The 72089-nt window shown below is 49.3% G+C and overlaps 1 protein-coding gene across 1 annotated transcript; it reads left to right on the plus strand.

Moving 5' to 3' along the window:
- The first annotated feature begins 21390 nt into the window (after positions 1-21390).
- On the plus strand, positions 21391-46992 carry LOC149356316 (aurora kinase C-like). The gene is made up of 9 exons (XM_089576306.1): positions 21391-21465; positions 21682-21740; positions 22151-22231; positions 25428-25554; positions 28625-28704; positions 40562-40700; positions 42719-42858; positions 46050-46281; positions 46888-46992. Exons 1-9 carry the CDS (start codon positions 21391-21393, stop codon positions 46990-46992), a joined length of 1038 nt encoding a protein of 345 aa, XP_089432432.1.
- Positions 46993-72089: the final 25097 nt, after the last annotated feature.

Genomic DNA, 72089 nt, shown 5'->3' on the forward strand with positions numbered 1-72089 from the left:
AAGCACAGTGCCCATCATCCGTTGGAAAGTGGCCGGAGCTGAGCATAGGCCGAAGGGGAGCACCCTGAATTCGTACAAACCGTCCGGGGTAATAAATGCGGTCTTCTCCCGGTCACGTTCGTCCACCTCTATCTGCCAGTAGCCGCTGCGTAAATCGAGTGATGAAAAGTATCTGGCGTGGCGCAGACGGTCTAGGGAGTCATCAATGCGCGGCAAAGGATAAACGTCTTTCTTAGTGACTTTGTTCAGACGTCGGTAATCAACACAAAATCGGAGGGTCCCATCTTTCTTTGCAACTAGGACCACAGGCGACGCCCACGGGCTCTTCGATGGCTGGATCATGTCGTCGCGGAGCATTTCTTGAACTTGCCTTCGAATTGCATCCCGTTCCTTTGAAGATATCCGGTACGGCGACTGGCGTAATGGTCTCTGGCTTTCATCAACTATAATTCGATGTTTTGTTATCGGCGTTTGCCTAACTCTGGAGGTTGACGCAAAACAGTCCTGGAAAGAGTCAATGACAGTCTGTAGGTTGCGTTTTTGACTAGGCAGGAGATTCGGGTTCACGTCGAGTTTAACCGGAGCATTCGTTGATTCGACGGACTTCGTAGTCCCTGTCAATGCGTACTCTCCGGCGCATTCCCCGAGTTCCTCAAAATAAGCAATCGTTGTGTTGGCCGCTAAACGTTGGGGTTCACAACCGAAATTTGTTATCAGTAGTTCGGCTCGCTTATTCTTCAGTTCTATAAGCCCGCGAGCTACACACACTTGCCGACCCAGGAGCAGTGACATGTTGGCTTCAGCGATGCCATGAGTGCCGGCGCTGTCATCGCACTCCACAGTTACTAGCATGGTGGTTCTCGACGGAATCACCACGTTATCATCGCAGACCCGCAACTTATTCCTGCGTTGCTGCGGTTCGTCGCCAACAGTACGGTGTGCGGCAAACGAGACGATCAGCTCCTTAAAGTCGATGACAGCCCCATATTCCTGTAGGAAATCCAGACCGAGAATCAGGTCTTTAGAACACTCAGGAAGCACAGCAAAGCAGCCGGGGAAAGTGACACCTCGGATCTGAATTCGTAAGGTGCAAACGCCGGTCGGCGTCAGAACATGGCCGCCGGCTGTGCGGATCTGGGGCCCAGTCCAAGGTGTCAAAACCTTTCTAAGGGTCGTGGCTAGCCGGCTGCTTATCACAGAGAAATCAGCGCCGGTATCTACCAGTGCGGTTACTTCACAGTTATCGGCAGTTACTGGAATTTCCGTAGAAGCCAACTGCTGGCTCTTCGTCGGCGGTGGGCTCGTCGGGTCAGGTGGTCGTTGGTCTCGTCGTCGCTGCAGATCGTCGAGTGGAGGCTCTTGTTTCTTTCTAGCTGCGGCGGCCCTACCCCCAGAGGACGCCGTCTTCAGTTTTCCTGCCTTGGGGACCTGCCTCTGAATTCGCCAGAGGTCGACGGGCGGCTGGGAGAAGAGAGTCTCCTGGGCGATGGGGATCGAGACTGGCGTCACGGCACGGTCTGAGCCTGCACGTTGGACGTCAGGTATTGTTCCAATCTCCTGGGGTCGCTCGCCGTAGCGTGGCCGAGGAGCGTCTGAAGCGAAACCCCTTAAACCTATCCGACGGTAGGGGCAGTGGCGCAGGATGTGGCCGGGCTCACCGCAGTGGTAGCAGAGTGGCCGGTTCCTCGGCGTTCGCCACATGTCCGCTTTACGCATGGCGGGCCGGAATTCCTGCGGCACGGTGGTGCGCACAGTTGTACGTGGGTACTGCACAGCCGGCACAGGTGAAAAAGCTTGTGCCACTGCCGCAGGCCGTCGAAGTGCCTCGCTGTAGGTCATGATGTAGGGTTGCGGGTCCGGAACAACTGGTGCTGGCTGCACCACTCGACGGATTTCATCCCGTACCACGTCCGACAGGGCGGCGACGCTGGCCTGTGGAGCTTGGAAGCGGAGTTTCGCGAGTTCTTCGCGAACGATGCTCCTTACAAGGTCTCGAAGATCTTCAGGAGGCAGCGTCGTAGGCGTGCAGGTTTGAGCGGCTGCCACACTATCCTGCCGGCCGTACTGTGCACCGCGTTCCTGCAAGGAGCGTTCCATGCTCACTGCCTCCTTCGTAAAATCGGCCACTGCCCTTGGAGGGTCGCGGACAAGTCCAGCAAACAGCTGCTCCTTAACGCCCCGCATCAGGTGCCGCACTTTCTTTGCCTCGGCCATAGCAGGGTCGGCTCGACTGAAGAGGCGCATCATGTCCTCAACGAACATGGTGACGCTCTCATTAGGCTGCTGCGATCTCGAGTGCAGAGCGACTTCCGCCTTCTCTTTTCGTTCACTGGTGCCGAATGTCGCCAGCAGCTCGCGACGAAAAACCTCCCAGGTGGCAAAAGAGGACTCGTGGTTCTCGAACCAGATCTTTGCCGAGTCCTCTAGCGCGAAGTAAACGTTCCTCAACTTGCGCTCACCGTCCCACTGGTTGAAGGCTGCCACACGGTCGAAACTGGCCAACCAGTCTTCAACATCCTCGAACCTGTCACCGTGGAACGTCGGCGGTGACCTGGGCGCGTGAAGTACGAAGGGAGTGTCAGCTCCAAAACGTTGAGTGGTCCGGCTAGCTGTGGTTGATGTCATATCTCTTGCCGGTTTTGTCAGGCCGCTGAACTCTGGCTGTAGGCCTCGCAGGCGGCGGCTCGCTTTGTGTAAGGGGGTTGTGTCCACGCACTGAGGGCTGGCTCCAAAGGTGTCTTCAGAGTCAGTGTACATGGGACGTTACCCAGCCGGCTCCACCAAATATGTCAAGGCTATACAGTCGGGACAGCCAGGTCACGTTTTACTGAACAGCGCCAGGTAGCAGCGAACTCCCGAGCGGAACCCGAAGAAGAGACGACGAAGAAGCCCCGCCCGCCACCATGGCTAAGGCTAGCCAGGATGGCGCTTAAGACAGTTCGGCCAGGAGACGGCGCCACGAGAATGTCCAGGAATGTGGCAATATTTTAAGCTTCTAATATTGCACAGAAGTGTTCTCGCACACTCTTGAAATACCACGCAAGAATTTCAAACATTTTGATGCGCGCTGACGTCTTTCAGCTGCACTATTTTTTTTCACTGATCGCCACTGCCATCATTCTCGAATGACATTATTTTGTGCCGTGTAGCACCGGAAGGGACCGAATGACATTCGACGGTTCGAGTGCCATTCGGTTCGAATGATATTAAATCTTCTATTCTGACAAGGGTATAAGAGAGGTTTAGCGCTCCTGTATATGCTCCCGCAGGAAAGCATATACAGGAACACTAGATAGGGTTAAAGTCATTTTAGAGAGGATTGTTCGCATCTCTCCCGGAGAGCTGCGGCGTTAGGTAGCAACTGGTCCTCATGCACAGGCCGTGAGAGAGAGCGAACGATCGTGTCGAGATCGGCCGTGGGCTGATTCACACGGGGACCTCGATAGGGGAGGGAGTTCATGACGACACTGAGCGGCGGAGCACTCACCCCCCCCCCCCCCCCCCCCCATTCACACGGGAGGCCAAGTCTCAAAAAGTCTTCACTTTTGTCAGAGGACAGAGGTAACATGCCCACTGACTGGAAGAGATCTGCACTGGCTTCCACGCCCACTTTACTCGGAGTGCTTCATGTTCCCATATGACTCACGAGACGTTTCGCCCTTTTCCATGAGCGGTTTTGCTCCTGTCGAGCGCCCCCCCCCCCTCCCCCAGGCTTTGTTCCCGGATTCGAGACGACTTGCAGCCTTTCTTCTCCAGGTGAAAGCATTCTCGGGGATGCAGTGCGTGTTTTGCGCTCCTGGGCAGAAACTCGTGCCCCGATGACGCAGCCCCGGAGAGGTGTCTCCTCGAAGTAGTTGGGCGTGTCATATGACTCACAAAGCGTTTCGCCCCACCCCACCGCGACACTGCTAGGCGCGCGAAGGAATGACCGCCACCCAGAGAGCTATTGTGCTGGATGACGAAAAGGCCTTTATCCCCGAGGAGGCCTGGCGCACCCAACCGGCCAAAACACCCTTGAATCACCTTGACCAAGCAGTGCGGGAAAGCATCCGCCGGCGTCTCGCGCAGTGCATGTGGCATGCATGAGCTCTAAAAAACGGACAAATAAAATTTAGCGCCTTCGTGAGGCAAAAGAAAAAGAAAAGGAAGAGAAAAAAATAAGCATATTACATTCTAGATGACTTTATTTCAGTCACATCACTAATATATACCGGTCGCGGTTCATTTGAGCGTTTTTCATTTTATCTCTTGAGCTGCAGCAGGTCTGTCTTCATCTGGACGTAATTTTTCATGTAGGTGTTCGTGGCAGCCCACAAAATGTTGGAAATCACTTTGTCCGGGTGATGTCCGTCAGTAAACATCCAACTCTTCGTCATTGCTCAACAAGTGCTTCCGGGTGATGTCCGTTGCAGCAAACATCCAACTCTTCGTCATCGCTCAACAAGTGCTTCCGCAAGCAAAGGAGCATATCCCTCTGATGGCGTGTTGAATGGAACTCTGCGGCGTTTTCTTTCGTCGTCAATTTTTCAAGCGCAATTTCTGTGTGCACAACAGCGTTCACAACGACAGGCTGCGGAAATTTGACCGCTCCTCTAGTGAGCCCTTGGATTATGCAGTTCAGGTCGCATTCTCAGGTTCGCATGTTCAGGTCGCATTCTCAGCCCCCTGCAAACTTTCTAAGCTTTGCGCAATGACTAACGGGAAAAAACAACCGGCTTGTACTGTGAAACATCAAAACAAGTTCACACGGTGCAGGACGCTGGTTGTTTACCAGATTCCCTTAAGTTGCGGGCTCAGCTACATTGGCCAAACTGGTCGATGTTTTAATGAGCGCGCCAGCGAGCACTGCCGGAATCTGCGGAATAACGAAGGAAGCTTCCTAGTGGATCATTGCAAAGCCTGCAGGGGTTGCCGTCCGGAGTTCGAGAAAACTATTTTTTTGAGGAGTGGGAAGGACAGATTTGAGAGAGAGGTGGTCGAAGCCTTTTACATCAGGAAAGAAGGGAGCAGATGCGTCAGCAAGCCATCCATTACGCTTAGCAACGAGGAGTACACTTTTCTAGAAAATTTTCTGTAGGCTCTTCGTTTTGTTTTGTTGTGCACGCTCTTTCCTTTGGCATTGGTTGCAATTTTTGACGATTTTTTGACGATGTGCGGTTTTTGCGCGGTTTTGTTCTCGTTTTTTACACCTTTGACGCTGACCTTGGTCTGAGCTCCGCATTCATCCTTTTTCATGTTTCTTGTTGGTCATCGGTTATCATTCATATGGCTGCTGGTTGTTCGTTTCCAATTTTTTCTCGTTTTTACACCTTTGACGCCGACTTTGGTCTCAGCTTCGCGTCCATCTTTTTTCTGGTTGGTCATCGGTTATCATTCATGTGGCTGTTTGTTTTTCGTTTCCAATTTTATGGTTTGCACTCTTCATCCATTTCAACCTTTTTTTACCTTTGACACTGCTTTGGTCTTAACGCTTCATTCTTCACCTTTTTTCCACTTTTCTTGTTGGTCATCTCGTATCACTCATGAGTGTGTATCGTTTTTGGTGTTTAAGAGTTGCTTGGCCATGACCGTTTTAGTGTTGTTTGCTATACTTTTGTTGGGTTTTTTTTAGCCATTATAGTATGTTACGTGGTTGCTATCGCGCTTCATGTGTTAGATATCTTACAGTGATCTTTTCTACTGCCTGTGCGTGATTACACGGATGTTAAGGCGTGTTGGCCTACATAAAGGCGGGTTTGGTGCGAAATAAAATTCAGTTGTAAGTTGACGCTGGTCCTGTCGTGTTTGTCTCTTTTGTCCACGTCTTTTGCGCCATTTTCCTGTTGGATATCTTAAGCGCCCAATTCTTCGATGTACGGGAAAGTACCGCATTTGATGTTGGCCGCGGCGTCCTTCAAGGTTGTCCCCTCTCTTCCCTTTTGTTTGTCTTAGCATTAGAGCCTTTCCTCTTGGAAGTCAATCGCCACTCCCTTATTAGAGGTCTGGCTTCGCCAGGGAGCGAATCGCCACCAGTCACTATTTATGCTGATGGCATCACTCTGTACAAAGCTGATGAACGCAGCCTGCTTGAAACTTCAGATGTTTTTCGTGAGTACGCCTCCTTGTATGGGGCTGCGCTTTATTATTCGGTGAGTAAATATTTTTTGTGGGGTCCTCTAGATTCATATTACATGCGCAATACATTGGAGTGGAGCGCGCAGATGCGTATTTTAGGCGTCACCTACGACTGCGCTGCAATATGGCCTGGTGTGTGGTCTTCGGCCGTCGAAGGCATTACAGCTAGTGTGCGCAGGGCGCAGACATTTGACCTGCCTTTGCTTGAGAGGCGCTACCTGGTTCAGTCCGTCATGCTCGACGCTTTCTGATAACCTTTGCCATATAGTTAAACCAGCCCTCCGTATCATAAGGGGGGTTGCAGACTACAGTTTTTTCTTTTTTTTTTAGTCAGGCAGAACCTAGCTTCGGGCTTGCGCTGTTCTTTGGCAACCACAGGAGAGAGAAGGTTAGGCCTTTCCAAATTTGAACGTCACGTCTTCGCTGTTTGCTTTGAATGTTGTTTTGCGTATCCTGCTAAGAGGCGCGTCTCTGGCGCGAACCCTGACTTGGTACTTTTTGGGACCTTCTTTACGCTTTTTAGATCCCGCGGCCCCTGTTAGTCATGGATCTCAGTCAGAGCAGCCTACCGCTTTCTATGTTTTGTCAGAGGCCTTCTTCAAGCATGTAAGAGCAGTAGCACCTCATGTAAACATCGTCGCAGACCGTGGGGTGGATATTATGGGCTCGCTCTCGTTCCCTTTTGCGCCGGCGGGTCGTCGCTCACCTATGCGCCGCGTTCAGTGGGTGCGGTTGTGTGATTGAGGAACAAGGCGTCCTCATTAGAGCTATCGATAGCTAGGCGCTTGAACTCTTTTCCATTGCATGTACCACACTGCAGTCTGTTGCAACGCACACGGGAGTCACAACGAAAGAATGCAGCGAGAATGAGGCCTAAGCACTTGCTCTAACTGGGTGGCGGCGCGAACAGGTGAAGATCAGGTAGGGCGAGAGCGCGCTGCAGGCTTTAGGGGAACAGGTAAAAGTAGCTTCTGTACCATAAAACGGCAACAGTCCAACATCTTATACCGTGCCAGGCACAGTTAAGCAGCAGGAGCGAGCATCGACGATGGTAATACGGAGTGCGCCATGCACGTCACTAGAAAAATTTTGCGTACCGCTGCCGTTACCGGACTACCGGGAGACCGTCCACCACGCGCTCATTGGTCTCGATGCTGCAGGTTCACGTGCAGCTGCCGAGCTCCTGGCGACATCTGGTGCCGTCAAGGCGATTTGCGCATGCGCATTGGCTGCGCGCGAGCTCCCGGTGCTCCGGTACCGGTAGCGGTAACGTGGTACATGGTGTGCTAAATGTGTCTGTTATCACACGACTGACCAGAAGCATACGAGAGCTTCGTGTCGGTGGGGACGGCGCACAATGGTGTTCTTCTTACTATCTTTTGGACTTGGGGAGCGATGTGACCAGGAAACTCATTTCAGAATAGCAGCTAAAAAGAAGGGAGTCATATCAATTACGCTCCGTATAACAGCGAAGTAAGTGAAATAGGTAATTTAACACAGCTTGCTCCACACTGACGGAGTAGACGCTTGCACGCATGGTGTTTTGAAGGCGACGCCTGCCGTTTAAACGCCCATTTGGTTTGATTCCTGTTTACAGCGCAGTGCGCATCGAAAATGGTCCCATGCATTGACAGTTGAGGCAGGTAAATTTAAGCTAGGAGTTATTTACGTAGCAGCGTAATTATCTGATGAAATATTTGCTGCATGGGGGGCAAGCCATGTCTCGAAATGGCGCACAGCCCCTCCAAAGTGCTACAAAATGCCGATACTAATGCTGCAATATCTTGCAAAATGCGTTTTTTTATGCTTAAAAATTGCTCCGAATCGCGGTTTGGCGGTAGCACTACTGCGACAGTGTAGTTAATAAGCGAATCGAAAAGTCATGAAAACGAGCCAAATGGGGTCCGAATGTTTGTGTCATTACTCGTAACATTAGCAAATATTCGTACGAAAGGAATATTTGCGTGAAACAACGGAGCGTTGGCAGCAACGCTGTAAGTCATAAATTTTACGCTCAGTGCGCAGAGTAGCACATGAGAAGGAAGTTTGAAAAATTTTCTTGTTACTTAGTTATCTTAAGTACTGGCGACCACTTCCAAATTTCTTGCAAATTTACCATGGTTTGAACGGTTTTGATGTGAACAAATTCCTCGATAATTAGAGCGTTTTTTTTCCTTATGAAGTGCGGATTAACGCGTTTTATTGTACAAATAAAAAACTGATGTCCTATAGCCTTTCACCGCAGTAAATTAGAATCTTCACTAAGCAACCTGCTGAACTAAAAAAGAGCCGAGAGCAGGCATCTAAACTTAATTGCTATGCAGATATCCTTATTTTTACCCGAGGGCCATCATGAGCTGCTACTCACCTGCAGCACAACTCAGGTGCATATTGGGGAAGTTGGATTTTTGCTGGAATTTATTTGTCCATGATTCTGTAGCAAGGCCTAGGCGCAAATTTTCAGTTGCGGAAAGCTTGCGCCCCACAAAAAGTATTACTCAGACAAGCTTGATTATTTGAACTGCGTTGATTCTAGCTGACTCCTCGAAGGGCAATTTTCGTTACTACATCTGGTGCATCAGTTATATATTTTTGGAGGTGGAGAACGGAGAAGATACTTTATAGAGACCACTATAAGCATACCCAAACCCACTGAGTCTCTGGCATTACGTCTCGTGAGTTTCTAATTCCGCTCCGTCTAATTTCGGTATGGCTGCATTGGGTACAGGGGCACATAGGCCTTCACTTAAATGTGGTTGCAAATTATCAAGGGCCTCTTTGTGCGGCCCAATTACTGCGTTCCTGCCAACCTGTGCTTTTACAGCTGCGGTAAGATTTCGCAGCTACACATTATTTCAGGAATTTGCTGCCACGGCTCTTACATAATCTCCCGGATATCAGCATCTTCTGCATCCTTGGAGTAGCAAACACTATCGCTCGCGCAGACTGGAGGTCTCTTTCACGCGTTTGCGTTGCCGGGTTCCCCAGATAAATTTGCTACCTTCGCAGACTGGTCTGGCGGTTTCCCCACTGTGCCCATTTGTGCCGAACCTGAGACGGTAAATCACTCTCTGTTGTTCTGCCCCCGCTTCTGTTTTTTCAGGAGCTGCCTATTACAAACTTCGTTTCATGAGCTGGGTCTGCCTGTGTCCACTGTGGTTGTTCTTTCCATTTTGCTTCCTTTTATTGGTAGCAACAACAGAGGGTGCACTCTGCTGCTCAAAATTTGCTTCTACAAAGACCGCGACTCCCATTCGGAAATTTTTCTTTTCTTTCGCCTCCCCACACTCAGTCAGTGCGATCTTCCAACATTACATGCGCCGTGTTCGAATTTGCACATAAAACCACTGCCCCGTCTTTGATCTCCTAACTAACAGGTCCACTGTCGTTGCGTCGTGCCATCTGTCAGCCTGTACCCTATTACTGCTCCTTTTTGCCCGTTAAACGCTCTTCTTTCCAGTAATTCACCGGCTGTGTCTTGGCCACTGCCCAGTTGTGGTTGTGTGCCATCTTTATTTGAGGCCAACCAACCATATGCACACCAGCAAGACACCAGAACAAGTGACGCTAGAGAAAACAATTTCACTGGGGCCAGACATCAAGCTGCCATGGTATATGAACGGCTTGCTTCTGTCATTGCGCTCTTTAAAACCTAAAAAAGGGCATTTTTTGTGTTGTTGTCGCCTTGTGCTTGCTTCTTTTTCTTCGACAAATACAGCGCTCTCGCGACTTCGCCTCGTGCACCCGCCAGTGCTCTCAACGAACGTCGCGGTGCTCGCGGTGAACCAAACCTCGCTCAACGGCTCCGTCCAGGCTCATCGGTGGCAGCTACCTGCAACTGGCACGTAAGTCGGCGGCAGTTTGCATTGGCTGGCAGTAGCGGCAGCTCGTGGCCCAAATGCCCGTAAGGCTAAAGCTGCGGGCGCGGTTTGGCCTCTTCCGTGGTGCGTTGGACACCCGGACCACTTGCAGCTGCTGCATGCTACTGCTCAGCGAGCGTCTACTGTTTGCACGTAGGACGTCCTTCCTCATCCTTTGGTCTCGCGTTTTACGAGGGGCATTCTGCAGCCTGAACTGCGCTGCATCATGTCGTAACGGCACGGGATGGGCTCGGGGCTATTTGGAATTTGAGATCCGGTAACATGGTCAAGGTTAGCCGGTAGGATATCTGGGAATATTTACGAGCGCTACTTCTTCCTGAGTTGAGCTGCGTCGGCGTAAGCGGCAGTAGTGCACTGCACGGGCTCGGGCCGGCCCGAAAGCCCGGGCCGGGCCGGGACATGATTTGTTCTGCCGGGCCTGGGCCGGGCCCGGGCCGGGCTTAAAGCTGCGGACCCGAGCCGGCCTTGGGTCCGTACAGCAACGGCTGGTGTCCGACTATTCATTCACTATTGCTGAGTGAAGTACACAACTGCGTCATTGGAGCAGCAACGCGGATGAGCTATTGGTTATAGTACGCGCTGAGAAAAAAACTAAGCTTCATTACTTATTTATTTGCCCTATTTCCATGCCGCGGTGGCTTAGTGGTAAAGTTTCTTGACTACTGAGCCGGGGAAGCAAGGTTTGCTCCTAGCCTCGGTGGCCGCATTTCTATTTAGGCGGCAAGCATGACAGCCATGTACTTTGTAGTATCATTGCTCATTGAAGAAACCCAGGCGGTCGAAATGATCCTTTGCTTCGGTGTCTCTCACAGCCTGACTCCCCCGGGGCCCTTAAGCCCCCAAAACATAGCTTTTATTTAATAGCTATAATTTTCCCATGAGAGAAAATTCACAAACTAAAACGCGTTTGGTTTTCTTTTTGATCAGCTGACAGGAACATCTCGTAAATGAAATAGCTACAAAAGCTCGCGAGAGCTTGTAAATCTCGTCTCATAACCACATCTATCCCTCCTCGCTTCTTCAGCCTGGTTGTCATGACAAGTGCTTCACCCTGTAAGTTATCACATGGTTCGCGCGCGTTATCTTCTGCTCCACCAGTAAGAGTAAAATTCAACCGGCCTTATTTGGCCATTGATCTATTAGAAATCCAATCGGGGAGAACATATAAGTTTAGGACGCTTATAGTCTTCAAACACACACCGTGAAATACTCAAGCCTTTTAGCTTTTCGTTTCTGCTGAAAGGCGACCATTTCGGCTATGAGTTCAACCTTAGAGATCGCGTTCGCTAAAAAAAATGTCATCCGACTGCTTGCTCGGCAGCTTTAATGTTTATACTTCGCGGGCGCCAAAATATAACTGATTAAAACCATGGGGGAATGCAAAGTAGTCTATTACGCTCGCATGCAGCCCTTTTTATTTGGCTCTCAGAACTTCCGAGTTTATTTTTGCGCACCTACACGAGATCACTGTCAAAAAGATGGGCCTGGCGAGCACTACTCTTAATCACTTTCTTCTGGGCTAAAAAGAACCAACTTTCTGCAAGCCAAACTGTGGTTTCAGATCCTTTGCCGGCCAGTTCCTTATCGGTATAGTAGCAGTCTACTTGCTCAGAGTGAGCAGTATACCTCAAGCATTACTGTGAAACGGGCCGGGCCGGGCCCGGGCTGGGCTTCACTCCGGGATTCACGGGCCGGGCCGGGCTCGCTAGAGCGATAATTTAGCTGGCCTGGGCCGGGCCCGGGCTTGAAGCCGCGGGCCTGGGCCGGGCTCGGGCTTCAGGTCTCGGGCCCGGGCCGGGCTTGGGCTTCAAATTGAGGCCCGTGCAGTGCTCTAAGCGGCAGTGCGAGCGATGACCACAGTAGCGAATGAAAGTACTGCGGGAGGGAAGAGAGCGCGAGGAGGAAGGAGAATGAGGGGGGAGTTATGGCGAGAGCGCTGGTTCAGGCATGCACACGCAGGCCTCAACCAGCTTATCCACTACAAAGAAAGCCGGCGCTTTTACGCACCGCCGGCTCCCTCGCTAACCCTAACACAGGCCTCCCACTGGTGCCGACACCAGACCCGTACTGCTCTCACCCCTTTTCTCCTTCATGTCCGCTACCCCTATAAGGTCGTCTCCTGCTGTAAGCTGTGCAGGAAACCGGGAGACTTCACGTGCTCCTCACAATCCCTGTCTTCCCACGCCTTCCAACCCCAACAACGGCGGAGTCGGACTGGGAGACTTTCCTGGCCAGCTCCACTGCTGTTGACCAGCGCCGGATAATTACCGACGCCCTGAAACGGATAGCCCTCCAAGGGCTGTCTTGGAGGAAGGGGTTACCTCGTGCCATGGAAGGGGGAGGGGGGAAGGGCGGGGTTTGCCCCCTTCTGAACTGGTTGGCAATAAATGTTTTCCGAAGCCAAACGCCGCCGCCATTCGGCATTGCATGTTCCTTATGCTATCGCCTATCGTTAAAGTGCCACGGCAGCTGCGCTTATATTCCGCATTACCTTTTATCGTAATCTTTCAGTGATTGTTTTCCTTTGATGCTAGCTATTAGCTTTGCTAATAGTCTTCAAGCTTCCTGATACTGTGCTTAAAGTACAAGACGAGACTACCGTGCCGGCAGCCGGCCAAATTAACCGGCAGTATGACCCTATTACGATCACATCGCAGCACACAACCACTGAAAAGACTCTGCCGGCATTCACTTTTTCCAGCTTTTTTGCCTGGAGAACCCCCTGCACAAAATTCTGCCAGCAGCAGGCAATCTAACATAACCAAAAGAATCTCAAAGTGCTACCCTATAAGCAACAAACTCCCAAGGGAAAGAAATATTGGTTTGCGTTGTTTTCTCTTTCCATCTATGTAAGAAAAATTCCCCTCGAGCAGGGCTTCGAATTGCTGTCTTTTGCGTCCTCAAACGCAGTGCTATTGCACTAAGCTACAGAACCATTGGAACAAGGCGCCGTATTCGTGCTCCTTACCGTTGCTGCGCCCGTCACGCGTCACCAGCGAGCCAATAAGACTTCACTGCAGGCATCCTGTTTTTCGGGCTATCCTGCTGGCTCCTGGCAACATAGAGGATATTGATGCCGTGCGCATCAACTGCTGCGCTGGATCGGCACACAGACCGATTCGCTGGACAGCATGTCAACTTATGATCGCTGATGTCAGCCTGCGCAGGGCCTTTACAGCGTTAAGGGTGTCGTGTCGAAGGAAAGACCTCGGCGTCCTTGTCCGTAAGCGAATCATTCCGATGGAAGCAAGGAGTTGCCAAAACTAAATAACAAAGAAAATTGGGTTAACTTAGGTTTAGGCGAGAATTGAACCCAGGACATTCGGATTGCACTACCTATAGGCCGCAAAGCGTCTTTAGCTAAGTCTAGTGAATGCGTTGTGGTGTTTCACATAGTGAAGTACAATGAGTAATTATGCTAATGAGGAATTATGCAATCAAGTACGGGATGCGAGCAGGGCCCAACAGCGCTATCTCGTCGTATTCTTAAAGACGAACTTAATGAATTCCCCAATATCTTTTCCGGAGCTATGTAACTGTAATACCACTTTCCAACAGCTCGATGTCCGGACTGACGTTTTTCACCCTCGCTCCAATCCTTTCTTGCGTGCCCTGCTAGTGATGGACTTAACACGTAGTATCACGATGAAAATTTTACGAAACCGCCGCCGTGGCGCAATACTTAGAGTGCTCGGATACCTAGCCGGAGGACATGTGTTTAATCTGAGCGGCAACGCCCGTGTGTCGCTGAACTCGAAAATCTGAAGGCGCCCGTGCGCTGCTCATATCAGTGCACGTTGAAGAACCCGAGGTAGTCTAAGCTAACGATGATTGGTTATCAGTAAAACGAAAGGTGTGGTGACTGTCTCACTTATTGCTGGACACCGCGACCGCGCCATACGAGAACGGAGGAAGGTGGGCGTGAAAGAAGGAAGGGAGGAAAAGGTGCCCTGCTTGAGGGCTCTAGATTAATTCCGACCACACGGGGCCTTTAACATGAACTAACATCGCACAGCACACGGGCGCCATTGGCGTTTCGCATCCATGGAAATGCGGCCGCTGAGTTCGGGTTCGAGCACCGGTAATCCAGCTCGGCAGCCAAGCGAGAAACCTCTGAGCACCCGCGTCGGTTACAAAAAAGAAACCTGAGCCTGCACTATACTCGCGGGCAACTTTTTACGGCTATGTAGCAGAGGATAGACAGGAGAGGGAAGGAGACGGGTCTTTGTCCCCGCGCCGCAGGGAATGCGTTGATCGTTGATCGGGCTAGGGATGCGGAGGGGGGAAGTGGGAGAGAGGGTTCAGGGTCGCTAGTGCTGAGGAGCCCACTTTGCACGACACGGGGACAAAGCACCGTCTGCTTGTCTTTCCTGCTAGACTCTATTGGACAGCCATGAAAAGTTGTCCGCGAGTATAAGGCATCACTTCCGCTCTCCGTTCATTTACTTATTTCTCGTCCCTTCCCTCATAGCGTGGTTGAGGTATCCGCCAAGGTGTTAGGCAGTACGCATTCCCCTTTCCTGAAAAATGGCTGTAGTTTAGCTCAGCTAAGCGTGGTTTGGAAAAATCGACCCGATGACGTAGACCGCTCCGGCCGACAAGCTTCGACCATAGCGAGATCTGCATGGCAAATGCCGCGATAGTGACGCCGGCTCCTTTTTCCATCAAACATCGAGTCACTTGGTTAGTCACGTAGCCACAGCTGCCACGGCCGGCTCAGTGGTTCACACGTCGGCGGCACGAGGTTGCAGCTGCGGCAAGTGACGTGTGTTCTATCATGTGGCTGCCACACCGCCACCGCTCCTACACTTCAAGGTTAAATTGCGACGCCGATGATATTGGCTTGACGAGGCCAGTAAAGCTTTTGCTTTAAAAAAATAAATTCAGTTATTCAGTACAGTACGGTTGAGGCGTCCACTCAAAAATCAGCTAAGGCGCCAAGGAGAGGCCTGGGGTAAAAATTTTGCCTTTCGCTTCTCTTAACCGCCGAAGCGGGGACCACTTTCTTATTCAGCCCGTATTAGGGTCTCTCGCTGGGAAGCGTGTATGCGAAGGTTGCGTCGCCGCATTTTGTTCATGCTGTCTTGATGCAGACAGCGCCGCAGAGGCATCACGTCTTCTCAATGTTCGGCTTACACCCCCCCCCCCCCCCCCCCCCCCGTTTTCCCTCGTTGTGAGCGTCACTGTAGAATAAATAATATCCGCCGTCCGTCGCGGCGGCTCAATGGGTAAGGCGCTCCTCTACTGAGCTGCGGTACCCGGGTTGGAACCAGGCCGGGGGGGGGGGGGGGGGGGGGGTTGGATGGCGGCGTAACACAAAAGGCGGAGTGTGCTGGGTAATGTCAGTGCATGATAAAGATCCCCAGCTGGCTGAAATTATTCCCGAGACCTCCACTACGGCACCTCCTTCCTCGTTCATTCCTACCTTCCACCTTTCCCTTACGGCGCAGTTCCGGTGTCCAACGAGTTATATGAGGCAATTACAGGGTCATTTCTTTTCATGTAAAACCAGTGTTTATTTTGGCCATGTGGTGTGCGATGGCAGGGTATGTTAAAGGTCCCTGAGGGCCGAAATTATTACGGAGCCGTCCACTGCGGCACGTCTGTCTATTATTCTTATTGCACTCCCACATTCCTCTCTTCCCTTACGGCGCGGTTGAGTTGTCCACAAAGAAGTCAGTCACTGCGCCATTTCATTTCCTTAAAAACCAATGTTCATTTGTGGGCCACTTTTGGTTTGGTTTAGGTTTGGTTTATGGGGTTTAACGTCCCAAAGCGACTAAGGCTATGAGAGACGCCGTAGTGAAGGGCTTTATTGGCACAATACATTCGAAAAAAAACGGAGGGAGATGGGCGAATGAATGGGCGCATTTATAGGTGACACTTGGTGAATATAGTTAATTTTTTTTTTTTGGGGGGGGGGGCAGAGGCGTGTCTATTATCGCAGTGTACTTCGTGGACCTCGCCAAACGGAAATAGGATTTTCATAAATATCATAGAGAACAGTCCTCGCTCAGAGATGCGCCCCCCTCCCCCTTCAGTCCACCAGTTGGACAACTGGGTTTTTCCAAACTAAATTTCTCGCTTGTGGGTGGGAAGGGGTGACTGCAGCTCTCCTCCTTAAATCAGCCCTTGGAGCGTTGTGCGACAGAGCGTGCATTAGAACTTTTCATTTTTGCCCCCTTACTCCTCGTCCTGCAACGTTACATTTCACAGCGCTCTTGGCACGAAGGAACCCTTGACCGCGACTCGCAACGACGTGGACCAGCAGCAGCATTCCACGAGCAACGCAGAAGAATCCGTCGAAGCATCGTAAGCGCTCGGGCTACTTTTAGCCAGTCTTTTTCTTTCATTCGTGTTGTGTGCGCCGCTGTCTTTTTAATTCTGTGACGCTCCTGATATGTAAAAAAAAAAGTTAGAGGGCACTGCAGAAAACGCATAGGAGCTATGCGAAAGCATTGACGCCTCGTCGCCGCCTCTAGTTGCGCCACGCCACCTCTATGTCGAATGTGACGTTGCGTCTTAGAATCGAAGCACGTAATTCACCTTAAGCAACAATTAATGCAGCTGACTCTAATTAATTCACATTTAGTGAAACATTATTTTTTCATTCACACTTATTTTTATTAATTCGCAATTTTGACACAATCCAAAATTAATCCATTAAATTCACAATGAATTCGCTTAATTCGAACGTGATTCTTTTCAATTCTCCTTATTTCAGAACTAAATAAAAATTGATTTACTCGAATTCGCCTTGAATTCATTTCAATGTATCACTAACTTATATTATACCCATGGTACAGAGAGGGTGTGGTAGATCCAGGTTAATCTACCTTAATTTAACCAAATGTTTTAGGGGAATCCCCCAAGGTGGAGTAGATTTCTAATAAGGGACCAGGACGAATTTTTCTTTAACTACGAAGTTTCTGAGAAAGCTGTATAGCTTTCCTTTGTAGCCGTATGGCTGCGCTCGGGTGGACGTCAATGAGTAATTACTCCCTTATTACAAATCTACTCCACCTTGGGGGATTCCCCTAAAACATTTGGTCAACACTGTTCCCACTTCGAGTTATTGATCAATTCGCTCTCGCCCTACCATAAGCTTGCCGTCCCGGTTAGCTCAATTGGTAGAGCGACTGCTCCGGTGTAGCGGTGGTCCCGGGTTCGAACCCCGGACCAGGACGAATTTTTCTTTAACTACGAAGTTTCTGAGAAAGCTGTATAGCTTTCCTTTGTAGCCGTATGGCTGCGCTCGGGTGGACGTCAATGAGTAATTACTCCATTACTACCTTAATTTAAAAAAATAATTCACCTTAATTCACTCCAAGGCACCTTATTTCGTCTTCATTTATTACTGACGCTTTTATGATTTGTCATTATTGATTAGATTTCCAGTAACTACAAACCCCTCATCGTTTCACCTCGCTATTCATTTCGGACATAGGAATTTCGCGCCGCGTGTTGGCTCTGCCCACCTTTCCGCTTACGTGGGCCAATCAAGTGGTTGGTCATGTCGGGCCGACAGGTGTTACGGCACTTCTGACGATTCAAATTTCGCGCCACTCGCGCCCCGAACACGCTCACTTTTGGTCCATTTTTTGGCTCTAATTAATTAACTAATGACCTGATTGGCACCAAATTTTCTTACCGGCATCGCCTCATCACTCCCCTTTTATTACAGCCACTTTTTGGACAATGTCTCTTTATGGCTCGCCGCAACTACTACCGACACCTTTTTCGGGCACGAATTCGTCGACGTAGCCAAGAAAGGCTTTTGCCTTAATGATGGTTGGTTGGTTGGTTTATGGGGTTTAACGTCCCAAAGCGACTCAGGCTATGGGAGACGCCGTAGTGAAGGGCTCCGGAAATTTCGACCACCTGGGGATCTTTAACGTGCACTGACAACGCACAGTAAACGGGCCTCTAGAATTTCTCCTCCAAAGAAATTCTAGCCGCCGCGGCCGTGATCGAACCCACGTCTTTTGGGTCAGCAGCCGAGCATCAGAACCACTGAGCCACCGTGGCGGCGGTGCCTTAATGATGATTATCCGAGGAAACAGAGTATTAATACGCTGTATAATTCGTGGACTTCGCCAAAGAAAAATTGGGTTTTTTCATAAATATCATACAGTGAAAGTCCTCGCGGAAAGATTCACCCCCTCCCCCTTTAGTCCAACAGCTGGCCAATGTGGTTTTTCCAAACTAAATTTCTCGCTTGAGGGTGGGAAGGGGAGACTGCAACACTCTTCCTTAAATCAGCCCGTGGAGCGTTGTGCGACAGAGCGTGCATTAGAACTTTTCATTTTTGCCCCCTTACTCCCCGTCCTGCAACTTTACAATTCGCAGCGCTCTGGCCACAAAGGAACCCTTGAGCGCGACTGGCGACGGCATGGACCAGCAGCAGGCTTTCACGAGCAGCGCAGAAGAATCCGTCGAAGAATCGTAAGCGCTCGGGCTACTTTCAGCCAGTGTTCTCGTTTCCTTCGAGTTGTGTGCGCCACTGCCTTTTTAATTCTGTGACGCTCCTGTCACCTGTAACCTAAACAAGAAGCTCAGCACGACAAAAAAATATAAGCTCTGGAGTTTTGATTTGCCGCTTGTTCAATATAGTCAAGCATTAAAAAGCTGCTCTCATTTGCTTTACGATTAGCCAGCGGAGTAATACAGGACGTCGCGGACGGAACGTGGCCCAGTGTTAGCAACTGCTATTTTTTGAAGTTGTGTCCCACTATGCATGCCTTCCCCGACGGCGTGGTTTAGGTGCCCATCGAGAGTGAGCCAGTTGGTGGGCCTTTCCTTCCTTCAAATGAGCATTTTCGCCCTTTACTGCTTCTGACACCGTACCGAATACATTCATGCACTGAAACCACGGTGAGCGAAACTTTTGGTATCATAGCAGGAACATTCAAATTGGGTTTTGAGGAACGAAAATGGTGCTAAAACCGTCTTCCATATCTCGGTGGACACCCGAACCGCGCATTAAAGGAAGGCATAAAGGAGGGAGTGAAGCAAGTAAGGAAGAAAGAGGTGTCGTAGTGAAGGGCTCCAGGTTAATTTCGTCCACCTGGTGATCATTAATGTGCACTGGCATCGCACAGCACACAGCTGCCTTTTGGATTTCGCCTTCATCCGAACGCTGGCGCCGCGGTCGGGTTCGAACCAAAGTAGTCCGGGTCAATAGCCGAGCGCTCTAACCACTGAGGCACCGCGACAGGTAGAGGAAAATTGATGTCGTTGTGCTTGCATGGTTTCACGCAGATCACAAATGTCGCTTTCAAACATAGGGAATAGAACGTCGTTGGTTATTACTCATATGCATTGCCCTAAGCTGCAAATAAATTTGTAACGCATGCGCTCAGCCGAGCAGCAAAGAAAGTAGGTAGTGTTTCGCCCCCCCCCCCCCTCTCCCCTCCGGAGTCCTGGTTCTAGAATGCTTTCCCCCTTACACATTTTTGCTGTGGTGAAACCGCCGCGGCCACCTACAGCTTCTGCCCTCTGCTCTTACCGTCGCCTTCCTAGAGGCCCTCTAGCTCCGTGTGGTTCGTAGGGGAAGGAAAGCTTAGAGGAGGCCCATGCCAGGGGGAGAAAAGCGGGAGCAACTTCCGTCCCTCCTGATTGGAAGAACCTCCTCTGAAGCCCTAACTGGTCTGCCATCCGCTGGGAACGTAACTGAATGCGGTATTGGCGGTAGCGTCTGTAAAAAGAAAATACAGCGATAACTAACAGCAAGAAGTTCCTGAAAGGAGGAAAATCTCTTCCTCTCTGCATTCCATTTCAATTTCTGATTCCCGCGGCCGTTGTCACCAGCGCGCATTTGTTTGTGTGTTTCGCGAACTCCGTGAGTCGCGTTATCTCGGGCGCTGTCGCCTCCTTTGCGGCGCGGATCGCGGAACTCACCCAACAAGCGGCAGAGCATGCGGCTCAACTCGCCGACTGGAACTGGGTAGACCGATGCAACACCGCTGTTCGACAAATGTCGAACCGGATCCTGTTTGACGTCCGGTTCGTGCACGTGGCGCGTTCTCCACGCCCTCATTGATCCGACGCAAACCCGCACCGAAACACAAAAACATCTTCAACAAGCAATTCACACCGTCAACGCAGACACAGCGAAACTGGCTGACGCACTCCGCGATAAATATCTGTATACAGACCAGGATTCGCGTCGTCCGGCGTACTCGTATGCAGGTTCTGAGAACGCAAATCGCAATCGAACCTTCTACCTTCACGACCTCAAAGCGCTCCTGGCAAAAAGAAAAGAGGAACAGCCCCGGGCAGGGGGAAGGTGACGGTGAACCTCCTCGCTAACCTCCCCAAACCGGCCTAAGAGCGGCTGCTCGCATATTCCAATACCATCTGGATGGCTCTCATCACATTCATACCCAACCAAGGCAAAGCTCTCAACGCCGACCTCAGGAGGCGGATAGGATAGCTCGAGGGTACGCAACAAACCGAGCATCCAACAATGCCGACCCAGCTGAGGTACCCGAGCCGGTAGCCCAAAGCTATACAGAAAAGCTTTACTACAGAGGGATCAGACTAAAATACCCGCCCCTACACAAACAACTCAATAGAGAAGACGCCGTAGCATGGCGACCATTACAAACGGGAACATTCCCGTGCCTAAACATGCTAAGTGAATTCCACCCCACGCAGTACAAGAGCGAGTGCCCGTGGTATGAAGACAAACCAACCCTATACCAGACTACATCGGCTTGGCAGAAAATAGGCGAGCTACCCATAATAGAGAACCCGATTGCGGAACAGTGGGAGAGGATCCTATCCAGCGACACACTGAAAGTCCAAAAAGGACTAGTAAGGCGTGCACGCAGGGCACCTACCTTCAGCGGAGCCCTTGATAAGGGGAACCAACCCTGGTGATAAGATGGAAGACTCCATCTGAAGCCACAAAAATCATTATGAAATAGAGCAAATAAACGTTTTCCACCACCACCACCGGCCCATCTCTCTCACATCTTATGTGGGGAAGTTGATGGAGACCATGGTTCGTGACAGACTGTCCAACGACTTAGAAACGCACAACGCCTTTGCAGACACCATGTGCGGGTTCCGCCCATACCGGTCCCCACAATATGTGCTGCAGCAACTTCATAGAGGGAATCTTGATCCTGTCGAGCACCCAAGGGACGACAACGCGGTCCTCGCAATGGAATTGCATAATCCTTTCGACAATGTGACGTATGATATCATCCTCTCTCACATGTCCCAAGAGGACTGTGGTAACAACACAATCCAATACATTAAGCAATTCCTTACAGATCAGCAATCATATATCCGACTCCAAGACAGTGAACATGGCCCGTACACACTTGGTACGCGAGGGACTCCACAGGGATAGGTCTTCTCGCCTCTTCAATTCAATCTGGCCGTGATGAAGCTCCCTATCCTGCTGTGTGAGGTCCCCGGCGTGGAGCATGCCCTGTATGCGGATGACATCACCCTCTCGGCAACACACGGATCGTTCGGAGAAATCTAGGCCAACCGACAGCAAGCGGCGTCTATTGTGGACGATTATGCACGCCGCTGCTGCCTTGAGTGCTCCCCGAGCAAATCGCAACTCATGCACATACGTCCCAATCCAAACTGCACAACCAAAATTAACCTCTCCCTGCTTAGTCGCCCGATACCTGAACACGAGGAATTCTTGGTATTGGTATTCTAGATCCAATGGAACCGCAAGATCGACACCGCACAGGAGAAGCTCCGCAAGGTGGGGATCAGGTGGGCCGTATGGTCTGCCGGGTATCAACCAAGCGGGGAAGGGGGTAGGGGGGGGGGTGCGATGCAAAGGGCCCTTCAGCTGAGCTGGCCAGTGGATTCGTAACCAGCCGAATCCTGTATTCGGAACCGTACCTCCACCTGCGCAAATGCGATGAGAACGCTCTCGAAGTGATTCTCTGCAAAATCTATGAGAGCTCTGGACCTCCTCATTGCAACATCCAGCCAAGGTCTCCTCGGCCTGGGGATGACGAACACCTTTGGGGAGCTGCGCGAGGCTCATCTCAACAATCAACTTGCGTTTAAGCGAAATACGTGCGGGTAGGCGCCTTCTGACTCTCCTCCACATCAATTACACAACTCAACAGGAAAAGCGGGTATCCCTGCCCGAGGCCTGGCGCTTCGCCCTGCAGGTTCGCCCCCATCTCCAATAACACGACAAAGGATGCCCATGATGGCCACAACCTCGCGCGAGCAGAGGCCATTTCGGAGCAGTATGGTGCTCGATCAGGGGTATTTTGCATGGACGCAGCCGGTGAACACCATGGGGGTTGGTACACGGCGGCCGTCATCCACCAAAGCTACTCAGTTGAAGGGCTCGCCTTCCGTGCCCCCAACATTACATTCGCGGAGGGAGTTATTATGGGATTTGCTGCCGCGGATCCAGCGTTGCGAGTCATTATAACCGACTCAAGGGAGCTTGCCGCAATTTTGGACACGGATTAATTCCAGGTCGCGCCTTTCAAATTTTGCATAGATGTGAGTACCGGGGTTTCCCAACCCGCCGCACCATCATCTGGGATACGGAGATATAGGGAAATATAGTAGCGGATGCTACAGCCCGCGTGCTTAGCTACCGGGCATCGCCTCTTCCTTTGCCTGATCCGGCTACTGGTTTTAATCCGGCTATTACTTTTCGGGAAATCTCTCTCCTGTATCAAAACACTCTCGGCTGGTACCCACCCCTCTGCAAAGGCCTCAGGATGGCGGAGGAGCGTTGGCTTCTTCGTCTCTACACCAACACGGTACGGTGCCCGGCAGTGCGTGAACATTCCAATTCGGCCTTTTCGGGTGAGTGTCCACACTATGGGGAACGGATTGCGGACACGTATCAGATAGTGTGGGCATGCCCTGCCAATCCTGCTTTCCCACTCCACCCCCACTCCACCCGAGAGAACTGGGAGGCTGCCCTGCTCGGCTGCTCAACTCTCCAGGACCAACGAGCCCTGATTATAAGAGCCCGGGCCGCCGCGGAGGACACAGGGGTCCCTGACTAGGCATCACTCCTAGTGATTGTGACGGCTGGGCCCTTCAGGCCCAGTCCAAGCAATGCCTCTTTTGTAAATAGTATAAATAAATGTTTTACGCTCCCGACATCTGGTCACAGAAACTTTGACGTCGTGCTCCTCCATGCGCTAGTGATTTTGGTGCATCTACAGCAACGGTGGTGTTGGTTTTGTGCTCGTGACCTTCGAAATTGCGAAGAACGCATCGAAACTCGCACGGATTTGACGGGAACCTCTATCTGCGCTCGATTTCTCGGGAGCCACTGCTCAACGTGGATCATAGTCACTGTTATGATTCGAGTCGGCACATCGTGGCAGCTGTCTCTAAAACTGCGTGCTAACTGAATTCTATTGGAATCGCATATATTAGCGTGGACATAGAAAGCTATTGAGTGATAGTGATTTCTTTCACATGTGTATGGTAAACAATTTTTAGAAATTATCTACGGTCGTAAGGTACATCGTGCACACATCAAATTGCGCGCACTTTCTGTGCACAGAATGATGCCTATGTATTGCGCGAACACTCTGCACGGAATCATTGGAGATGTAATGCGTGAATGATGGACGAAATGATGTATTGCAAATGTCAGTTGCACCGTCTGAGAGAAACGTAACATTTCTGGTGCGTCGACACATCTGTATTTTACAGAATGCTGCAACACATCGCAGTTCGAGAAATATCCTTTTAGACCGAGAGCAACGATAAGGGTCTGTGCGTCAATAAAACAATTCAAAATATGTTCTCTGTTCTTATTACATTGTTTGCACTGCTGGTTCCCGCCGGTAGCCTCAGCGCTGCGCCAATGTAAGAAGGTTTAACGTCCGAAAGCGGCTCAGTGGACGAAAGACGCCATAGTGAAGGGCTCCGGAAATTTCGACCACCTGGTGTTCTTTAACGCCAGGTGGTCGAAATTTCCGGAGCCCTTCCTCATAGCCTGAGAGGTTTGGTACGTTAAACCCCGAAAAACCACTTTCTTACACTGTTTCAGCGCTGCGGCTACCAACGTTGACCAGCAGCGGAACCAGTTTTAAAATGTCACAACAGCAAAGAAACTGTGTGCGCAAAACACAAACGCGCTGCTCTCGACCACGCGCAGAGCAGGCGGACAACGACACATCAGCCCACCTGCCGTAGCGAGCCCGAATTGGGATCACTGCATGCGTGAAGCGGATTCCATGCGAACTCCTCCCGTGCTCGAATGTTTCTGTCATTCTTTGTGATGGAGATTAATGCGCCGAAATTCGCCCGCCAACCGGAATCAACGTAAGCGAAGGAAGAACTGGCGCTAGCCTCTGTATTTCATGGCTGCTGGCAGGTATAGAAAATTTCAGCCCCCTGCAGTCGCTCTCCGAGCTGCAGGCCATAACTGCGCCGGATGTCAGGTGTTTTCACAAGTACTGGTGGGAGTTTTGGCCGACGGCGCAGCAATGGCCACTTTGGGGCAGCGGCGTAGTCTGTTGCTTTATCTGCTTCGCATGCGCAAGCGCGCGGGAACGACGCCAGCAAACGAAGGGGGGAAGTCACGTCTAACTTTAAATAACGTGACCTAACGGCATTTCCTAAATTCTTTCCTTCCTCCATGGCGTGCTCCGAGCAATGTCATTTGCATTGTTTTCGCACGTGCACTTGCGCATTGCGGGGAACCCATCCAGTTAGCTGGCTGCCTCTGCGCGTCTACTGTTCGAATCCCCTATATCCAGGCCTTCAGGTTACAGTTGCTCGTGTTAAACCGTCGCCATGTTTTTATGGATCCACCCAGAATCCACCCTGTCAGCTGACTGCCTCGCCTCTTCTACTCTTCTCCTCCCCTCTGCCTATAGACCCTCAGGCGTCGCGTGCTGCAATAAAAGCAGTGACATTATTGATGCTTGCCCACTTTCAGATATGCATGGTGAAGAACCCACCTTGCCAGTTGACTTCCGTTGCGCTTGTGCCATGCTAGACCCGTTTGTACGCTAGAGCGCCTCTTCTCAGTGCCTAAACTTACCACACGATCATAGTTTGGCAGAGTTACGGACGCATTTGCCTGGAAGCCGTCTTGTGGAATGTATAAAAATGCATACATATTAGTGCAACTTTACGGAGCATAGCGCAGGATTTTCGCGCCTATTATTTGGGAACCAACGAAGTTTTCTTGTACTGCCGTTATTCATTTTTTTTTCACTGGGGAATCTATTCAAGAACAGCTGAGAATAGCACATGTGCCGTAAGATTCTAGGTGCCACCAGCCTGGATGATGTCATTTTTTCCTGCCCACGTGCATCATTTTAAGCAAACCTTAGAGAAAATATAGCACTCGTACTCTCGTAGTGCTTCAGACTCTGTGGCCTTTCACTCGTTTATTAGGGGCATTTGTTGTGCTGCGCTATCCATGTTATAAGGATTTGTGTCGGATTGCAGCTCCGAAGTCGCAGTCAAGATCTGGTCCCTGGACGACTTTGAGGTCGGCCGGAGACTGGGGACGGGCACGTTCGGCAACGTCCACCTTGCCCGAGAAAAAAGGACGAAATTTATCGTTGCTCTTAAAGTGAGTAATCAGTACGATTTGAGATCATTTAATGTACAGTTCGTGTCACAGCATTGCATTCATTTAGCGAGATTTCTTTTCTTAGGGCACGTCATTGCTGCCATATTACCCCCATTTTGCTGTCCGACAGCAGTTGACATGTGTTATCAGCGGGGGCTCGATTTCCTTCTTTATATACCGGGCGATGCACCTGAATAACTCTGAATTTTTATAAAGAGGCTTTTTATTTAGAAGAATTGTGCACCGCATCAGAATACACCTAAGAAGTTTTAATTAGTAGGCTGGTTGACTATTACTGATTAGTTAACGTTTTAACTACTCTCCTTATCAAGCGGCGTGTAGCTCGTCTTAGAGAATATATATCTGTGTAATTCGAATTTCCAAAACGAAGTTGCCCTCGGCGCTGTGCGCTAACGTATTCTTGCTGTTTCGACTAGTTATGTTCACTTGAGGGGTCGCTGTGCCTGCGAGCGTCTCGAAGGCGCTTGTATTTTGGCGCGACTTAGACATTTGTTGGCCCACAGCGAGAGAGTGACTGCTTTTTCTAAATTCTTTCGAATTTTTGTATAGAAGACCATAGTACGACCCATTATCCGACACTGAGATAGATGGATAGCTGCACACACTGGCGAAGCCTTGACGCTGTCGTGGGCTCACTAGTGCATAATGGTTTGGCTAGAAAGACCACTCCTGTTTACGAGATGCGACACCCAGCAACCTAGGCGCAGTGGAAAAAACACGTGTGCATATTCATGCTCGATGAGGCGTGTGTTCATGCAATTGCCTGTTTTCTGGTTGTGCGTTCCGCCCCACAAAAGCCTGTATCTCTGCATTAGGGACAGTCAGCTTCGCTCGCGTACTGTTTGCAATTTCTCAGAGTGTAAACACCTCGCGTACAACCTCTACTCTCCTACCCCAGTCGCTGAATCACCAGGTACACATCTGTAAGTTTAGCGAGGGTAGAGAAACTATGTTAACGTATCTTGCCTCCACTTTCTTGAGATGTGCGATGCGATAAATATACAGAATGACTGCGATACTTCTCACTTGTGTGAGGGAAAACGTTACCTCTGCTAGCCTTCCGAAGATTATTGTCATTTTTTAGAAACTGCTTAGAGGTTTTCCGAATCAACAGCTGCAGATCCAGCCGCGCGCAGCCGCAGTTTTCTCCCCGTGGAAGATATTTTCGTCTTTGTGGTGAGATCTAAATGTTGATCTTGAGAAGACGAAACTATTGCGCACTTGAGCGTATTAGAGTGCGCAGATTAAACTGTATGGCGTGCGCATGACCTGTTTGATTTTTTGGCAACTGTCCAGCCTTGAGGCTCCTCCTCCATTCTGAAGGTATTTTAATAGAACGAGAACATTGTGTGTATACTGCATTCAAGCACAGGGGCCCATAGCTTATCAGAATTTGACAAAGCTCAGCTCCCGCTTCGACACCTGCTGCTCCTTTCTGCTAAGATATCTTCTGACATAATAAGAAGGCTCTGTTTATTAGCTCTCGAAACCCTTTTTGAGTGCATAAACAAATTCCCTGAAGTGAGAACTGAGAGTGAATGGTACCATATTGCCTACATCCTTCAGGAGTGTTTGTATTATCGAGAAACTTTGTAACGTTTTTGAATGTTCGAATACAACGGCATGTGGCCTGATCAGTCGCAACGCAAGAGGCGACCAGATATTTATCGAAATATTGTAGCCGCTCGCAATGGCTTCTTTGATGTTGGAAGTTGCCGTAGGTGCGTTTCGCCCCTTAGCTTGAAAGTTCTTTAAACTGAGCGCTGTATAAGGCCGACGGTGCTCCTTTTCTTCGTCAACCAGCTAGTACATTTGCTTATATCGCCGTCACTGAGTTGTACTCATTTACGGGCACAGGGTAACACAATAAACAACGTTCAAGTTTCAAGCAGTTCTGCCAGTCTTCCTGGTCGACCGCCTGCCTATACTATACTAGACCATATTTTGACAGCTTAAACTGACCGGCTGATTTTCATATGGTTGCGCTGTATTGTTTGTAAATTCATTGTAAAACTACATACAACAGCAACAATGAAAATTCTGCGGGATGCGAAATCCACTTCCTCATTTGTTGCTGCCCCCGTTACGGTGGTGGTGACGTCATATGTGGCGTCACAAGTATGCACAGTATATTACTGGTTACGAGATACTACGTAATTGATGACGGCAATTGTTTTTCTTAATTTGTATTTTTATTTTTGTTTCTATTTTTTGTCTTTAAATTTTTGTTTCTTTTAGCATTTCTTTCTATTTTCCCTTTTCTATTTTTTGTTTATCTACATTTTCATTATTATTATCCTTATTTTAATTGTTATCATTTCCGATTTTATTTATTATTATTTTTGTTATTAATCTTACATTAATATTTGTTATTTCGTTTTCTTATTTTCATTTTACGATGATTTAAATGATTTTTACTCACGACGTATAGCACCATTGATGACGTCATCAGGATGATTGAGAGCTACAGTGTGATAGTTTTAACGTATGAACGGACAAAGATAAGCCATTTAATTATTTCGTCTTAATAAATGTTTCAGTCTTCACAAGGAAAGGGATCAGTGCTCGAGGGCTTTAACAACACTGCCAACCGAAATTCTTAATTTTTATTGAGCACAGCTACAACTGCGCATCATCCAAGTTGGAAAGTTTCTGACATTGGTTTTGCTGCTGTGGTGTTCTCCGCCTTCTGTTAAAAATGCAAGGCCTTCAGACCGAGTGTTCTTTGCAAGACACGCCCTAATCCCACGAAGAAATGGTTTGTAAACGTTGTATGTGAGACAGCAGCCGTGGCCTGGCGGTTGGGGCATCCGCATCGTGAGGGAGAGGTGCGGAATTCAGACACTACTGCCGCCAGGAATAACCATCAGTTTCCAATTCGTGCAAGCTTTCGCCTTGCCTGGTGTGAAATTCCTAGGGTGAAATTCCCGCAAAATGGGTCTTTGACCCCACCTTGTCCTGATGAAAATAACGTTCACCATAGCGCTTTTTGTACAAATCTTCCCTTAAAAGCTGCCAACAAACTTCACCTTCAACGTTGTGCGTGCAGGTCATCTTCAAGTCAAAGCTGCAGCGGTTTAATATGGAGCGTCCACTGATAAGGGAAATCGAGATCCAGGCCCAGCTAAGGTGAGCTTGCTTGCTTTGAGATTGCATTGTCATGAGTACACCTTGCAGCACACTTCGTTGTGCTACATTCTTGCTGGAGGTTATCACGTTCTTTGTGCAGCTTTTTGGCGATTGTTTCTGCGTTTCGCGGCGTCGCCGTTGCCGTTGTCTGTTGTAACAAGCAATGGACACTTTGTTCGCGCTTTAAGCTGCGAAACCAATGCAGCGGGAGCTTGAAAAGCAGAGCGTAAAATTGGTAAATCTCTTTTTGAGGAAAAGAAACGGCACAGTATCTCTCTCACACATCTCGGTGGGAACCTGAACGAGAGGAGAGGCGCACAACTGCCCTTTTGGAACAGTGGACACCTCAATCGTACCTTAAGCTACGTGGAGGTAGTGACAGATGTGCACTGCGTGCGGTGGGATTGAAAACGTTGCGCCAGAAACGCGGCGTTGAAGCCATAGGCCGTCGGCAATCGTTGTTTTCATTGGCATTGTCGTCGACAGCGTTTTACACCGATAATTTTAAGGAAAGGACGCGCGCATGACTGGCTCAATGGGCCAGTGGACGCCTGAATCATGCTTATTGTTACGTCTGGTGATGAGATAGAGATGTCGGCTGCATGCGTTAGCGCTGACAACGGTGAGCGAACTGCCACTTGCCAGGATGGCAGGGTGGGTGGGGACTTTTAATGGAGATATCAAGACAAACAGAAATTTCTCAAGCCTTATGCCGGAGTACATCTTGTACCTCTCGTCCGTAACGCCTCCCAAAGCCGCGACAACCTCGCGAAATATTTTTACAGGCCTCGTCTTTGAGAACCAGGCATTGGTGCAGCAATTCGAGCATAAATCCATCTATTTCTCCAACCACAAAGCTACCTTCATGAAAATCAAGAACTGTTAGTGGAGTGTTTCTTGAAGAAGGAATATATGCAAAAAGTAACAAGTTGTCTGTAATTGCACATATATTTCTTGCTTGAATTCTTTGCCTCAGTCTATCGAAAGCTGAAACAGCTGATGAGCTACGCTCAAATTTCACATTAGGAACTAACGTAATCGTCCGCAATTTTTTTTCTCGGTACAGTTATGGCCTGAGCACGCTCATTAACTCTTTAACTGCAGTTATTTATTTATCTTTGGTGTTTTCTTAAGTGCGAGAGATTTATATGGCTGTGTCGCGTCAGCAAAAAGCGTCCGCAATTTTGTTTGCACCATGATGTCGTTCTCTGATGAAAAATGTGTGAGTGTTATTGTGACGCAGATTATGTTATAAAACGCTTCAGTGGGAAAAATTTGGTTCATTAGGTGTTCTTAATGAATTAAACACGATAAAACTCATAGAAATACACAGAGAGGTCGATATTGCCACGTATCATTGTAGTGTTTGTTCGTTCACGCTCAAGGCTGCAGGAAAGGGTTGTTATCACTTTTGTTCGTGACGCGAGAAGCGACCAGACTAATCTCGATTGATCGCAGCCATGAAAGGCTGCATCTAGGTTTTTCTAGACTACTCTAGATGATCTCGACCTGTTATCTGGAAGTTTCCTTGCCGGCTTTAAATTGAACGATGCCGCGAGCAGCGGGCATTCGTAGTTCGACGATTGACGAGCACGCTTGTTGCTTACGCCGCCACCGAGTGAGTCAGTTCTTTTGCGGGCGCAAGTCAGCCCAAATAAAGAGCTTCGTTTGCAAGTCTTTCTGGTGTCTTCGTGACCGCTGGACTGCCGTCACTACAACGTGACAATATAGTACACGGACGTCAGTACTGCCATGGACGTCGATATATTATGTGGACGTTTTGCTTTCTCATTGCTCCAATGCCGGTCGCGGCAGCGATCTCAAAGTTTTTCTTCTGCATATATATCACTTGTTTGCTGCGCCATGAAGCTTGGAAGATGTTGGATATTCTGCTGACACTGTCTTGTGAGCCCTTTTTATTCCTATTTGAAAGTGCACACCTACCACAATCACATCAGAATGCAGCCAGCCAAGAAGTGAAAAACTGATAACTGCACGCAAGTGAAGTCAGCTGGTTCTACAGAGTTAGGCGTTTCACAGCCCAGCTCCAGCACATGGCTTCTTTTGAGAACGCTTGATTCAGTTTGTCGGTGTTCGAAATACTAATGCTGCTGTTATGTTGGTTCTTCAGCCTCCTTGAGGAAGAAGAATTCATGCGTTCTGGGCGTAGCATGGTGGCTCTCAGAAGATACCACACGTAATATTGTAAGGGAGATTTGGCGTGGTTATTTTGTTATTGTCGATGTGGCAAAGTGGAAAGTACCACGTAATGCTTTGAATTTTACACAAGACAGGATCCACAAGCAATTTTAAAATAAATTTTGTAGTGGTACATGATTAGAATGAGAAGAGCACCAGAAGCCAGGCGCATGTAAATTTCACATATAACTTCCATGGCTTGAGGTCTGTCATAATGGAGCGCATTTGTGTACAGAAAGTATAGGTGTTTTGATGAAAAAGTTGTTATTCGAGAAAACAATGCCGTCATTCTTGTCAACTTCTATTTCTTTGGTTATTTTTATATTTTGACTTCTCATTAAAAGCAGTCACGGTGATGCACCGACTTGCTTAACCTCGCTTAAAGTAACCACGGTTTTCGCTAAGCTTGGTGCTGTTGTTCGCACGGCAGAATAAGGCTGATTGTTAACCTCGTTTAAGGTAAGCACGCTTGACGAAAAAAAGGGTTACCTAAACTACGTTGAAGCTCGCTCTTGTGGCAAGGACATTAGGCGGGCAAAATAAGCCCATTGGCGTTCTTTTTTTTTTGCGTGAAAGTGCGGGAAATGCACACATCAAACAATCTTGAAATTTCTCAAGGCCTTTTCACTGTGTAGTGATTTTTAAGCGTCAATCTCTTCTGTCGTTGTGTATGGCTGCTCTGTTATCAGTGCGTGTTTGTGAATAACCTATAACTCATATGCATTTCAACATTTCTTCAAAATTTTCAAACAGTTCGATAATATTGTTATGCCCAGGGTTTATTGAGACCGGGACGGAGGACTGAAAGCAGCTGGGTCCGCTTGCCGAGCACGAGACACCACCAACCTCGTTCTCCTCATCTTCGGCTTAGTCAGCAGCGCCGACCATGTAGAATAATAATAGGTAGATGTAAGGTATCGGTAGCATTCGCCGGGGTCATCGGAACGCGGCTGGGGGCACTCAAAGCGGAGCGTCTCCTTTCTTGGAACGCGGCCGCTCGCGAACGCGCCGGGAAGTACGGGTGTCCACCCGCCCCGCGGTACCGATTCGCGCACGTGCTGGTACGAATGTGTATTTGTGTTTGTTTTTATTTTGTGGTGGAGAGGGTTCTTCACCTTACGGGAGCTGGAGGGCTGGTCAGGCTCTCCCTAAACCAATCATGTGAACATTGTAACATGATTGGAAGCCACGAAATGTGGGCCGGGCCGTTAGGGCTTTAAAACCGGGCCCCGGAGCTGGAAGCGGGGTTCTGGGCTAAGGTGAGATGCAACGCATCTTCGGCAACGCCGAGTAGGGGCCTCCCCTAGTATTAGCCAGATCCATTTTTTGGTTGTTTGTCTTTTTGCCGTTGTGCCTGAACTTGTATATGCATTGTAAATACTGTACATAAAATTTGAAGTGTTCGCCTTACCCCTGCGTCTCAACTGAACACAAGACCGTCTCTGACGGGCACCCCTGGTGCGAAGAGCTTCAGTCTTCCAGTTGAAACCAACCCGTCTCTGGCGGGGGCACCCCTGGTGTAAAGGAAGAAGAAAGAACCTGTGTGAAAATTTACTGGCGCAGTCGACGAGGATCCTGCGGCCATCGGAAGACGGCGCAGGAAGAAGATTGAACGCAGGGAGAAAGGCGACGGTCAGGCAACAGCAGCGTTCGAGAAAGGACCTGCGGAGAGACGGCGGCAAGGACGCAAGGACCACGGCAGTAATTCAGCGACGCGGGACTGCATCCGACCAAGAAAAGCAGCGCGTCGAGGACTTGACGGTCACCGGCGGGTCGCAGCAAGTGACAGCGTGCACAGGACCAGCGGCGTGCGACAGCTCATCGCAGCGTCTGGTGGAAGTGGCGGTGGACTGCGACGCCAAGGAGCTGGCAATGCGGATCGACGCATCGAAACTGTGAGTTTCCTTCGTCGTATTGTCAGCGTTCCTGTGCATGTGTTCGAGCCGGTAGGACAGTTGAGGAGTACAGACGGCGGTATGGAGGGCTATCCATGCCAGCCCTCACTTGATGTGCGGTACCAAGTGGAATTAGCGAAGGCGCGCTTAGCGTACTTTCAGGCTAAACTTGCGAAAGTGAATGGAGGAAAGGCGCCGCTGTGCGAGGAGAAACCTCAGGATGTTAAGTGCGTCTTGGAGGAATTAGAAGCAAAGCGCCAGCAGCTAGCGCTGGAGCTCGCTAAGCTCAAAGAGTCCAGGAGAGCTAGTCAACTAGCCAGGGAGAACTGCTCTGAGTCCCGAGTGGAGAGGCCGCCAGTGCTGGAAGGCAACGGCATATGCCTGTCGGGCGCAGGTCAAGAGGACAGCCGGGCAGAGGTAAAGGGTGAGCCAGATTTCTGCGAAGCTGGAGTCACAGTTCAAGAAAGTATCGTGACGGAACGCAGCGTCGCGGTATTAGAGGCGGTGAACACGCACTCCGACGATCCAGCTACAAAGGTTAGCTCTACCCCAAATGACAACAGGGACGCGGACGCGAGTTCATGGTTGTTGGAGGTCACTCTGACAATTCCAAAAACGAGGTCTCAAGGAAGCCGCGAAAAAGGGCCGTTCGCTCAGCCTGAAGCGGCCAGTGACTATAGATGTAAGATCGGCGAGCTTGTGACAGGAGAAAGTGTAACGTTGCTGGAACGGCACACTGTGTCGGGCATGGGGCATGAAGAGCCCCGTACCGTTATTTATGGAAAGTGCCTTTCATCCGAGGCAGAGAACGGAGGTGGGCCTGTTGCGCCGACCGGGCAGAGCGCCGCGCAGTTGCTGAACGCACCCGATGTGCGTCCGACCAGGTCCTTCGAGGACAAGGCGATGCGTGGCGACTTGCCACAAGGCGAATTAGGGTCAAGCGACTGCCAGGGATCTCATGCAGCCTCAGAGTTATACGATGCCACGAAGTCAGCAAGAGCCGATCAAGCAGGACGCGGCGTTTTCAAGGTTTGCCCGTGCAGGAAGAATGCCAATGGCTCCAAGCGAGGCAGAGTAACAGGAGGAAGGTGCGTGGCTTTCACGTTGAAAGGCGGCGTAGGGAACAGTACGTTGCGTGCTGCAGAACGCCAAATCAAATGTAGCAAAAGTGGCCGCACTGATATGATTAGACTGGACAGGGGCTGTGTTCCTCACGCAGTACATGGTTCGAACCGGCGCGCCGGAGAAAGCTTGCCCTCAAGTGTGTCGCGCGCTGAGGTATTTGGACCTATCGAGGATCATAAAGTGTTTGATCCTGGAGGGCAGCAATTCTTGAATTTTTGCCCCGTTGTGGCGCCAGCCTAATGAGTGAGTTACCGTTTAGGCGTTAATTGTGTTGAGACGCGTAGTGGCTCGAACGCACACAAGGACGCTCGGTGCGACTAAGGAGGCTCACGTGGCCACTTACGGACGTCGTGCGAGTGCTACTGAACGCTCCAGTTGCGAGTGCCTGTGTGTGTGTGGTTGTGCTCGTTCGCGAGCAGGACGAGGGTGTCTACTTAGAGGTGAACTGGGTGCAACGCACCAACTTGGACGCTGTGTTACGGCGCACGGCAGGCATGCCACTGTGTGTATTTAGTGTGCATTTTGAGTAATGTTGCGTTGGTGCCCGTGTACAGTGTTGTTTTTGGTTTTGTTGGTGCAACTGGTCGCAGCACGACAGCTTGGACTTCGGTGAATGTGCTGGTTTTACAGGTGTGAAACGCGCATTTGAATGTGTACGTTTTGTTTATGTTATGTCACCCGAAGGGTAGTTTCGTGTCAGACACCGATCCCTTTTGTTTGTAATTCTAAAAGTGCCATTTGAGCCCTTTGTAGAATCTTGGGAAGGGCGTGTAAGGTATCGGTAGCGTTCGCGGGGGTCATCGGAACGCGGCTGGGGGCACTCAAAGCGGAGCGTCTCCTTTCTTGGAACGCGGCCGCTCGCGAACGCGCCGGGAAGTACGGGTGTCCACCCGCCCCGCGGTACCGATTCGCGCACGTGCTGGTACGAATGTGTATTTGTGTTTGTTTTTATTTTGTGGTGGAGAGGGTTCTTCACCTTACGGGAGCTGGAGGGCTGGTCAGGCTCTCCCTAAATCAATCATGTGAACATTGTAACATGATTGGAAGCCACGAAATGTGGGCCGGGCCGTTAGGGCTTTAAAACCGGGCCCCGGAGCTGGCAGCGGGGTTCTGGGCTAAGGTGAGATGCAACGCATCTTCGGCAACGCCGAGTAGGGGCCTCCCCTAGTATTAGCCAGATCCATCTTTTGGTTGTTTGTCTTTTTGCCGTTGTGCCTGAACTTGTATATGCATTGTAAATACTGTACATAAAATTTGAAGTGTTCGCCTTACCCCTGCGTCTCAACTGAACACAAGACCGTCTCTGACGGGCACCCCTGGTGCGAAGAGCTTCAGTCTTCCAGTTGAAACCAACCCGTCTCTGGCGGGGGCACCCCTGGTGTAAAGGAAGAAGAAAGAACCTGAGAAAATTTACTGTAGAATTGGCCTTTTCATGGGCGTCACACTTCCCCCTACGCAGCCGAAGCCCGCTGGGCGAGTTAAGCGCCGCGCGAATGGTAGGGCTTCAGCCGGGCAACGTGAGTGACTTCAGTTCGCGCTGAACGACGTCCGCTTGCCGTGAGACGAGCTACGCGGTAATTGAGCTCGCCAAATTGCTCAATAATGACATAGGGTCCATCGTAATGGCACAGCAGCTTCTGAGACAATCCTCGCTTTCTGATAGGCCGCCACAACAAGACCAAATCACCAGGCCTGTAAGTGACATGACGGCGGCGGGCATCGTAGCGCGCTTTAGACCGATCTTGGGAAGCAAGAACACGAAGACGAGCAAGGCGTCGGGCTTCTTCGGCGACACAGAGTGTCTCAGCGATGGAGGTATCTTCAGGAAGCTGGTCAGAAAATGGTAGGATGGTGTCCAGGGTGTAGCGTGGGGGTCGAGCATAGAGTAAAAAGAAGGGGCTGTAGCCAGTAGTCTCATGGCGCGCGGTATTGAACGCGTACGTGATGAACGGCAGGACGCTGTCCCAATTCTTGTGCCTTGAATCAACATACATTGACAGCATGTTGGTGATCGTGCGGTTCGTGCGCTCAGTGAGTCCATTCGTCTGGGGATGGTAAGGCGAGGAATGGCGAAAATGCGATGCGCAGGAACGAAGTTGCTCCACGACGTCAGCGGTGAACTGCCGACCACGGTCACTGATGATAACTTTTGGAGGTCCATGACGTAGAACTATGAATCGTAGCAGAAAAGAGGACACATGATGCGCTGTAGCTGCGGGTAGGGCTGCCGTTTCACAATAACGAGTAAGGTAATCGACACAAACCACTATCCAGCGGTTCCCATGATAGGATTTCGGAAACGGGCCAAGGAGATCTATGCCCACTTGCTCAAACGGTGCTGCAGACGGTGTCACAGGGTGAAGCTGACCAGATGCAAGGCTAGTAGGTCGCTTGTATCGTTGGCACTGAGTGCAGCTGGCGACGTACCGCTCAGTCGTGGCCCGCATTTTCGGCCAATAGAAGCGTGCCTGAGTACGGTGCAGCGTCCGTGCTGAACCAAGATGTCCAGATGTAGGGTCATCGTGCATGGCTTGCAAAACAGAGTTGTACAGGCTCTTCGGGACTACCAGCAGGAAGCGGTGGTCCGTAGAATAATAGTTTTTCTTCCACAGAAGACCATCCCGCACTCAAAAGTGGCTGACATTGGAAGGATCTTCAGCTGCCGCAAGGAGAGACCGTAGGGTTAAATCTTTCTGCTGTTCCGCTTTGAACGTTGCGACATCAGGAAAAGCAGATGACACTGACACGACGCAGTGGTCCAAAGTAGCGATGGTAGGCTCAGACTCAGGAAGGGGCAGCCTCGAAAGACAGTCCGCGTCAGCGTGACGGCGACCACTCTTGTAGACGACTGTGTAATCGAACTCTTGTAGCCGGAGAGCCCACCGTGCAAGGCGCCCGCACGGGTCACGAAGGTTAACGAGCCAGCAGAGGGCATGATGGTCGGTGACGACGGTGAACGGTCGTCCGTACAGATAGGAACGGAAACGCTGCGTGGCGAAGACGACAGCCAAGCATTCTTGCTCGGTGACTGTATAATTGCGCTCCGGCTTGCTGAGCGAGCGACTCGCATACGCAACAACGTGCTCTTTGTTGTCGCATCGCTGGACGAGAACAGCGCCGAAGCCAACATCGCTGGCGTCAGTATGAATCTCTGTGGGAGCGGAGGGATCGAAGTGGCGAAGTACAGGGTGGCATGTCAGGAGGAATTTTAGTTGGCGAAAGGCGGAGTCGCACTCAGGTGTCCACTCGAAAGCCACATCTTTGTGAAGTAGACCAGTAAGGGGGTAAGCTACGTCCGCAAAACGATGAATAAAGCGGTGGAAGTAAGAGCATAAGCCCAAGAAGCTCCGAAGCTCTTTGACAGACCGCGGTGGCTTGAACGACTCGACAGCTGCAGTCTTGGCTGGATCAGGTCTGACGCCGTCTTTGTCAACGAGGTGTCCAAGCACTAACGCTTGACGCGCACCAAAGTGGCACTTTTTAGAGTTAAGCACAAGCCCAGCTTGGCGCAAACAGTCCAGGACGAGAGCTAAACGGTCGTTGTGCTCACTGAACGTCTTTCCGAAAATTACAACGTCGTCGAGGTAGCACATGCATATTTCCCATTTCAAACCGCGGAGTATAGTGTCCATAAATCTCTCGAAGGTGGCGGGCGCATTGCAAAGGCCAAATGGCATCACATTAAATTCATAAAGGCCATCAGGCGTTATAAACGCTGTTTTTTCTTTGTCCGCGGGATGCATAGGGATTTGCCAATACCCCGACCGAAGATCAATAGAAGAGAAGTAGGAGGCTGAAAATAGGCAGTCGATGGCATCGTCGATTCGAGGCAGGGGGTATACGTCTTTTCTCGTGACGGCATTCAGACGACGGTAATCCACGCAAGAACGCCACGACCCATCCTTCTTCCGAACAAGAATTACTGGAGCAGCCCAGGGACTCGACGACTCTTGTATAACACCTTTAGTTAACATCTCCTTCACTTGCTCATTGATCAGCTTACGTTCAGACGGGGCCACTCGGTAGGGCTTTTGCCGGATCGGATGTGAGGCGCCAGTGTCAATCCTGTGAAGGGTCCGAGACGAGGGGATGGAAGGTGGGCCACCGGGCTGTGAAAAGTCAAACACGGTGGAGTGTCGCAGAAGAATGGCCAAGAGATCACGGCGCTCATGTGTCGAGAGCGAGTTGTCAATCATGCTGAGTAGCTTGGGCTCATCACAAAACTCTGGCGCTTCCGCGTGCAAGGCGTCGGTAACCAAGGCAACGGACACTTGTGAGGCGTGGCTGCACGACGCAAGCTTCTGGCCTTCAGGCAAAACTACCGCTTCTGTAGAACAATTCACTGCCCATAATTCAGTGCGACCGTTGGTGACGGAAACCATGGCATGAGGAACCAAAATATTCTTCTTCATGCAGGTAAGATGGTTCGGTTCCACAGTCGCATCAAAAACGTCGACAGTGGTATCGGGGCAGCAAACCGGTACGCATACGGCCGAAGAAGGAGGCACGACAGTATCTCGGGTAACAACCAGCACACTCTCTCCACTGCAAGAGCCTTCCACAAGGCCAGTGGTAAAACATTTGCCGACGCTGAGCTCACCGGTGCGACAATCGACGTTGGCGCCACACATCTGCAAAAAGTCGAGCCCAAGAATGACGTCGTGCGTCGATCGGGCGAGCACCGCCATTTCCGTGCTGAACACTTCACCACTCAAAGAAACCTTAACAGTACACACTCCAATTGCAGGCAACGGTTCGCCACTCACACCACAAAACTGGACATTTTTGTCCCACCGAAACAAAACTTTGCGTCCAAGGAGAGACTTAAATGCAGCGCTCATAACGGAAACAGTAGCACCGGTATCCACTAAATCCACTACAGGTACACCATCCACTAGCACATTCACTTTGTTCCGCAACATAACTATAGGCAGGGGTATCACTTCCGGCGGCAGACTTCCAGCGACCTCACCCCCATCGGTCGCGCCGACTAGTTTTCCGGCGGAGGCGAAGAGGAGCGGCGTCGGGGTGATGGAGATCGACGAATGCGGGAAGCTGGAGGTGGGTGGAGTCACGCTTCTATCCGATGCCGGTGAACTATTCCGCATTTGTGCAGGCCATCGGTTGTCGACATCAGGCGGGTAAGATGGGCGCCGAGAAGATACAGGTTGGTAATCTTGCCGCGGAGGATAGCCTGAGGAGCCGTAACGCGATGGTTGGCGGCGGGGAGAAAATCGTGAGATGTGACCGGGCTGACCGCAGCGGTAACACACAAGAGAGGGACCAGGTGCACGTTGAGCCGGCAAGTAGTCTTCGTGCCTAGTATTGGCCCAAATGTTCTCGTCGTATGTGGCCGGCGGATGTTGGTAAAAGCGGGGCCGGTGTTCTGGAGGCGATCGCGGTCGCAGCTGTCGGGGCACCCGGTGGTCCTCAAAGTCCGCTGCGTTAACTGCGGCTGGCGGAGGAGGGCGCGTGGGATACTCAGGGGGAAGCTCTGAAGAATTCCGAGTGAGTTCCAGCGACCTGGCCAACTCTTCGCGCACGATCTGGCGGGTCGTGGAAGCCAGATCACACGATGATGTTGTGTCTACGGCTGCCACCGTTGTCACTCCGGCTAAACGTCCGAATTTCGGCATGATGCGACGCATCTTCAATGTCTCAAATGTGCGGCAGTGCTGGATGACGTCACATACAGAATCTAGACCTGCTTTGCCGATAAGAAAATTGTAAATGTCTTCTGCAAACCCTTTAAGTAGGTGACCAACTTTATCTTCTTCTGTCATGCCAGGAGAGACGACCTTGCATAACTTTATAATTTCTTCAATGTACTTTGTACAGGTCTCTCCGGGAAGCTGAGCCCTTTGCGCAAGCGCTTGTTCAGCCCGCTTCTTCTTCGTGACAGAGTCGCCGAAACACTTCTTTAGCTCCTCTACAAAGCGGTCCCATGTCGTAAATGAATCCTCGTGGTTGTCGTACCACGTTAGGGCCGTGTCGGTCAGGGAAAAGACGACGTTGGCAAGTCGGGCACAAGAGTTCCACTTATTGTAGAGGCTCACGCGTTGGTAGTGGGTAAGCCATTCATCCACGTCCTCGCTGGTTGAGCCTGCGAACGGCCGTGGCTCCCGGAAATGCTGCCATGAACTGCTGGGCACAGATCTCGGAGCGTCGCCGTCCAGGGACATCATGAGCACAGAAGGCGGCAGACCAACAATGCGACGACTCCGGCGAGGTTGCAGCAGAGGATCCGTCTTCGGGGAACCAGTATACCCGGCACCTTCCACCAAGATGTTACGCCCAGGGTTTATTGAGACCGGGACGGAGGACTGAAAGCAGCTGGGTCCGCTTGCCGAGCACGAGACACCACCAACCTCGTTCTCCTCATCTTCGGCTTAGTCAGCAGCGCCGACCATGTAGAATAATAATAGGTAGAATTGGCCTTTTCATGGACGTCACACTGGCAATATTGTAAAATATATACGGGGCTGTTAAAACATATGATCAGAATACTCCGTTTTTGTTCCCTTGCCTTGCCTTACTTTATCTTTCAACGCACATTAAGACAGCGTTTCCTTTGCGAGTGACCACCGAGGCCAGACTTGTTCACATGCCCAACGGTCACTTCGGGCCTTCCCTTGCAGGCACTCGAACATCCTGTGCCTCTACACCTGGTTTCATGACAACACCCGTGTCTACCTCATCCTGGAGTATGCACCTCAGGGGGAGCCGTACCCCCGTCTTCTTGACGCAGGGCGATTCACCGACCAGCGAGCAGCCACGGTGAGTGCCCTGCCCTTTTATAACTCGTGTGTCACCCCCGTCATGTGTCACTGCCGTCACCGCAGCTTTCAGTGATGCCACAACCCCTCCTCTGATGCTGTGACAAAAGCGCTGTGCCTCTGGGCACAAGCCAGTAGTCTGATCTTCAGGGCTGGTTACTGATGGCAAGTGGTTCTTCTCGATAACGTTCAAGAACAGGTCAACGAAGGGGTAATGAACAATGTGGTTGTTTGGGAGCCACAATGTTAAGGCTTATAAAAGGTTTAAAGGCGGGCACGTAATAGGCCGAATTAAATGATAAGCCTGAGAAGGAAGGCTGACCACATTTACCTTCCCAATTCTGCAGCTAACTCGTACAGCCCCTAGGTTTTGGTGTTGAGCTGACCGTCGGAGAAAGTAGTGGTTATAGGGGTGTGCGCTTGGAATTTTCTCACGCCCGGACCGAATTCCAATCGACAAAAAATATTTCTAATATTCTCTGCCAAATTCAACATCCTTACAAAACCAATAACCGTGCGAAACAACGAAAAGCTAGCGGCGCTGCTGCGAAACAGCGCTCCAGTTTCAGCTGCAGCTGTCAAGGGACGCAAGGCTGATCTCCAAAAGGAGGACGCAGCAAGAACTCAGTGTAGTAACTCTATGATCATCATGTCATACGTAAAGGAAAACTGCTGCCTCTGTGGCAGTCATGTTATAGTTACAAGAAGGTTTGTGTTCTACTGATGAAGAAAGCGATTAAATTATCGCCGCATCTCAATCGAGCAGTGGGGTGAAAGCTGTATGAGCCACGGCCACCCAGATCGGGCATCAAGCCACGGTCTGTTAAATTGCGTCATCCCTGCCGCGTTGCCCAGACTTGTTGGCCAAGTATGAGCAGTATGATACAGCTGTTTTATACGTTCCTACTTAGGCCTATCGGCAAATAAAACAGCTGTCTTACCGGTGCGCTCCTATGGGGCGGGAACGTGCAGTCTAACGAAGAGGGTTCAGCGTAAGTTGAGGAGGACAACGTAATGAGCTATACAAAGAAAAATGACTGGTGTAACGCTGAGAGATGGGTAGCGGGCAGAGTGGTTGAGGGAGCAAACGTTACTTAATGACTTGCTAGCAGAAATCAATAGGAATAAATGAGCTTGGGAAGGGCATGTAATGCGAAAGCAAGACAACCGCTCGTCCCTAAAGGTAGCGGAGAGAATCCCCAGAGAACGTAAGAGTAGCAGGGGGCGGAAGAAAGTTAGGTGGGTGGGTGAGATTAAGAAGTGTGCGAGGATGAGGTGTATGCAGCAGGCAACGGACAGGGATAATTGGAGACACATGGGGGAGGCCTGTGCCCTGCAGTGGGTGCAGTCAGGTTGGTGGTGATGATGGTGATCACTATGAGCAATTTGAATGTCGCCAGATAAATGGACCGGATCGCTGCACTGAAGCCTCAATACCGCGCTGTCCGATCTCGGCAACATGCTGTGGGGCGCGCGGGGGGGGGGGGGGGGACATTTAGTTTTGTGTAACAAAAAAAAATAGCCAGTTTCGACCGAAGAATTCGTATTTTCGCTCTCATTCCTTACAATGATGCAGTGAAAATTCCTGCATTTTTCCCTACGTTATTGCTTTTTCGTTAATCATTTCGATTTCAGTAGAGATTAGTGAAGGTCAAAGAGCTGCAATTTTCCACGTGCTACTCGTTACGATTGTATTTCAGGCAGGAACTACCTGTCTGAAGAGATGGGCGCCATCACCATCTAAAGTTATGTGATAAAAGAAAAAACTTAGATTCCAATATGGAGCTTTGTTCAATCATAATGCACTTCATAATGGACGCTCGAAGAAAGTAAGCATGTAAATGACTAGAATAAACTCCTTCTTCGTACTTAACTTACAGAACTAATTAGAGTATCGATATACATGAATGCCATATTTACTCCCTGACTGGTCGGCCCATGGCATATTGTCGATCCCTTGTACGATTGGTCGATGTCGTTGCTTTATTTAGCAAAGCGCGCACATATTCCCCCATACAGTACGCCTGCCAGGCCCTCAAGATCTGCCACAGCCGCAAGATGATCCACCGGGACATCAAGCCAGAGAACTTGCTCCTTGGCATCAACGGCGAGATAAAGATCGCCGACTTCGGCTGGTCCGTGCACGCGCCCTCTTCAAGGTGGGCACACTGGCTAGTTTTCACTTGGGATGCTTGATTGTCAGCAGATGCTATACTCGTTGACAGCACTTTGGTGTTTTTTTCGTTATATCTGCCTAGTATGCTCTGTACAGGGTGTACCGTATTGATCTGTCCGGTTTGTAAATCATCCTGCACAAACTACTGGACTATTTCGGCTCAAGCACAAACCACGTGGTAGCTTATGATAGTCTCCGTTTTCCGTTAAAAATTTGGATTGACTGGAATTGGCGAACAACTGCAGTCGTCTGCGTAGAGGATTTTCGTGAGGGCGAACGAAATAGCCGATTTTAGAGGCTGCATCATCTGCGGTAATGTGAGGCCTGCCCCAGATCCAAGCAGGGTCACTGGTTTTCTCGCAGTTCGCCAGATGGCGCAGCCTCGCAAATTGGCTACTCCGGTCGACTCGACGAAAATGCTCTACGCAGGCAACTGCAGTTCTTCGTCGACTTCTGTCAAAACAGGGAAGTTCCGGGGCTAAATTATTTATTGAAACACGCACACCATCACCAGCTGCCCTGTGGTCTATGCCTGGGACCAAGTAAGCCTGTAGTTTGAGCAGGAGAAATTTTTAAATCCCGGGCTGATAAATACGGCATACCCTGTATACAGTTCCTTTGTATGAACAAAGTACCAAAGGAGACGTTTAGGGCAAAAATCGAAAGCTATACTGTTTGCTTCAAAAAAACAAACCAGTTAGCTTGGTTTGTGGACTGCGCTTCGGCAGCTCTCCACTCGATACAGTGGAAGAGTTCAAACTTTTAGGGCTGGCATCCCAACCTTATGAGTTGGGATGCACATATTAAATAACTCGTCAAAAATCTCTCTTCCACTGTGTGCTTACCACCAAGATATTGAGACATTTTTCCAACCAACATTAATTATGCTTCAAGTAAAATCTTTCACTCTCTCTTTCGGTCCCACATTAACTATTGCACATTAATTTGGGCCATGATTAATAAAAAAAAATAACAGTATTACATAGGCTCGAAAAAGAAACTGTCCGCTGCATTGCTAATGTTCCATACTGCCACCACACTCAAGAGCAGTTTGCTCAATTCAAGATAGGTAGTGCCGCCGCAGTGGCTCAGTGTTTATGGCGCTCGGCTGCTGTCACCTAAGACGCGGGTTCGATCCCGGCAGCTGCGGTCGAATTTCGATGGAGGCAAAATTCTAGCGGACCGTGTACTGTGCGGTGCCAGTGCACGTTCTAGGGCGCTGAAATTTCCATAGCCCTTCAGTACGACGCGCGATACATCAGTGGTGCGGGAGAGACTTAATCTAGGGTCTCAATCAACTCTGTTCCTTCAGTACGGCGTCCCTCAGAGCCGCAGTCTATATTTGACGTTAAACCCCCATAAACCATAAACCAACATAGTTAGTATAGAGCAAATATACAAATACTGTCTTCCATAACTGCTGCACTCTTCGAGGGTATGTTAGCAAGAATTCCTTAAAAAAAATGTAGTCTTAGATTGCAAACTCACGCACATCGAACCTGGTCATTTGAAAAATTGTTTGTGCCACGGCTGAGCACAAATCATCCTCTGACACAACATACTATGCACCATTTCTTACAAATAAGCTCAAAAGACGTTTTTATGCGAAGCATACTAGCCGCACAACCGAGCTCTTCCTTGCTGCGCCGCGCGCGGCCGCGTAGCTACCACTTGACCTACATCGGCGCACCGCGTGGTATGACGTCAAAACAGCTGTGAAAGCTGGGGCTCAACTCGTGCGCTCGCTTGCGGACGCGCAGCCTCTGCCGGCGGTATGCTTCGCAACCTAGGCTTAACCATAAGCTAAGCCAGGCCATTTTTTTTATTGACATAACTCGCAGAGCATTGCAAGGCATATTTGTTATTTGACAGTTTTCTTAGTACGTTGCATCTATTTTGTCGCACAAATTCTGTTAATGAATATGCAAAGTGTTTGCCTTTCCACCTGGATCGTCATGTACGACGCTATACAAACAGAATACTGCTGCTTTGTAGAGCAGGTTTATTGTTAAGTCCTTCATTTGCTTGCAGCATAATTATGTTGATAAGCGGAGTGCATGTATCATATTCTAATTTTATTCTCGCATTTGAACCTGTGTACTGTTTATGTAAAGTCACTGCTGCCAATATGGCTCCCTAGCCTAGTCAAGCTGTGGTCACAGCTTTTTTGTCAGGGAAGCCATCAACATTGCACTGTCGTGCAGAATGAACCTGATTTGATTTGAAACCACTGAATGTTTGATGAACAAAGGGTTAGGCAAATGAAAATTGTACTGTTATAGGAGTTGAGCGGACAAGGCGAGGGAAAAATGGGACTTGTTATGACTAGCATGACGGAAAACAGTCACTCATACCAAGAAGCATGGGGGATGTTTTTTAACCTTTGGTATTCGTCAAGTTGAGATTAAAATGATATATTTTAAAGATAATTGATTAAAAAGCAAACGAAAAAACTACAAACTGCCAGTGGTATCCGAAACAAGGAACTTTTAATTTCGCGTCCGGTGCTCTACCGACTAAGCGCAGGCGACGCCTGTCTAATCTTCTGCTTTCGGGGTATTTATTTTAAGCGTAACCCGACCTTGAGAGTGTTCACCAGCGCCACCCTCGTCCATAGCGGCGGGCGCAGTACGTCCTTCATTACCGCGACAGTCACGTAGGAAGGTGATCGAACGGTGAGGGTAGAAGCTTGCGAGAACCCTCTTATGCTACGTATGGTATCAAGACTGCCAAAATCGAGGCCTTCGTTAGCTGTAGAGCAGACAAGGGAAGGCAAAAGAGGGCTCCTTATGGCATAAATGACGGAAGCCGATAGTCACTGAAACCAAGGAGCATATGCGTTGTTTTCATCACTGAAGTGTCATCATAAATTAACTGCTTCTACTTAGTGCAGCGTCGCTCTTCGGTTAGCCTCACTGCAGCAATTTCATTGCTTAGACAAAGGAGCTGTCGCGTCACGACTCACGATGTGGAAACAAGAAACCAAAAGTGGCTTGAAGAACTACCTTCGAGCGATGGTCAGTGACTGCAAAAAAACAGCAAAACCGCTGTTTGTTTTTAACTGTTCGTTGATAGCTGGTAGGCACATGACTAGTAATAGCGAGCGATAGATTGCCTCTTAGTGCAAGCTGCAAATATATGTACGCATGTTGAATCTGGCATTGTTTCCTGCAGGCGACGTACAATGTGCGGAACTGTGGAGTACCTGCCGCCGGAAATGGTGATGCACCTCGCATACGACGAGAAGGTGGACCACTGGTGTCTGGACATCCTCATCTACGAGATGGTGGTGGGCAGCACACCCTTAGCGTCGGACTCATTTGACAAGACCCGTGAGCTCATAATGCCGGCCAAGCTTGAGTTCCCGTACCATGTCGGTGCCGATGCTCGCGACATCATCGGAAAGGTTAGAAGCACGCATTGCGCGAAATAGTGTACCCCCTGTGGCTACATGTTGCATCCGTGTCTGTCAGTGAAGCATACGTGCTGCGTTTGTTGTGCTTTTCCGCACTGCGGATGTACACTGCTGACTCAGCAGAGTTGTGTTCTCTTCACATTTGTGCCGCACCTTTTGTCTAGCAATGCTGGCATATTGCACTGAAACAGACCTGTGCCTATACGGTTTTCTTCTTCAGAAGCAGCGAATGTGGCAATAGGTTCTGTTAGTCGAAAAAGCGCTTACTTTATAGAAATATATTCAGTTTTTGATAGATGCAGTAGATAAACTGAGAGGTAGGTAGGTTAAGGTACGATAGGGTAGGTGGGAGTGTAGGGTACGGTAGGGTTGGTAAGGCACGTAGTGAACAGGTTATGGTGCCGTAGTATAGGCAGTTTAAAGAGGGTAAGTAGGATAGTTAAGGGGACGTAATGGTGGATAATATACGTAAGGGTATTAAGGCTAAGGTACGATGCGTAGGGGTTCGTAAGGGAAAGCAGGTGTGTTAGTTAGGGAGATGGACATATTGTTTAGTTTTAAATATGCGGACGACTGCAACATATCTTATTTTCGCAGCTGGTCCGGATACGTGCCGTAGACCGCATTTCCTTGGATGAAGTGCTGGCCCACCCGTGGATCACGAAGAACGCCGACACCACAGTGGTGTCCACGACTTTCTGAAAACCCCGCGGGCATCGCTCATTGCGTTCACTGGGCACGCTGATTTTGTCGTGCACGTTTGACGAGGCATCTCAAATTCCTTGTATCGGTTTAGGTGTTTGTTTCGTGTTTTTTTTTTGCGCATTCATATTGTCAGTACATGTAGTACAGCATTTATAGGGCATTTATTGGGTAAGGTTTTACTTAGTTTCGTACAGCTCGTTTTTAGAATACTCGTTACTTTTATTCACAAAGTTACGAGCATTGATGAGGAAGTTAGAGCGCAAAAAAGACAAAGTGGAGACGAGGACGGGACAAGCGCTTTGTCTTTGTTTTTTTTTTGCGCTCTAACTTCCTCATCATGAACTACCAACAGGCCCCCAATTTATACTCTGCTGAATTATATTTCTTCTCCACTGGGCTCTTTTTTGTGTTCCCTACGCCCTAGCGAGCAGTGTTCCGTTTGTGCTAGTCTCATTGCCTCTTCAACGTGCAAGGCCCGCTACCTCGCCTTCCGCGTCAGGAAAGATCAGTGTCCCCCGGATATCGCCCTTTTGTTCGGGGTGTTGCTACCTTCACTCGGGGATTGGAAAAGAATCTGCAAAATCATAAAATCTGAATGTTGGCGCCAAGTGCCGTTCTTGCTGGAGTGGCTTCGGACGGCTTGCTTCAAGTGGTGCGGCCTTGGCTTTTCTGGGCAACAGCGCTTCAGAGAGTACATGAAAACGGCTGAAGATGCAACGGGATTCCTTTGGAATACAGTTATCCGCAATTTGCCTAAGCCAAACAAGAAGAAAGCTGGCATCGTTCCAGTGAACACATTGGGCGACGTTTCACTCCCAAACAAAGTTCAACGCGTTCTGGAAAGAGGTCCTAAGTTCAGCTTGCAAGACCCAGGTGACAAGGTGACTCTTTTAGCAACTGTTCATAACATAGCTAGGAAAGCACCAGTAGAGAAGGCACGCTGCATTTCAGAGGGTGTTGAAGCATTGCAATGAACATACCCCAGGAAGAAAGGTGGTCGTCCTATCCTACGTGACATTACTAGCGATTTCCAGGACTCCGACTTGTCACTCCTCTTATCTGACAAGGAGGGCGGCTTTACTGTCATGCCGCAGGGCTTATGCGAGGAAAAGGCCACGTAGGCTGTAAGCAAGAATTTCAAGCCAGCAGGTATACGTCCAAGAAGAGCGAAATCCTAAGCACTCTCTCTGCTTGAGGAGCTCAGCCTTGATTCACTTGCCAAACGTGTTCGTGCGACCAAGGTTGATGTCCTGAAACTATTTTTCCCTGCCAAGACACACAAACCGCTTTGTCCTTTTAGGGCAATCGTGTCCGAAAAGGGCAGCTGGCAGGAACACGTTAGAAGGTTCCTCTTGGCACACCTGAACAGCCTTAATGTGGACGATCCCTGCAAGATTGCAAGTGCAGACCGTTTGGTTGAACAGCTCAAGGAAGGTCTTCCCGGAGCGAACTGCGCCTTTTCTGTGGATGTGGAGGACCTCTTCTACTGTGTACCTCGCGGGGAACTCTTGACAGCCGTCAGTAAAGTTATTGATAGGACTTGGACTGTGGCTTTCCAGAACTCCTGTGGCATTACAGCGGAAGCCTTTTTGGAACTGCTGGACTGTTACTTAAGTTGTACTTTGGTGAGGTACCGAGATGTTTGTTTTTTGCAGAAGGACGGCATATGCACTGGTTCTCGTATTGCACCGGTATTATGTGAAATTTATCTAGCTAAAATAGATTCCTTGATTCTAGACAATCTTAACGACCTACCTGTTGTAAATGTTTGTAGATACGTTGATGACTTTCTTGTTCTTGTTCACGTGAAGCCGTGGGACACTTTACACCTCTTGGCTACCTCGATTTTAGATGTTTTTAACAGGTGCTCGACAAGCCTAAAATTTACCCTTGAACTACCTCAATCTGGGTCGTTACAGTTTTTAGACATTCGCTTGTTTTTTAATTGCATTGCAAAAGAAAGTTTCCACACCCAAGTGGAGCGTTTAGGTAGTTCTGGCTACCCCGCCGAAATGATCGTAGCTGTGGCGGAAACGCTGATACAGAAGATGAAAACACCCTTGCACAGGCGCACGAAGGAACAAATGAGCGAAAGCTTCGCTGTAATGCCTTACGTGCACCGCGTGTCGCATAATCTGAAGAGAATTGCGGCTAAATTCCAGGTTAATGTCAAGGCGCCATGCAATCTATCCAAGTTATGTCCCATGGTGACTGGTGAGCGTCGAAAAAATCGTGGGTGTAATAAGAAGCACGATTAAAGATTTGTTCCCTGTAAAGAAGGCGTTATGCATCCCTCTGAGCTGTGGTCAAATCTATATCGGTCAGACAGGTCGATGTTTAAACGACAGATTGAGGGAGCACGCCAATTCACTAGATAAAGGCTACGGCTCGAACATCCCACCCCATTGTAAGGACTGCAAATGTCTACCGCTTCTGAAAAGCACCTCGGTAATCGGGAGGCATCAAGGTAGGCTCGAACGTGAGCTCTTTGAAGCCGCTAAGATCGCTCAGAACAATCTATGCATCAGCACGCCCTCAGTGCACATGACTCCAAAAGAACATCGATTTTTGTCATCATAATGTGTATTATCTTAGCTATTTTGAACCGTGTATGCCTTCACCACCTTCTGCACACTCTACTGAGGGTTTAACAACAGCAAGTTTGGGAGACAAGAGGTTTAGCGCATGCGGTGCGGCCCCGCTAGGTTCCCGCTAGGTTCAATAAAGCAGTTGTTGAAAGTTAGCGCTTGTCCCGTCCACGTCTCCACTTTCTCTGTTTTTTTTTGCGCTCTAACTTCCTCATCATGAACTACCAACAGGCCCCAATTTCTCCTCTGCTGAATTACGAGCATTTATTTGGACCGTTTACCGGTGAAGCTTGGAGGCATTGTGTTCTGAGAACGCTAGTTATTTTTTAAGTTCTATGCTTCAACAAGTTTATGTGATCACACCCCGCGAACAAATAATTGAACTAGATATCCTTAAAGGGACGCAGAAGAAGATGCAAGCTGTTCCACCAAAGGTTTGAACTCTTCTTGGAGGCAACGTCACCTGAAAAACCAAGGACTGAAGCGGCGAAAACGGCGCTCTTGCTGAGCGTAGCAGGCGAAGTTGCGATAGATATTTACAGCAATTTCTCGTTCTTGGAGACAAGGCAAACAGGACTGCAAAGTGGTTGTCGCCATGTTTCAGGAATACTCTTACCTGCAAATAAAGGTCTTTCAAGGTGAAGTACAGGTACCGCTGTCACAGGCCCATCTCGCAAGCACAAGTGCGATGACGAAATAGCTCAAAAGAAGGAATGTATCTCTGAGGCTGACCAGCGTGCATGAAGGTTACGCGTTTGTGTATCGGATCTTCAGTCGTGTCGCACGCACGGGCACTAACCACCGGCCAAGCTCCGGGGAGCATGCCGCTATCTAATGCGCGATAACCCACTCGCCCTCTTACGCACCGAGTGGGCTATAAAAACACTCGCTGAATAAAGCAGGTCGTTCAGTGTTCTGTGGCTGCGTCCACGTTTGACTTCGGCCAGTGGTTAAATGATGCTTGGTGTCAGAAGTGGGATGATCCTCGAGCCTGCTGTTCGCGGATTCCACTCGTTGTGCTCACCCGCCGACGGACGACCCGGAGCAGCTTTGCAGACATGGTAAGCATCAAGCCTACAGAACCACTGATCCTGTCCGGAAAGCCGGAAGAAGATGCAAGCTGTTCCACCAAAGGTTTGAACTCTTCTTGGAGGCAACGTCACCTGAAAAACCAAGGACTGAAGCGGCGAAAACGGCGCTCTTGCTGAGCGTAGCAGGCGAAGTTGCGATAGATATTTACAGCAATTTCTCGTTCTTGGAGACAAGGCAAACAGGACTGCAAAGTGGTTGTCGCCATGTTTCAGGAATACTTCGCCGGAAAGAAGAACGAAGTGCACGAAAAGTATATGTTCCGTAAACTCGTGCAGTAGCCGGCAGAACCTTTCGAACAATTTTTGCGAGAGGTGAAGAAACAGGCGAGGTTCTGCAATTTCGAGGCCCTAACTGACGACATGGTGCGGGACTGAGTGGTTTTCGGCACAAACTCTCCCAAGCTACGAGAGCAAATGCTTAGAGAAAAGTATTTCGCGCTCGGAAGAGCTATGACTTTATGCAAAGCAGCTGAAACCGCCCCTCGCCAAAATGAGATATGCTTCAAGACAGAGACAGAAATATATGCAGTAACTTCAAGAAAAGAGCATCAGCCAGCCACGTGCCCCCGTTGCGGCCGGACACATCCGCCAATGCGCTGCCCGGCATACGGAAAAACGTCGTTCGTGCAACAGTCCAAACCATTTTACCTCGTGTTGCAGAGGGAGAACTGATGTCGGTGAGGTATAGCAAGGTGGTGACGACGACTTCCAAGTTTAATACCCCTGTCACACGGCCAGTTTCCATGGCCATCGAGTCGAGGGCCTTCGAGATTTTCGATCTACATCGAACTCGAGGGAGTTGTGGTCCTGCTACACGGCATATCTCAATGGCTATTGAAATGGTTCTCGCGTCTTACGCCAAGCTCGTGTGGCGCCACAATCGTTACGTTCGGTTTCGCGCAGATAACAAAAACAGTGCCCGGATGAATGGAATTCAGTGCCCGGATGAGTGGGATTCAGTGCCCGGATGTTGGCTCTCGGTCTCGCCGGGACGTCACCACACTGCCGACAACGGGAGCTAAAAGCATATCATGCTTAATAATTAACTCTCGTCCAAAAATGCTGCGAATGAAGCAGATTCGCTCGCCGCAAAAACTAGGATCTGTTCTCATCTGTTGACGCCCGGGCGAGGTGGAACTGCCGCGCGCTGCTGTTTCTCGCTTTTGCACACCACGTCGCCGCTCGCGGCGTATATAGATACAGTGATAAAAGAGCATAAATTTCTGCTGTCTACGTTTCACGAGCGTATGCGCGCTTACGTACGCTTTCCCACTTTTAGTTCAGCGTATGCTAGCAGAGACGCAAAAATAAACTTAGCCTATAGTGGCGCCATCTGGTTGTCAAGACGAGAACCATTGCTGTCAACAAACTGTCTCCTCTTAGGCCTAGCAGCGGCAGAATCGTCGCTATAAATAAAAAATAAAGCAAATTTATCACTTATACATTTTCTGATAGGCAAGATGAGAAGAAGTGAAAGACCGGTACCCCATTTATGACCAGTGAACAGACTGAAAAAGGCAGCAACGACGAGAATTCAGTCCGAAGCGAGGGGCCCGACTTTGAAGGGCGCCGCCATATTTGTCGTTCGAAGCAATGCTAGCAACACTGGGCAACGCTCAAGGCCCTCGAAATCTCGATAGAGTTCCGGGCTGCTCCGTTGACTCGATAGACTATTGAGTCGATGGACATTCAAACTGGCCGTGTAGCAGCGCTCGATCGCCTTTGAGTCGATAGTCTATCGGTTCGAGGGCCTTCGAAACACCCGTGGGACAGGGGTATTAGATGTGGCGGTCGATAGCATTCCGAATGGCCGCGACTAGCTTGTGGAAGCCAGTATTGGAGGAAAGAACGTCACATTCAAAGTTGATACCGGATCCCAAGAGAACCTCGTCCCGTTATCAGCCTATCGAAAGTTTAATGTCGCTGGGCTTCGGTCAAACGGAGCAGCGCTGCGCTCGTACATCGGTGGCATTGTCAAGCACCGAGGAACCTTCTCGACACCTGTCGTCATTTCCAATCGAAAAGAAAGTGCCGAGTTCTTCGTGGTAAAAAAAAAAACAAAACAAAACCAACACCACGCTATTCTTGGATTTGAGGCCATCAAGCGTATTGGACTCGTTCAGCGGAATATCGACGCTTCAGCCACAACCACTTGTGAGGAAACTGCCCGGCAGTTCCCGCACTTGTTTCTTGGAACTGGACGCCTCCGGCGGGAATGCAAGATTGTGCTTCGCGAGGATACTACACCCATCGTCCAGGCGGCTCGAAGAGTGCCCCTGTCTCTTCAGCAGCCACTGCGTGCCGAGCAGGACCGAATGGAACGAGAGGGCATTATTCTCAAAATGAGCGACCCGACGGACTGGGTAAGTCCACTCGTAATGTTAAAAAGATGGCAAGCTAAAAGTATGACTTCACCCGAGAAAATTTAATGACAGTTTGAAACGGGAACACTACCAGATGCCAAGGCGAGAGGAGATTGAGGCAGAGCTAACAGGCGCAAAATGTTTCTCGCGTTTAGACGCCAATGCCAGTTTTCATCAAGTTCCCTTGGATGAGACTTGATCCAAAATGTGCACATTGTCCGCGCCCTTTGAGCGTTACTGTTTTTTGCGCCTCCTTTTCGGCACTGCCTCAGCCAGTGAAGTGTTTCAGAAAGCACTAAACGAGGTATTTGACGGTCCTCCTGGGGTTTACGTGTATGTTGACGATGTGTTGATTTCAGAATATATTTATTGAACATCATGGCGATGTTGGGTGCACCGGCAAAAAGCCAGTGCAAGGCTTGACGAGGCCGGCGCACCCTACAGAAGCTTGGCAGTGATACACTTGTTCACGCTAACAAAACAAACGAAAGAAACAATACGAGGGCACTTTCAGAGAAAAAAAAAAGAACGTACAAACACACAAGACATATAACAGTTGTTGGCATTGTTTAGCTATACATTTATAAGGATTTCTTATTTAATAAATGTGGGAGAGTGAAGTTCAGCATTTGATACCCGTAATTTGTGCGGGTCTTAGGTACAAACCAATTCAAAACTGTTCGAGTAGAGTATTTAGACTCTTTGTATTTCAGTCCAGACAGCTGTAACATAAAGCAATTGTTTTTAACAACACTTGTTTCATACCGTCTTAAGAGCAACGTTTCATACAACTGGGGAAGGGGGGTGATGCCGAGTGCCTGAAATATCGGGCCACTATGCTCTAGTCGCGGAGCATTCACAATGCTACGAACAGCTTTTTTTTTGAAGAAGGTGCAAACGATTAATGTTGGTAAAAGACGTAGTGCCCCAGACCGAAAAGCAATAGTTAAGAACAGAAGAAAAAAAGTGCGTTATACAGCATTTGCTTAATACGCTTCGGCATAAAGTACCTTAGTCGACATAAAATACCGACAACCTTGGACTGTTTGTTTATTACCATTTCGACATGATCATTCCCTAATAAGTTCTCTTGAAAATTCACACCTAAACTTATGATAACTGGAACAATCTGGATGAGTGACGAGCCCAATCTTAAAGAAAGTGGCGATCCGTTAATAGGCTTACTGCGAGGTCTGAAGAGCACAGCTTTTGTTTTCTGGGTGTTAATGCTTAACAAATTGCATTCAGACCATTCTAAAAGCGAGTGTAGACAATGTGATGCTTGTTGCTGAAGATCTTGTAAATGTGAGGCTCTAAAAAATAAAGTGGTGTCATCTGCGTAAATAATGAAAGTTGGCAGCTTACTAATGCAGACGACGTCATTAACATAAAGGAGGAATAGGAGTGGTCCCAAACTACTGCCTTGCGGAACGCCTGAAGTGATATGCCTAAAATCTGAGGAGTCATTGTGTATGTTTACCTGTTGTACTCGAGAACCTAAATAAGACTGCATTATTTGAAGAAACTTTCTGCGAAAACCATAGTGCTCGAGCTTAGCTATCATTATTCTGTGATTCATGCGGTCAAATGCTTTGGAAAAATCAATGAAAATGCCAAGAGTGAGAAGTTTCTGTTCAAAGGACTCCAAGATTAGTTCTTTCTGAGTTAGAAGCGCGGTTTCCGTCGAGAAGTGTTTTCTGAAACCATGCTGACTGGGCGTTATTATGTTATGTTTGTCACAGAAACCAGATATCCGTCTAAACAGGATTTTTTCAAAACACTCTGAAAAAACAGGAAGAATGGATATTGGTCGATAATTTGACAGAATGTTTTTGTCTCCGCCTTGATGTATAACCGTGACTCTGGCAATTTGCATTCTTTTGGGGAATACTGCATGTTCAATGCAACAATTAAAGATATATTCTAACACTGGGCTAATTACATCGGCTACATACTTTACTGGGGAAATTCTGAAACCATCAATGGGGCCCAACCCGAGAAGAACATAAAAAGCGCCTACGAAGTGCAGTAAAAGTAGCTGGCTCCGAAAGGCTTACCTTTAACGCTGCAAAGCGAAAGTTTGGCGAACCAAAGATCGCATTTCTGGGTGACATAATTTCCAGCAAAGGCATCGCGCTGGATCCAGAATTAATTTCCATCATTCACGAGATGCCAAGGCCAAAAGACAAGCAAGCAGTACAGAGACTCCTGGGGACAACTATTTTAGCAGATATGTGCCAAGCTTGGCACAGCGCCTTTCATTGATAAGGTCTCCTCTCAAGGAAGATGAGCGGTTGCAATGGACTGCCAATTAACCATGAAACTGAATGACGAGGAATTTGTGAGGCGCTGAGCGCAGCTCCGCTGTTCGCAGTTTTCGGCCCAAACCTGGACGTCAAAGTTACATCAGATGCCTCGCAATATGGCGTTCGGTCGGCTTTTCTGCAAAGGCTTGATGACGAACGGAAGCCAGTAGCATACGCATCAAAATCGTTAGCTGGGACAGAACAGCGCTATTGTCGAATTGAACGAGAAGCTCTGGCGCTTGATTTCGGCTGTGAACGATTTCATCACTTCGTTTACGGGTGATCACCGGCCCCTTATAGACATAGCAAAGAAGGCGATAGCTGATATGCCACCACGAGTGCAGCACTTCTTTCTGAGGCTTTCAAAGTATGATTACACAATCGTATTTCGTACTGGCAAGCAGATGGTCCTGGCAGACGTGCTATAAAGATCACTCGTTCCTGGAGACAGCACCGCCGTGGATACCACCGACGTCGAGATCCATGCCGTCAGCGTGGTGTCAACGCTCGTCAGCGACACAACAGCCCAACGCCTTGCCGTATCTCAAGCTCAACGCCGTATCGCAAACTCAATGTGGACGTCAAAAAGACGTCCAATGCAATCTTACACCAGGGTTAGTGACGCAAGGAGAACAAATCTTCGGCTATAATGGAAAAAGAAAGGTAACAAGTGGGATTAACATTCAGTAAGAACAGGCAACCAAATATGCAACTTCACATTATAATCCGCAGTGTGAGCACATATTTACCCTCGGCACATGAACCTCAGGTCTCAAACAGATTAATCCACATAAAGCATGTTTCTGTCGAGAGTATTCCTAAGCTCCCGCGCTAAGGATAAAACATGGTTTGTAACAAATGCTTTGCGTGAAGCATGTCTAACAAAATTATGTAAAAGCAGCACGTGCCAATAGCCGAGTTACGAAACCGAATATGTGCAAACATTAAATACGCTGCACAACTACAGTGCAGTTACCATGTGAGTGCCAATCAATCCGAGGGTTACCAGCAATGGCCGCTGCTTCCCATGATTTCAGAAGTGAGACGCTACTTCGCAGAGGTGCCTTAGAGCTCCAGCGCTCGTACGATTCGATCGCGTTGCAAACGGAAGACCTGCCGTTCACGGCAAATCGCACATGCAGTACCGTTGACAGCGATCCGTTGGAACACCACAGGCAGCTGTTCGCAGTCGTCACCCAGGTTCTCCAGGGAACAAGAACACAACTCGCTGCTTGACTGTCGCATCTCATTTGCAAAAAGAGCGCCTTTTGCAGCATCGGCGCATAAAAGCAATCCCTCAAGGTCATCGCAGTCGGTGAATTGTATCCTCCGACGGCACTGACACACAGATTCTGGAGCAGGGCTTTCCTTTCGCCGTGACAGCGGAGATAGAACGGAACCAGACGCGGAGCTGCTGACTGAGGCGTAAGAGCACGTGGAAAGAACTGCGGAAGACCTCCACGAACTGGGCGAATCTGACAGCCTCTTGAAATCATGACGGCTTTGCGGCAGCGGCGTAGACGCCCGAGGTGTGTCTCGGAGCATTACGTCGCTGGTCGCCCATTCGCTGTACTGGCCGGAGTCCTGCAGGATGCATTCCTGGCGGCAGTCGACTCGATCCTCCATAACGTCACCTGCGAATGGAAGAACAAAAATTACGACTCACAGTTTTTGAGACGTGCACACGGAAAATCTTTGTCTGCTACTCCGTTTAAGCGACGAATATGCACCGATTATACTCACAGAAACACACGTCAAAAGCCCCTTCGTGAGGAGCGCAGTCCAATGACGACGTAAGATAAGCTCCCAGGTGGTCGGCACTCCCACTCGTTCGCAGACAACTGGGACTTCCCTCCAGTGCTGCTAACCTCGAAAGCCTCTGCTCCCCCAATTTTTCACTGAAAGTCTTTCAGATTTCCCTAGATGCGAAAAATAATATTGAGGCATGAAAAAAATGTGCGTAGTTGAACTGCAAACTGTTTTATTTCGCAGGGACCCTTTTACCAGATTTTGGGAGTAACTTCGAACACAGTAACACATTAATATCCCATGAAAACTCGCGTACCACGATCATGAGTAAGAAAAACATTCGAGTTATCAAAAGCTAACAAATCCTGGGCGAAGCCGAGAAATGAATGGAAATCTGGCAGTGAACACTTATGCTCACCGACTGCAATCAAAATGCGAGGCAAATCCACTTTGTGCACAAATGTGGGCGTGAACCAACAAACGCTAATACAGAGGACAAGTCATTTGAGTGGCATTCCGGCTGTGTTTCACTCATGCATATACAAGTCCTTTTCCCATGAGGCCAATTATGCATTCCTTCCCTGCAAAGTGATACAGTTGGCTCTTCCTAGAACCCGCTTGGCGTAATTAGTAGTTGCCACGGATTGCGTCACCAAGCTGTTCCTTAGCTTTGTTTCGATCAGGTTGGTCTGAGAGAAAACTCTCTCCGCTGTTGCACTCGAGTGCGGCAAACAGAGAACTTGTCGACAAAGTCGCTCAAGAAAGAGGAGACATTGGGCTTCCGTCCCCTTGCCTGGCGTCTCACTCGTTTTCAAGAGCGTTGAACGTTCACATCTTCCGGCACGTCCATTTTCGTGTTGCGGAGTGGCCTCTATTCTGCGTCATTTTTCTCATTTCCGTTTCTGGCACCGAAGAGAATGACGTGGCAAATGGGGCTATTGAAGAAGTCCGCTTTTCGATGACAACTTGCGGGTCGACTGCCTCCAGTCTCTTCATCTGGATTTTATCCAGTGGGAGTCTGGTTAGTATCAGGGTTGCCGCTTGAGTATAAAATTCTAAACATCTCAGGCGGAAGTTATGAGTTATAGTTCAGTCTATGCTATGAGGCCCCGACAGTGCCGACATCACTTTTACACCGAGCTATATCTCCTCAAGAGGCATGAAGTTTGTTGGGTCTCTGTACGGTACACGCTCACGCAAAAAGTTTAAATTTATATACGCTTCGAGAATGGTCTTCAATACCGCTGATATGGAGTCAAGAAGCTTGAGCAGTGTTGTCTCTGCGGCTTGCATTTCCTTGTTTAGCGTGGTGAAGAGCGGAAGAGCATAGTCGAGAAATTAGAGATACAGCTTTGTTGAGGGGTCCTTCAGCTTGTTCAAGATGGATTCAGCATCTTAAAGTCGGTCCTCGCTGTTTTGGTCTAAAAAAATGCAACAAGAGCATGGTATTTTTCGAGAAGCCGTTTCACAACAGCTTGGAAGGAGAGCCAACTTGTATGAGAGGGGTGTGAAAGCTTGTGATGCTGCACAGCTAGGATCTCCTAATGGACATGGTGATATGCCACCATATGCTTATACGACAGGAAATAGTTACAAATGTCTCTGGACAAGCCTCCAATGCCCCTGGGGAGCGTCTGGCATGCATCACGCAGGTGAAAGGAATGGCACACGCACTTCATTCTAAACTGTCCGAGAATGTCGCCCGTGAGGAGGGAAGCCATTGAGTTCCTAGCCCCCATCATTACGTTAGCGTCATCGGCTGCAAAGCCAATCATGTTCTTCCTGTAGTCAATCACAGCTGCTGTGAAGACATCGCCCACTAACATGTGAGATTTTCGCTGCCGTCTTTTCCGAGCACTCCCTTGATTATTGGACGGCACTTCGGTCTGCCACAAGACATTTTTTTCGCGATGTCGGAATCTGAGCACACCGCTTTTACTAGCGGTACGAGGGGGTCCATCATGGCACGCGGAAGGTTGTTCTGAACAGCGAAAGCAGCCGACCTATTTCCCCTTCCTTGGCTTTCTTTTCCACTTTTGAGTTTGCGTTGAAACAGGGCATGCCAAAAAGCGTTTACGTCTTTACCATGCTAGCGAAGCTTGCCTGGTGCTCCCTGCTTGACTAATTCAGATTTTCCACCTTTATAATCAGCACCACACGACTCGCAGTAGAAATGCGGCGGTCATTTCTTGTTCTTCATCAGCCAGCCACTGTACTTGCTATACTTTTCCCATTTTTCAAGGTACTTTTGCGCGTATACCTTGGCTTTCTCTGGTGCATGCGGGCATTGCAGGTCACAGTCGGACGACGACGACATTCTGGCGCTGACATTGACTTTGAGAGCGGCTAGCATACCTGCGAGAATTTATACGAAGTCGTCTGCGCTGTTGTGAACGAACATGGACCTGTAATTCCAGCAATTACCAGTGGACTCTTTCTGCTTGCATCCCGGTCGAGTTGGTACTCAAAGAGACTAGTTAACCACTTCACCCTCAGCTGGCGAGTCACAGGGACTGTTTCTAAGAAAACTCGTCGCGAGATCCACTTCTACAGCAATTCACCAGAACCCAGCCAGGAGAGCACAACCTAGACCAGCCCTTCCAACAAGCAGCGCATGTCGTGACGAGGAATGTGCACTGCGGAGTCACACCAAACTTCCTTCAGCCGTGGTTTCGAGGAACCGTGCTTCTTGGCCAGCGTGCTTCTTGGCACTCCTGAAGCTAGACTGTTCCAGGGTAATGGAATAATGGAATTGAGTGGGCGAGTTGGTTTTCCAGGAACTGACCTGGAACTGTTCCAGGAACTGACCTGGAAACTCCAAGCAAAGGAAGTTTCCCAACTTTCCACTACTTTCCACAAGTTTCCACTACGAGCGGACGTGCGCCACATGCGCTCCGCAGTTTTTGGGCTTTTTGGCCCGGTCAACTCAGAGGAACTGCCAAAATTTTGGCGGGAGGCGACGCAGGAAGAGAAGCAGACCAGGAGGACACCATTTTCAAACCGGTGGGCCCAATATTTTTGAATTTATCCGGTCTTGAAGATCAACCACGTGGACAAATGAGCTAAGCCAACGCTAGGCCTAGCGACTAGGTTTCACGGGCGGCGACTTCCGCGGACTCCTCGACCTCGGCAGGCGACGGAGGCAGCGGAAAGATGACCCAGACGCAAGACATCCATGCCAGACATGAATTTTTGGCAAACCGAATTATGGAGACCCAAGAAAGAATGGAGGAAGACCAACGAGACGCCACCGCCGGGGGATCCCACTTACAGGGCCCGACGGTGAACACCCAAATCCCGGGAGGCAGCACCCTAACAAAAACAGCGCAGGCGAGTCGCAAATACGATTCGGACTCAGACTGGACAGTAGCCATGTCGCAACGGCGGCACAAGAAAATACGGAAGAGCCAGGAAGCGACGGCAGGCCACGTGACGGGGGATCCGAGCCCCTCAAGCGGAGGGAAAAGCACAGGCGACAAACAAAGCACAACCAAGCAAGGCGAGAGGGAAGGAGCGCCGAAGAGGAGACTCCCTCCCCTACCGAAAGAAGATTTAAAGGTGATCCTGAGGCCAAAGGGACTAGCAGTGCGAGAGCTGCAAACACACCAAGTGGCGCGAGCGGTGGTTGCAGCCACCGGGCATGGATGCAAGGCAGAAGACCTTATAATCCGACTGCGCAACGTCTCGAACATCATAATCGTCTGCACGAATAAGGAAGAGACAGCCAAACAAGTCAGAAACATAGCGCAGCTCAACTTCGGCGGAAGAAGCTACCAAGTCACAGCACACGTGGCGGCGCCGGAGGGAACGCTACGGGGAGTCATCCACGGGGTAGACCCGGGAACCCCAGAAGAAGAATTAAAGGCCAACCTAAGGACAAGAACGCACGGAGTGAAGATTTTGGCGGCACGAATGCTAGGGAGATCCAGCACAGCAGTCATTACCTTCAGCGGCCCAATCCTTCCCAAGCAAGTCCTGCTCTACGGGGGAGAGATGTGGTGCCACCCATACAGACCAACGAGGCAGATATGCTACAACTGCTACCAGCAAGGGCATCGAGCAGATGTATGCCCATACCCGGAAAGCAAGGCGTGCAGGCAATGCGGCCAAGCAAATCCGGAGACGCAACACCAATGCGTACCGAAGTGCCTCGTGTGCAAGGGCTCCCACGTCACAGGAGCAAGGGAATGCACACAGCGACTAAAATCATTCGGAGAGCTACGAGCCTGGGGTCAGCAGCAACGCAGCCGCAGCCAAGGCAGAAATGGAGGACGAGGACCACGCTGGTTCCGGAACGAGGACCAGGAGAAACAACCTGACTACCGAAGCGAGTCCAGGGGACGCAGCAACAGCCGCAGCCGGGACCGGAGCCAGAGCCGGGGACGAGGCGAGACGAGCCAGACCACGGCCAGCCAGCAGCAAACGCAGCAGAAGAAAAGCGGCGGAGTTAAGGTAAGCTGGGTTGGCGGCTCTCCCAAAATACTTTTTGCTCCGCACGAGAAAAACAACACAACAGACACCAAGGCAGAAAACGAAAGCCTAAGAGCAGAAATCAACAACATAAGAAAGGAGAATAGGCAGCTAAGAAAGCAGATCAGCGACTTAATCGCAGAACTACAGGAGATACGAAGAACAGGTTTCTCACCAGTGAGAACGCCAACACCACCACCACAAACCATAGAGAACCCACAAAACATGGGGGAGACCAACACGGCAGGGGAAGACCTAAAAACACTCATGCTGCAAATGCAACAACAAATGCAGCAACAAATGCAACAACTAAGCCAGAAAATAGCTTTGCAAGACCAGAGCTTCCGTAATTACGTTAAAAATCAAACAACACAGAGAACACTAAACGACGCCAGAGACCGCCTCTTTAATGAGCGGAGGTTCGGTACAGAAACCCAAGGGAACAATAGTAGCTGCAACACAGCAACATGGCAGGAGGACAACAACTAGAGATTTGGCAATGGAACTGCAGGGGCTACAGGCGCAAGCAGGGGCTCCTGCAGCAATTCATTAGCACTAGGGGAACCCCACCAGACCTATTCTTATTACAAGAAACAAACTGTACGCCAACCCTAAGAGGCTACTCATGCCAGGAAAAAGGGAAAACAGCAACACTCATTAGCGACAAAATAACAGCAATAAATCATGGGGAAATAGCAGACACACACCTAGAACACGTGATAACTGAAATAATTCCCAAAAGGAAAAGGAAAGCAAAAAGCACCTTTGTTATAAACATATATAGCCCACCTAAAAACAGGGGAGACTTCATCAAGCTTTTCGCGGAGGCAAAGAAACTTGCAGGGCAGAACACCCTAGTTATAGCAGGAGACTTCAACGCGAAAAGCCCGCAATGGGGCAGCAAAAAAGAGGACATAAAAGGGCGGAGCATATGTACAGCAGCAGAAAACACAGGCTGCGAGCTACTTACGGATGAGAGCCAACCCACAAGGCAAGGCAACAGTGTAAGCGTAGACACGTGTCCCGACCTAACCTTTGTCAGAGGAGCTAAACAAGCAGAGTGGGAAAACACACAGGAGAACCTAGGCAGCGACCACGTTATAATCAGAGTGGCCATTGAAGCCGAAAGCATCAGAAGGAAAATAGGCAAGGCAAGACTGACAGACTGGGACGCTTTCCGCACCCACTGCAAAAGCATCAAAGGCGACATCACGTCTTTAGAAGAATGGAGCCAACAACTTAAACAAATAAGAGATACATATACCAAAGAAGTTAACCGCACAGAACAGGCACCAGAGGTAGACAAACGACTCCTCGGCCTATGGGAGGCAAGGAAAAGCCTAACCAAACGCTGGAAGAAACAGAAGCTTAACAGGAAACTAAAAAAGAAGATAGCAGAAATCACCAAGCGAGCGGAAGAATACGCAACACAACTGGCTAGACAGGGATGGCAACAATTCAGCACAACACTGAATGGCACCCTAGGCACGGCCAGAACGTGGCAAATACTAAGGAAGCTCATGGACCCATCGAAGAACAAAGCAGAAAGTAACAAATCGATACAAAGACTGATCCACCAATACGAAGGGACGGAGGAGCAGCTAATCCAAGCAGTAAAAGAGAAATGCTACGGAAAAGAACAGGTGAAAGCCTACCAAGGAGAATACCAAGGGAAAGAAAACCAGGACATGGACAAACCGATAACAAGAGAAGAAGTTATTCAAGCCATAAGGGCAACGACAAAGAACACGGCAGCGGGGGCGGACAAGATCCAGAACTCGTTGATAAGAAATCTCAGCGATGAAGCGGTAGAACAGCTCACAAAATACTTAAACAAACTCTGGGAAGAGGGAACGGTTCCGAAAGAGTGGAAACACGCGGATGTCGTTATGATACCCAAACGAGGCAAAAAACTGCAGATAGAAAATCTCAGACCTATCTCGCTAACATCGTGCCTGGGCAAGCTTTTCGAAAGAATCGTCACTAAAAGAATACAAAGACACCTAGAAGACGGAGGATGGTACCCCAACACCATGTTCGGCTTCAGGGAACATCTATCGACCCAAAACGTGCTGCTTCAGCTCAAAGAAGAAGTACTAGAAACAATGCCAAGCAAAGGGGAAAACGTAGTCATGGCCGTGGACATCAAAGGGGCCTTCGACAACGTATCCCACGCAGCAATCATGGAAGGCATCAACGCCACCAACTGCGGAAAGAAAACACACGACTACGTGAGAAGCTTCCTCACAAACAGAACTGCAACGGTGGGTTTGGGAGACCTACGAAGCGAGGTCTTTCAAACACCATGCAGGGGAACTCCACAAGGCTCAGTGATATCACCAGTGCTCTTCAACATATCAATGATCATCCTAGCCAAAGAGCTCAGCCAGATACAAGGAATCAGACACGCAATGTATGCGGATGACATCACCATATGGACCAGCGAAGGCTCGCTAGGAAGCAAAGAAGAAAGTCTACAAGCGGCAGCCACCTGCATTGAAGGATACATGAAGAAGAGGGGACTAAGGTGTTCCACCGAAAAGTCCGAACTTCTCAGAGTAGGAAGGCAACCTACAGAGGCTAACCTCGAGGTAAAACTAGAAGGGCAGAACATACCGGAACAAAGAATGATAAGAATACTCGGTATGTGGCTGCAAGGTAGCAGGAAATGCAGCCACACACTCAGCCTGCTACGCAAAGCGGCGGAGCAAGTAGGCCGAATGATAAATAGAGTAGCCAGCAAAAGGCATGGCATGAAGGAAGAAGACACAATCAGACTGGTGAACAGCCTGATAGTCAGTCGAATAACATACTCACTACCACACCACGTAACCATCAAAGCTGAAAGAGAGCAAGCAGAAGCTATCCTTCGCAAAGCGTACAAGATAGCCTTACATCTACCAAGGAACACGTCCAACGAGAAGCTAATGCAACTAGGGCTAAACAACACTTTTGAAGAGCTGAGTGAATGCCAAATAAAGGCACAACTTCAAAGACTCAGCGACACAAGAACCGGACGAGCACTTCTTACTAGGTTGGGTCGGGAGACGGAGAACCATCACAACAACAGGGCAAACATACCAGACGCACTAAGAAGAAACATAAGCGTACAACCCATCCCCCGCAACATGGACCCAAACCTCCATGCCAGCAGGAGGAGAGCCAGGGCAGAATACTATGAAAAAACAATAGGGCACAGGGACAGCACGGTATACACCGACGCTTCCCCGTACTATGGTGAACGAGGAAATAAAATGGTGGCGGTAGTCGTCAACCACCAGGGAGAACACATAACGAGCCTCACGGTCAGGGCATCAAATGTAGCAGAGGCGGAGGAGATAGCGATAGCCCTAGCAATGAGGGAGGGGGATAGAAAGGGGAGACCCTTGAAAAGTTCAGGGGGCACTTTGACTGTCTAAAGTGGGTAGAGGCGGAAGCGTTTTCTGCACCACCTTCGCTGTTTCTCTGGCACTGGTGGCGTCACATATAATTGACTACTAATTACTAAGTGATGGCAAATCACTAATTAATTGCTAATTACTGATTAATGCCTGAATACTAATTAATCGCTAATTAATGACGCTTAAGCTTCGCCTTTAGGAGTGGAACGCGACAGCGCGTCGTAGCGCTGCCAGGGAGTCCACGGAACCCGTTCGGCGCGATGCCTTGCCCTTTGAACGCAACGCTTCTTGAGGAAAGGAAATGGCGCAGTAATTCTCTGTCATCTCGGTGGACACCTGAACCGCACCGTAGAGGAAGGGAGGTGGGAGTGAAAGAAGATAGATAAAGAGGAGCCGTAATGAAGAAAATGAAAATTGTATTTGAGGAAAGGAAATTACGCAGTAACTGTCTCACATATCTCGGTGGACACCCGTCAAAATTCAGGGGGGCACTTTTTGGACCTAAAGTGTGGTCACTGATGTGTGGTTAAGATGTTAAGCTTCGCCCCTAAGAGCGGAACGCGACAGCGTCTTGCAACGCTGCCAAGGAGTCCATAGAACGCCATCGCCCATTCGGTTCTACGCCTCGCTCGTCGGTAAATTGGTTTTTGAGGAAAGGAAATGTATCTCTCTCATTTGTCGGTGGACACCTAAACCTCGCCGGAAGGGAATGGAGGAGGATGAGAGTGAGTGAAGACACCGTATTCACTAGACGCGCCGTTGTTCATTCCAAACCATCGTGCTGGCATGGTGGAGTGGATAGCGTGCTCGTCTCTCACGCCGAAGACCGGGGTTCGATTCCTGAGCTCGACCAATTTCTTAATCGCTTTTATTTATTTATATGGCCTGACTAGTAAAGCTAATTAGGCTAATTGGGTAATTAAGCAATTAACTAAGCTCAGTCCCACTTACTTGGAGTATCACTATACGATCCCTTCAATTGGTTGTATGGTTACTAGCCAAAGTGCCATTGGCCCCGTTTGAGATTCGCGCACTGTGACGTCACGACCGTTTCCACCAATTGAAAAGCGTGACATTTTCTGTCGACAACTGCTGCTTACAACGATGAGACATTAAAGGCTTCCGCCTTAATATCTTAACAGACTCACAAGAAGCGTGTCGAAACTACACAAAAGGAAGGGTAGGCAAAACGACACTCAGGATCCTCAGCGAGGGGACACCCTCGGGGAGGAGAGAGAAACATAACATAATTTGGATACCAGGCCACGCGGGGGTCTGGGGCAACGAAAGGGCGGAAGAACTAGCTCGAGGGCTTACTATCCGAGCTGGGGGGTCACAAGCCCCGGAGGAGCTCTGGACTAGCCTAGGGGCTGGGTACTCTGAAACACTAAGTTTATACAGGGGGCTAAGATACAAATACCCCCCACCACACAAAGAACTAAGCAAGGAAGAAGCCGCAAAATGGCGGAAGCTACAGACAGGCTCCTTCCCCAACTTATATATACTAAGCAAGATTTTCCCGACACAATACCGCGCCACATGCCCTTGGTGCGAAGCGAGGCCAACACTATACCACATAACATGGGAATGCGACAGAAACATATCGTTCCACAAACACGACACACCAAGTGCGGAGCAATGGGAGAGCCGGCTCACCAGCTGCGAGCTAGAGGCCCAAAGGGCACTCATAGCACACGCAAGCGAGGTGGCCAGACTCAGTGGAGCCCTGGACTAGGGGACCACCCAATGCTAAGGAGGCAACCTCAAGCCTTGAAGAACACCTCCACCGCAGGCTAAATCTTAAAAATCAATAAAGTTTCTACTCACTCACTTCCCAACTTTTGCCTAGGCAGATGCGTCATCGACCCTGTCCAAGGGCCGCACCCACCAGATTTGCTTCTTGGCGGGAAAAAAAGGCGGGAACCGAAGGCAAAGCCCTGTTTAAGGGCGTTCGTCCGCCTCATCGAGTCTCAAGAGCTCTTGTCTCCAGCACTTCCCTCATCATATCGGTAAAGTCCGTGTATTTGGTTCATCATGTAATTAGAATGGCATGTTGTCCCCCAAAGTCTCCCTGAGTCCCGTCACGTCATCCTCGTACCTCCTCCCGGCCCGACATCGCTACATCGATCCCAAGAACGCTTTCCCCTCGTGCAGATGGCACATTGACAATCTCAAAATCAAGGCGGTGATGAAACGGTGAATAAGGAGCCGATTCACACCGAAAATTACAAATGACCCATACAGAAAGTAAAGTAAACAAAAATCCCTTTTCGCCTAAACAGCGTTCTAATTCTCTAGATTTAGGGGAAAATCCCTTGGGTTGGCAGCACTGCTTGCCTCCAAGGCGGGGCCTTTTATACCTTACCATCTCCTCCCCATTCCCTCCTTACCTGCGATGAGACGCCACACGAGGAGGCCCCACGGGGCCTTACATAAGCGGAACGACATTCTTTATTTAGTTATTGTAATTGTTCCGGTTAGTTAGGTGCAGCCTTGGTTGCACAATTTAATTTGTTGTTCTAGCCGTAAGGTTATAGAACCCCCAGCTGCAATTTTCAAGAATGCGGAAGTGATTTGTGAGGCTGAATTTTACTTTGTAAGGGCATGCTATATCTTTTCCACGCTGGGCTCAAGGTTCGCTGCTTAAATTAACACGTGCGGGCGCGTGGTGTTGAGCCCACCAATATTGCTTAAAGTTTCCTGTTTACTGCAACTGCGGCTAAGATGTCTAAGAAAAATCAAGTTACATGTACAGACAGCGAGGTGTTGGTGAATTTAGAAGAAAGGAGGTGTAACTCTGTTGATGAGGCAGAGGGAGCGGATTTCAGGCCATGGTCTTGCGTATCGAGTCCGCGACTGGACGGGGTGTGAAGTGGAAACGACATACAAACGCCGCCAATGGATGCTGTGGAATGTACAAGGCATGAACAGCAAAGGTGGTATAGGACAACCTTGCCTTAATTGTTTGCGTACCTCGACAGTTGTCACATATTTTATATCCTCCACTGCAATTTCAACTGTATTATCTTTGTATACTTCCTGTAGAAAATAATTAACACAGCAGTTTGTTCACGTTGTCGTATGCACCGCTTATATTGAGAGGTCTGTTCTCCGTCTTAGCTATTTCTGTGCATTGCGTAAGCACGAACGGGCTATCATCTAAGCGCCTGCTCCTTCTGAACCTTTGCTGATGTTCTCCGAATACCGTATTTTTTTCTACTCATGACTGCATTTTTAATTTCCCCACCTGCATTTTTTGCGAGCACTAAACTTCGCGAAGCGAATGTAGCAATTACCAAGCTTCCTAGAGCTTCCAGGCCGATACGTGGCCGATGCACGGTGCCACACCCACACTGAACCCATCTTAGCACTAACTCAGCAGTACAAAAAAAAGTATACTGACGGGTGGTGCCCTTTTTAAGACGACAATTTTAGAATCCACAGCCTCGCCAGACACATATTTTCTTGGTAAACTTCCCTCGCCCATATGGCCAGAACAGAACATTATACCCGTAAAAGCTGACAATAGCTCCGAAGCCTTTTTCCCTCGGCGTTGGTTTCTAAAAAATTCACGGAAAGGAAAACGAAATGAAGCTACAGAAAAGCACACAGGAATTGGTCAAAATCCTCGCATGCTTTCCAGCATCGAACCGTGGGAAGCAAGGGGAGCTATTTGTAAAAAAGACGTTGTATTTTCTCTGGAAATATCTTCACGATAACTAAGCCCCGTACAAAAAATATCTGGTGAATGATGCAGCAGAGTACGTCCAGTCGATTGCATCTACCGGTTCTCATCATTTTGTAATTAATCCCCATGTACTTACATCGTGACAACGCAGGGGGTAGGAGTTGATAGGGGATTAAACACGGCTCAATCGGATTAACTGCGACGTCATGAAGATCAGTCAGCGCCGTTTTCTGGGGGACTCTTTTGAGGGGCACCTTTCGTGTCGTTCTTTGGTTTCATTCGACTGTGGTTACCATCTTTTTGCATCTTGTCTATGCCTAATTTTATGCCTAATTCTTTAATGCACACGTATATTCGGTAAACGGTAGTTTAAAAGAAGTTTATTTTGTTTGTGGTAATATTGCATGCTGCCCGGCACCACTCTTGCGAAGAGCCGAAATTGTAAATTGAAAATAACGAGTTACAAAAGACAAAGGACAAGAGAAGGAGTGTTCACAACACAACGAATACAGTTGGTATATTGTATTTTCAATTATTTTTCATTTACAATGTACCAACTTACCCGCCTTTCAACCCTTCAGCCGGACTTGTACTGTGCTGTTGGAGGTTGTCATCAAGGACGAAAAGACGTCCCTGCGATATGTTCTCATGTCAGCGCATCCATATAGGAATGTAAATTGCGTTTCTACCATGCCCTCTACGGACTTTTCTAGACCGCCCGAAAACCGTTGCGTGCCGTACGTGCTGCAAATCTGATGCTCCAAGAAACCCCGAAATTTCTTGCCATGAACTAGCGTCCACCGAAAAATTTCAGAATTTGTGGCTGCGCAAAATTTCGCGGCAAGGTGTTTTGTGCCCGATGCGTTTCGAACAGGAAGACTACAGGAAAGGAATGAAGCATAAGGTGCTGAAACCAGAGGCGTTTCCGACCGTTTCAGTTTGTACCCAACATACAAACAACCGCTGCATTCAATGAACCAGAGAACGCTGATCTGACGCTCTCAAATCGCACGTGAGCGGCGCATCAGAACAAGGTGTGTCGAATGCACTGAAGGCTGAGGAGAACGTAGACGCAGAGACGTGACTGTGGAAAACGGGGGATGCGAACATCATCGCAGAATGCTGCCGGATGAATCGGAAAGCCATGCTGCGTACGAGTGTTTCGCTACCGAAGTATGCCGGCTAACAGACAAACAAAGGAATAAAAGATATAAAAAGGACTCCTGCCTTTGTTCGGAACCAAGTGGACCAGGTTATTCATTAGAAGAACCTGATCAACTTGCTTCCGAACACAGGCGCTTGTCTGGCTGAAATTATTTCCGAAAAGCTGAATTAGTACTCACCACCTTTTACAAACATCTTTAATATTCAACAATTTTACGTCGGATTATTTGATAAGGCACTTTTACGCCAGAAAAAAAAATTAAACTCGAAAATGTGCGTATACTATGCAAAAGCAATCAAAAGACTGACCATTTGCGAGCGTGCTCTAAACAGTTTCAATAAATAACTCAATGCATCAAATTACATCGCCCGTAGAACTTCTAGTGCTGTAAAAATTAGCTGCCTATGCCAATATCAACTGTGAGCATATTCGTGTTCATTTTTTTTTGTTCCAGTTAGAACAGTATGAAATGATCGGCTTGCTTTGTATTCCAAATCGTTACAAAATGCTTTTTATTTGCAAAATCGCAGGGAATAGGGCGACCCACGCAAGCCAGTGGATTCCGCGTGGAAATGCACTTTCATTTTATCGCACCAACAATGTTAGTCACTGGCATCCATTTGGCAGGGTTGCGGAAGAGATTTCGTGGACTAGATCAAACGATGTTGGGAATGGCAGAGTATACTGCGAAATCAAAGCCGATAATTAGGTTAGATATGCGGTCGCTACTCCGATAAGCGCTTCAAACTTCGTCACTGATAGCCAAAGCCAAGGCTGCCGCGGCGGCACAAACTGGAACTTTTGCCATCACCGGTGGCGTGGCGCATTGGGCGGGTAGCTGCTACAGGAGATCGAGCGGCCGTGCTGTAGTAAACGCTGAGTCCGGCCAGGAAAAAATTACCGGTGTTTATGCCTGTGGCCAAATCTATATTAAAACCTGAAACACGGAAACGGCTTTCGTGTCCTTGAAAATCATAGCGGCTGGCTGTAATAATCTGGCCGCTAGAGCATTAAACTAAATTGTGCAATCAAGTCTGCGGAGAACAAATCATAAAATAAAATAAACAAGTTATCAATTTGGCGTTGCGAGTTCGTTGTCTTCTTGTCAGAAAGCTTGGTGCCTTCATGGGCCGGCGCTAGTGGTGCCCCCTCGTGTGGAGCCCCCTTGCGTTCCAGAAGTCTGAGCAAAAAAGGAGAGAGAGGGTAAGCAGGAAAGGGCAGAAGAGGAAGGGGTATAAAAGGCCCCGCCTTGGAGAGAAATCACCAGTACCCGGTCTTCGGAGTGCCTTCCGTCTGTATTTTTGCTGACATTAGAAAAAAATAAACTTCTCTTTCCACACATCGTAGATCGCTGTTGGACTGCGCTCCTCGCGAAGAGGCATTTGAGGTGCACTTCAGTAAGTACACCCGATCCATATTCGTAGCTGACACGAAGTAGCTGTGAACGATTTTCCGGGTGCACTTATGAAAATCTGTGAGCCTGAATTCTTGTTCTTGATTCGCAGGTGACAGCATTGAGGACCCCGGTCATTACAGCGATTGGGTGAGCAGCATAGGCGACCTGATGCTTGAGGACACACCACAGGCGTCTACGCCACTGCCGAAAAGCCACCACGATTCCAAGGAGCAGTCAAGTTCGTCGAGTTCGTGAGTATCTTCGGCTCTTCCTTTCACTTACTCTTGCGATGCCTCAGTGAGCAGCTCCAGGGCCGGATCCCTTCTCTCTCCGCCGTCGCGGCCAAAGGAAATCTCCGCAGAAGAATCTGTTTCCGGCTGCCGTCGGCGCCTGCAATTCTCTGACGGTTGCAGGCATCATGACAAAGGCGGGCGCGATGATTCCGAGGAATTCCCCGCAAGCGCTCGTGATGCGGAAGGCGTTCATTCTGCTAATGAGTTGGAGCAGTCAAGAAGAGAGGTGTCTTCGAGTTTCCTGGATAGCCTGGAGGACGACTCCGACCAGCTTTCAGCGTTTCGCTGGCAACGCTACTGACTGTGCAGTTTGCCGTGAATGGCAGCTCCGCCACTTGAAGCGCGAACGGATCATACGAGCGCTGGAGCTCACAGACACGTCTGTCGAGCTACACCTCACTTCTGGAATTTTCGGAAGCAGCGACCAGAGCTGGGAATCGTCGGATTGATTGGCATTCGCATGGTAGGTGCACCACAGTTGCGTAGCGTATTTAATGAAGAATAAGGCAGAACACCGGCCAAAATAAATATGAACACTTAAGCTACGTTTCGGCTCCCACACGGGGGCCTTGTTCACAAACAGA

The sequence above is a fragment of the Amblyomma mixtum genome, chromosome 3, assembly GCF_055824585.1.
Source record: "Amblyomma mixtum isolate Tamu chromosome 3, ASM5582458v1, whole genome shotgun sequence".
NCBI classification, from domain to species: Eukaryota; Metazoa; Arthropoda; class Arachnida; order Ixodida; family Ixodidae; genus Amblyomma; species Amblyomma mixtum.

Bases quoted from the DNA above. Each gene is read 5' to 3' on its own strand.
- LOC149356316 (XM_089576306.1), top strand. From the start codon at position 21,391: ATGAAGCTCCCTATCCTGCTGTGTGAGGTCCCCGGCGTGGAGCATGCC. The intron at 25,555-28,624 runs GTGAGTAATCAG...TTGTGCGTGCAG, and splicing joins AATTTATCGTTGCTCTTAAA to GTCATCTTCAAGTCAAAGCT. The intron at 28,705-40,561 runs GTGAGCTTGCTT...CTTCCCTTGCAG, and splicing joins GAGATCCAGGCCCAGCTAAG to GCACTCGAACATCCTGTGCC.